Source organism: Hemitrygon akajei, unplaced genomic scaffold (assembly GCF_048418815.1).
Source record: "Hemitrygon akajei unplaced genomic scaffold, sHemAka1.3 Scf000035, whole genome shotgun sequence".
Taxonomy (NCBI): domain Eukaryota; kingdom Metazoa; phylum Chordata; class Chondrichthyes; order Myliobatiformes; family Dasyatidae; genus Hemitrygon; species Hemitrygon akajei.
Window position 1 is genome coordinate 876936 of NW_027331921.1, and position 72089 is coordinate 949024.

The window sequence follows — 72089 nt, forward strand, 5'->3', positions numbered from 1 at the left end:
GGTTGGCGTCATTCAATGTCTGCAGTGAGATGCTGAAGATGTTCTATAGGTCAGTTGTTGAGAGCGCCCTCTTCTTTGTGGTGGCGTGTTGGGGAGGAAGCATTAAGAAGAAGGACGCCTCACGTCTTAATAAGCTGGTAAGGAGGGCGGGCTCCGTCGTGGGCAAAGTACTGGAGAGTTTAACATCGGTAGCTGAGCGAAGGGCGCTGAGTAGGCTACGGTCAATTATGGAAAACCCTGAACATCCTCTACATAGTACCATCCAGAGACAGAGAAGCAGTTTCAGTGACAGGTTACTGTCGATGCAATGCTCCTCAGACAGGATGAAGAGGTCAATACTCCCCAATGCCATTAGGCTTTACAATTCAACTGCCAGGACTTAAGAACTTTTTTAAAAGCTATTATTAATGCTTTTTTGAGTTAGTGATTTAGATGCATATCATATTATTACTGAGTTAAGTATTGTATGTAATGAGTTTTTGCTACAACAAGTGTATGGGACATTGGAAAAAAATGTTGAATTTCCCCATGGGGATGAATAAAGTATCTATCTATCTATCTATCTATCTATCTATCTATCTATCTATCTATCTATCTATCTATCTATCTATCTATCTATCTATCTATCTATCTATCTATCTATCTATCTAATCCAGACCCTGTAGTCACGGCTCATTAATGTCATCTTCATTAATCTCCCTCTGCACTCTTCCCACCTCAGTGGCATCTTTCCTACAGGAGGGAGACCAGAACTGAACACCGCCCTCCAAGTGAGGCCTCACCGACGTCGTGTGCAACTCCAACATGACCTCAGCACGCCGCCAAGATGTAAAATTAACGTAAATTGGGAAAACTAATAAATACTGCAATTAAGGTGAATACCGAGGGAGTGTTTAAGTGTTCAGGGAGCGTTCTCAAACTGATGGCGGAGGGGAGCAACTGCATGTAAATTGTTGAGTTTTCAGGCGCCTGTCCCCCCTCCCCGATGGTACCGATGAGCACAGGGCATTTCCCGGCGGGAGGGCGTCCTCGCTGATGGTTGTGGTCTTCCCGAGGCATTCATTCTTCAACATGTCCTCGAAGGAGGGGAGGCCTGTGCCCGTGATGGGGTTGGCTGAGCCTAGAACCCTCTGCAGCCTCTGGCGACCCTCTGCGTTGCAGCCTCCACACCAGGGTGCGATGCGACAAGTCAGAACGCTCTCCACAGTACATCCTGTGAAATTCGCGAGTCTTCAATGACAGACAACTCTCCCTCAAACCCCTAACCTTGCAATCCCCTCTGTACCGAGAGAGATATGGATGGTGGAGAAGGGAAGGCCCGAGTAGAGTCTAGAATACACTCCGGCTTAGACTCGCAATAAACTAGTCTACAATGATGGAATCTAAAAGGCAAAATCACCAACAGTCGTACTGGAAATGGATCTCTTACGGTTGAGCACTGAGTGCTCGGCGCGATGCCTTCACCGATAGACATTCCATGAAGCAGTGTTGACAGGCAATAATTAGCAGTCTGAGTCTGAAATGGAAGGTGACAGCTAACCACTCTCCCGGGAATGGGAGCGCCGAAACGTGGATGCCTGCCTCTGTCCAGTCGGGAACTTGGCACCTTCTTCGTGTTTGAATGACTATTCATTATCTCTACTCAGGTGGATTCACCATTCTTCTCCTTCGATCTTACATCGACTCCCACTATCGCCCTGACCTCATCCTCAATTCAGAGCGCTAGCCCACCTCCTTTACATTCCTGCTAATTGTTTCGTATTAACTGATATCCTGGGATATTGAATTCCAGTCCTCTCCACCTTGCAACCATGTCTCGAAAATGGCCACTAAATCACCCCCCTTTGTACTGGTTTGTGCCACAGGTTCACCGACCTTATTTGGAAAACTACGGGCATTCAGATAAAGTGCTTTCACACCCATTGTGTTTTTAGAATCATGTCATGTTTCTCTCTTTACACTTGAATTTTCTTCGATTCACTGAACTCCGCTCTTACTTTTGTCTTTTGATTTTACTTTAACTTCCTCCACACTTATCACTTTTACTTTATCTAGACTCCGCCAATCTGTTGAACACACCCCCTCGTTCTGCGACACGGTGGGATCCAGGTCCCATCCCGGTTCCGGTGTATCCCGTCCCATTGGAACAGCTCCCTCCTTCCCCAATACTGATGCCAATTTCCCATGAATTCAAACTCACTTCTCCCACATTAATCCTTGAGCCACGCATTTAACTCTCCAGCCTTCTTTACCTTAAGCCAATTTCACATGGCTGAGGCAGTAACCAGGAGAGTACCTCCTTTTTGGTTCGGAGTTCGTAAGTCCGTAGCTGCTTAATTCCCTCAGCAGAATCTTTTACCTGGGTCTACCGATGTATTGCATGTACACAGTGACTTGGTTTCCGCCGACGCCTGCTGCAAGGAATTCCTCCAGTCACCCCTCATGGCAGAAGAAATCCCTCCGAACCTACCTTCTAAATTCTCATCCCTGCATGCTGAAGCTGTCCCCGCAGCCCTTAGTCTCCCCCGCCATCTCTCTCTCCATTCACTCTATCGAGGACTTTCAACATTTGATCGGTTTCAATGACGTCATCACTCATCTATCAGAATCCCAGAGACTACAGGCCCAGATTCATCAAACGCTCCTCAATCCCGGAATCATTTTCGCGAAACTCCATTTCACCCTTCACAACGTCAACATATCCTTCCCAACATAAGGTCCAAAAACTGCTCATAATACCCCAGATTAGGCCTCCGAAAAACGCCATAAAATTGAATCATTCTCTTTTTATTTCAGTGTTCTGGAAAGCAATGAACCCGTTGCATTTGCCTTCCTCATGACCGACTTCAACTATAAATTAACCTTGAGGAAATCCTGCACAAGGACTCCCAAATCCCTTTCGGTCGTAGATTGTTGAATATTCTCTCCATTTCGAAAATAGTCTGCCTTTTATGTATTCTACCGAATTGCAAGACCATACCCTTCCCGGCACTCTATTCCGTCAGCCATCGCTTTGCCCATTTCCGCAATCGGTCTCAGCCCTTTGGTAGCCCCTCTGCTGCTTGAACCCTACCTGTGGATGGGAAATGTTATGGCCGATCTGCACTGACTGTGGTTTCCCGATGAGGAAGTTAAACATTCGGTTGCGCAGGGAGATACACTGACCCAGTATTTGGAGCTTGTTGGAAGCAAGACAGTCAAGCCACTGCAGACTTCTTGTGGAGAGAGACAAGGTCAACGGGGTCAACGTGTTGGGCTCTGCACAGATGCTAACATTCAGGAAATTTTCAAATAATTCGAGAGGCTTTCCGGGTGATAGATTGAACGTACAGAGAGGTAGTTACACGCACGGTGCAGGACACAAGAAACTATAGCTAACACGAGGGGCACTGTTTTAATGTGCTTGGAAGCGGTTACAGAGGAGATGTCAGGGTTTTTTTTTTGTTTACGTGGAGTGCGTGGAAATGGCTGCCGGCGCTAGTGGCTGTGGCGGATACGATAGGGTCTTTTAAGAGACTCCTGGATAGGGGCATAGAGCCTCGAAAATATAGTGTTATGGGTTACCCTTGGTAATTTCCAATATAGGAGCATTTTCGGCAATGCTTTGTGGGCTGATGGGCCTCTATTGTGCTGTTTGTTGATCGGAAATGTTGTGACGAGCTAAACTGACTGTGGTTTCCCAATGGGGAAGTCAAACATTCTGTTGCAGAGGGAGATGCCCTGCCCCTAATGCGGAGATTGTTGATAAGATCTGAGGAAATGATTGTGCTGAACTCTGAGCTGTTGTCAATAAACAGCAGCCCGATGTGGGTGTTGCAATTGTCCAGATTGTCCAAGGCCAAATGGAAAGCAAGTCAGATCGTGTTCCATTTGGCTACCAATGGCATGGCTAGGACGAGTGAGAAGGGGGTAGAGGGATAAAGGTTAAAGGGCAGGATCTCCAGGATAGTGATCTCAGTATTGAAACCCGAGCACCGTGCTCGCCGGGCCAGAGCCAGTGAGATTATACAGTTTACACTCATGGGTGTCGACTAGTTCCAGAGGGATGGGACCAGAGTGCCAGATCAGTTAGCGGAGAGGCTGTGGAGACGGATGGTGATAAGAACTCACACAGAGGTGGTAATCAGATGGTTCAGATCAGTGTAAATATTGTCCTGGGCTGCAGACATTTCAATGAAGAAGGATCGACATTGGCTGAAAATAGTGCTGAAGATGAGGTAACTGGTTTTACAAACCGAGGCAATTTGTACTGAGGAGAGGTTGTTGAGGGGGAGACATTGCAGTCAATGGTCTGAGATGCTTCGTGAATTGTGGACACCATCGAAAAGGATGAATACGGGACTGAAGGCATTAACGTGCGGATTATAATGGATAAAGTAATGTTTCCGTGGCAGGAGGCAAAGAGTGGGAATGAACGGGGACTTATTTAGGTTTACTGCCGGTGACTCTGCAGGGGCTCTGACAGGAATATTTCAAATTTCATTAGAAACGGGGATGGTGTCGTAGGATTGGCGAATTGCTCATCTGGTTCCATTGTTTAATAAGGATTCTAAGAGTAAACCTAGCAATTATCGGCCTGTATGTTTGACGTCAGTGGTGGGTAAATTATTGGAAAGTATCCTTAGAGTTGGCATATATAATTATCTGAATAGACAGGATCTGATTCGGAACAGTCTAATTGGATTTGTGCGCGGAACGTCATGTTTGACAAAACCTATTGAATTTTTTGAAGAGCTTACAGGTAAAGTTGACGAGGGTTAAGCAGTGGATTTTGTCTATATGGACTTCAGTAAGGCCTCTGACAAGGTTCCACACGGAAGCTAATTTAGGAAGGTTCAATCGTTAGGTATTAATATTGAAGTAGTAAATGGATTCAATAGTGGCTGGATGGGAGATGACAGAGTGTAATGGTGGATAAATGTTTGTCAGGTTGGAGGCCGGTGTCTAGTGGGGTGCCTCAGGGATCTGTACTGGGTCCAATGTTGTTTGTCATATACATTAATGATCTGGATGATGGGATGGTAAATTCTATTAGTAAATAGACAGATGATATTAAGATAGGTGGCGTTGTGTATAATGAAGTCGGTTTTCAAAGCTTGCAGAGAGATTTAGTCTAGTTAGAATAGGGGGCTGCAAGATGGCAAATGGAGTTTAATGTTGATAAGTGTGAGGTGCTACTTTTTTGCTGGGACTAATCAAAATAACTCATACATGGTAAATGGTAGGGCATGGGGGAATGCAGTCGAATAGAGTTATCTAGGAATAATGGTGCACAGTTCCCTGAAGGTGGAATCGCATGAGGAGAGGGTGGTGAAGAAATCGTCTGGTGTGCTGGCCTTTATCGATGAGAGAATTGAGTATAGGAGTTTGGATGTAATGTTAAAATTGTACAAGGCTTTGATGAAGCCAGATTTGTGGTATTGTGTACAGTTCTGGTCACTAGAATGTTACCTGGCTTTCAGCGTCTAAGTTAGAGAGAAATGTTGCACAAGTTAGGTCTTTATTCTTTGGAGCGTAGAAGGTTGAAGGGGGGGACTTGAGGTATTTCGCGTTATGAGGGGTATAGATAGAGTTGAGGTGGATATGCTTTTTTCCCTTGAGAGTAGGGGAGATTCAAACAAGAGGAATGAGATGAGAGATAGGGGGCAAAAGTTTAGGGGTAACGAGAGGGGGAACTTCTTTACTCAGAGAGTGGTAGCTGTGTGTAACGAGCTTTCAGTAGAAGTGGTAGAGGCAGGTTAGATTTAGTCATGAAACAAACGGATGGGTATATGGACAGGAATGGAATGGAGGGTTATGGGCTGAGTGCAGGGAGGTGGGACTAGGTGAGAGTAAGCGTTCGGCACGGACTAGAAGGGCGGCGATGGCCTGTTTCCGTGCTGTAATTGTTGCATGGTTATTTGGCTATTAAGTCTCCTCCTCTGTTTTTGTTTGGTTATAAAAACCCCTGTGTAGATTCTCTGTGACTTCAACATTGTTTGTTGATCGGAAATGTTATGATCGAGCTACCCTGACTGTGGTTCCCCATGAGGAAGTCAAACATTCTGTTGCAGAGGGAGATGCACTGTCCCGGATCTGGAGCTCGTTGATAAGAACTGAGGAAATGTTTGCGCTGAACTCTGAGCTGTTGTCATTAAACCACATCCTGACGTAGGTATTGCAATTGTCCAGATGGTCCAACGCCCTGTGGGGAGCATGTCAAATCGTGTTCCATTTGACTACCCATGGCATGGGTGGGACGAGAGACGAGGGGATACAGGGAGTTAGATTGAAGGGCAGGACCTGCAAGGTAGTGATGAAACCCAAGTCACGTGCTAGTCAGTCAATAACCAAAATGTTTATACAGTTCACACTCATGGGTGCCAACCCGTTTCAGAGGGATTGGAGCCAGAGTGGCAGAACAGTTGCTGGTGAGATCGTGGTGGTGGACGGCCAGAGAGAGCGATGTCCCAATGGTTGGCTGTTTGGCAGTAAGTCTGCCTCTTGACACAGAAGGGGTGGGGAAGAAGGGACAATCTGTGGTGATCGGGGACTCGTTAGTTAGTGGAACAGACAGGAGGTTCTCTGTGCCAGAATGCGACTCCTGGATGGTGTGTTGCTTCCAGCGTGCCAGGGTCCGGGTTATCTAACACCGAGTCCTCAGCATTCGTAAGTGATATGGACAAGAGCCAGAAGTCTGTTTACTGAAGAGGTGTGATTAAATTCGTTCTGAATTTTCTGAGGGAGAAGCATAAGTCACATGTATCAGCATCACAAACGGATGGGGATAATGGCTGGGATGCCTGCAGAGAAGAGATGGCTGATATTTATGGTAATTGTACATAAGGAGTAGTTTAGATATGTCCCAAAGAATAAGTTATTCTCAAATGACAACGGTAGGCAACCGTGGCTGACGAATAAAGTTAAGGACTGCAGTTAAGCCCTGGAAAGAACATATAAGTTGGCAAAAGTGAGTGGGAAGATGGATGATTTGCAAGCTTTTAAAATCAAACAAAAGGCAACGAAAAGGGCTATAAAATTGAAATATATAGATAGATAGATAGATAGATACTTTATTCATCCCCATGGGGAAATTCAACTTTTTTTTCCAATGTCCCATACACTTGTTGTAGCAAAACTACTTACATACAATACTTAACTCAGTAAAAAAAATATGATATGCATCTAAATCACTATCTCAAAAAGCATTAATAAGAGCTTTTAAAAAGTTCTTAAGTCCTGGCGGTAGAATTGTAAAGCCTAATTGCATTGGGGAGTATTGACCTCTTCATCCTGTCTGAGGAGCATTGCATCGATAGTAACCTGTCGCTGAAACTGCTTCTCTGTCTCTGGATGGTGCTATGTAGAGGATGTTCAGAGTTATCCATAATTGACCGTAGCCTACTCAGCGCCCTTCGCTCAGCTACCGATGTTAAACTCTCCAGTACTTTGCCCACGACAGAGCCCGCCTTCCTTACCAGCTTATTAAGACGTGAGGCGTCCCTCTTCTTAATGCTTCCTCCCCAACACGCCACCACAAAGAAGAGGGCGCTCTCCTCAACTGACCTATAGAACATCTTCAGCATCTCACTACAGACATTGAATGACGAAGTACAGTGAATATAATGGCAAAGTATCCAATAATATTAATCAGGATACGATAAGTTTATTTTTCAGTGATGCAAAGGTTAATAGGAAGGTGAGAGTTGATTTTGAACATCTGGAAAATAATGCTGCTGAGGTATTATTGGGTGACAAAAATGGCAGATGAGCGTAATTTGTACTTTGCATATGTCTTCACAGTGGAGAAAACAAGCAGTGTACCAGAGACCAGTCAGGGTCAGGGAGCAGGTGTGAGTGCCATTGCGATTACAAAGGGCAACGTGCGAGTAAAACACAAAGGTCTTACGTGGATAAGTCGCCTGGAACGGACAACCCACATCTCGAAGTCCTGAGAGAAGTTGCCAAAGGAAAACGGATGCATTCGTCACAATCTTCAGAATCACCTAATTCCCGGAGGACTGGAAGATTGCAGAAATCGACCCAGTCTTTGAGAAGGAAGGAAGGCTAAAGAACTGAAATGATTGGCCAGTCAGCCTAACCTCGGTTGTTGAGAAAGTGTTGTAATCTATTATTAAGGATGAACGTTCGGGGTTCTTGGAGAGGAATGAAGAAGTAAGTCAAAGTCAGCACGGTTTCTGCTGAGAGAAATCTTGCCGGACAAATCTATTAGAGATCCTAGAGGATGTAACAAACAGAGTGGCGAAAGGAGAGGCAATGGATGCCATTTACTAGGATTTTCAGAAGGAATTTGTTGAGGTGCCACACAAGCTCCTTAACAAGACAAAATCCCGTGGCGTTACGGGAAAGATACTGTCATGGATAGAGGAATGTCTGGCAGGCAGAGGGCAGCGAGAAGGAATAACAGGGGCCTTTTCTGGTTGGCTGCCGGTGACTGGTGGTGTTCCTCAGTTGTCAGTAATCAGCCCACTATTTTCACATTATTTGTCAACTATTTGGATAATGATTTGAATGGTTTTGAGGCAAAGTTTGCGGATGATACAAAGATAGGTGGAGGGGCAGGTAGTGCTGAGGAAGCAAAGCGATTGCAACAGGATTTAGACAAATGGGAAAAATAGCAAGAAGGTGGCACATGTAATGCAGTGTTCGGGAATGTATGATAATGCCTTTTGGTAAAAGGAACATGAAGTGAATTATTTAAATGTGGAGAAGTTTCAAACATCATAGGTGCAGAGGGATAGGTTGAGTCTGGGGTAAGAGGGCAAATGCAATGTTGTCATTTATTTCAGGGAGAAACGAATAAAAATAAAACCAGGAGATAACGGGGAGGCTATATAAACAACAACAAGGGCGCACTTGGAGCATTGGTAACAGATCTTGGCTCCATTGGTCAGAAATGATGTGTTGTCATTGCAGAAAGTCTAGACGAGGATCACGAGGAAAATTCTGGAAATGAAGGGGTTAACATATGAGGGACGTTCGGCAACTTTGGGCCTGTACTCACTTGAATTCAGTGTAATCCGTGATCATCTTGTTGAAACTACCGGAAGCTAAAAGCACTAGATTGGGTGGATGTGGAGAGGATGTTTCCTCTGTGAGGATATCCATAACTAGAGGGCACACACTCAGAATTGAGGGGTGACAATCTGGTAGCTGGACAGAAGCGCACATGCGGAATATTCTGCCACAAACCATGGTGGAAGCCAAGCCCGTCAGAATATTTATCGGGAATTTGAAAGTTTCCTTACACAAAGTAGGTGTATAGGGATGAGTGCGATTTGTGATCAGCCATGATGTGAATGGCAAAGCAGTTTCGTTGGCCTGAATGGCCTAATTCCTTGTGTATGTCTTCTGGTCGCATGATCTCCAATGTCAGCAATTCCATTTTTATCTAAGAGAACCAACATTGCTCAGAATACTACAAACGAGACCTCTCCAGTGCCTTGTATACCTAAACATTGTCTTTACTCTTATATTCCAGTCATCTGGAAATGAATGCGAATTTCGCATTTGCCTTCCTCACCACCGACTCCAGCTGTAAATTAACCTCGAGGGAATCTTGCACCAGGACTCCAAAATCCCTTTGTACCGTAGATTGTTGTTGCTTTTTTTAAAGAAAACAGTCTAAACTTTTATTTTTTTCTAAAATAATTGCATGAGCACACAATTCCGGGCACTGCATTCCATCTGCCAGTACTTTGTCCATGTTCCTAACCTGGAAAAGAACTGTAGCCTCTCTGCTCCCTCAACACTACCTGCAGATCGGAAATGTTATGTCCCATCTGCACGGACTGTAGTTTCACGATGAGGAAATCAAGAATTGTTTTGCAGGATATGGAGATTGCTGATTAGAACTGAGGAAATGACTGTGCTGAACGCTGAGCTGTTGTCAACACACCGCAGTGTGACGTAAGCATTGCTGTTGACCTGATGGCCCAGGGCCCAGTGCAGAGCAAGTGAAATCGTGTTCCTTGTGGGTACCAATAGCATGCATATGTTCCCGCCTGACTAGCACGTGGCTCGGGTTTCAATACTGAGATCTCTACTCTGGAGATCCACATTTTAAGCTAACTCATTCTAATCCCTCGACATTCGTCCCAGCCATACTATTGGTAGCAAGATGGAACACGATCTGACTTAGAAACACAGAAACATAGAAAACCTACAGCACAATGCAGGCTCTTCGGCCCAAAAAGTTGGACCGAACATGTCACTGCCTTTGACATTACTACCTACTGACCTCTATTAGTCTAAGTTCCATGTACCTGTCCAAAACTTTCCTAAAAGGCCCTGTCGTATCCGCTTCCACCAACGTTGCCGGCAGCCCACTCCACGCAATCACCACTCTCTTCACAAAAAGCTTACACCTGATATCTCCTCTTTACCGACTCCTCAGAATCTTAAACCCGTGTCCTCTTGTGGCAGACATTCAGCCCTGGGGGAAAATAAACTCTGACTATCCACACGATCAATGCCTCTCATCATCTTGTACACCTCTATCAGGTCACCTCTCATCCTCCGTCGCTCCGAGGAGAAAAGGCCGAGTTCACTCAACCTATTCTCATAAGGCATGCTCCCCAAACCAGACAACATCCTTGTAAATCTCATCTACACCCTTTCTATGTCTTCCACATCGTTCCTGCTGTGAGGCGACCAGAACTGAGCACAGTACTCCAAGCGTAGTCTGACCAGGGTCCTATATAGCTGCAACATTGCCTCTCGGATCCTAAATTTAATTCCACGATTGATCAAGGCCAATAAACAGTACGCCTTGTTAACCACAGAGTCAACATGCGCTGCTGCTTTGAACATATTATCCCACTCCAAATGTTCATGAATCCTGCCTCTCAGGATCTTATCCACCCAACATACCAGCCACTGAGGTAAGTCTCACTGGTCTATAATTCCTGGGCCGACTGACGTAGTTGTTGCTCTTGTCCAGATGGCCCAAGGCCAAGTGGAGAGCAAGTGCGTTTCAACCCGCAGCAGACTAATTGTGCACAATGAAAAATTGCAGCGGGTCAAGGTCCCATATAACTCCATATAACATATAACGATATAACAGGTACAATATTGAAACAGGCCATCCCGGCATTTCTAGTCCGCGCCGAATGCTTACTCTCATTTACTGCCCCAGACATGCACTCAGCCCATAAATATCCATTCCTTTCCTGTCCAAATACCTATCCTTTTTTTTTGTTAAATTACACTATTGAACTTGCCTCTAACACTTCTACTGGAAACTCTTTCCACACAGCATCCAGTCACTGAATAAAAAAGTTACCCCTCGTGTTACCCCTAATCTTTTGCCCCTTAACGCTCAACTCATGTTCTATTGTTTGATTCTCCCCTACACTCAATGGAAAAAAGCTTATCCACGTCAACTCTATCTATCCCACTCAGAATTTAAAATACCTCAGTCAAGTTCCCCTTCAACCTTCTACGCTCCATAGAATAAAGACCTAAATTGTTCAACCTTTCTCTGTAACTTAGGTGCTGAATCCTAGGTAGCATTCTGGTAAATCTCTCTGTACTCTCTTATTTTGCTGACATCTTTCCTATAATTCGGTGAACAGATCTGTACACAATACTCCAAATTCGGCCTCACCAATGCCTTGTACATTTTTAACATTACATCCCAACTCCTATACTCATTGCTCTGAGTTATAAAGGCCAGCATACCGAAAGATTTCTTCACCACATGAGATTCCACCTTCAGGAACATATGCGCCATTATTCGTAGATCACTCTGTTCTACTGCATTTCTCAATGCCCGACCATTTACCACGTATGTTCCATTTTGATTAGTCCTAACAACATGTAGCACCTCACACTTATCAGCATTAAACTTCATCTGCCATCTTTCAGCCCACTCTGCTAACTGGCCTAAATCTCACTGCAAGCTTTGAAAACCTACTTCATTATCACAACGCCACCTATCTTACTATCATCTGCAAACTTACTAATCCAATTTACCACCCCATCATCCAGATCATTCATGTATATGACAAATTACATTGGACCCAGTATAGATCCCTGATGCATGCCACTAGTCACCGGCCTCCAACTTGACAAACAGTTATCGTCCGTTTCCCCCCGGAGACACATCCCTCTGTAACGAACCTCTCCACAGTTCACTGTAGAATGGTCCAGCATGTTGTTCCACGTCATTTCCTGCTGTGTCTGCAATCTCACCACCCCACCCCTACCCAGACCTCTCCTCCCCTTCCTTCCTCTTCCATCCACAACACAGCGGCTCTGTCTCTCTCACACGCAGGCACACAGTCTCTGAGACAGACGCACAACTCAGGACCACCGGAATGGTGAAAGGTACGGAGGTGGCGGGGAAGGTGGGAATGGTGAGAGAGAGAGAGGCTTTCTGGAGACGCGTGAGGGTGGAATTGAGGGAGAGACAAGGGGAGGGAGGAGTGGAGGGCTGGGGGTCAAAGGAGTAGGGAAAGGGAAAAGGTGTGAGGGGAGAGAAGGGGGAGTGTGGGAGGCCGCGGAGCGAAGCAGCCGAGAAAGGATGGTGGGAGATGGGGTGAGAGAGGGTAAGAGCGGGCAATGGGGAAGTGATAAACCTGAATAACCCAGATCAGGTCACACACCACACACAACATCCGAGACGGAATTCGGGACTACAGGAACGTCGGAGTACAGGAATGGGGATTGTTGAGGGGAGAGTGGGAGATGGAGGGAGTTGTGCTCCGTTTCTGTTTCAAGTAGCCTCTCATGCGGTAGTGCGGGTGGAGGGGGACGCACATAATATCTGAACGGGTAGTGTGGAGGGAGCTACATTCTGAGTCTGAACCATGGGTGTGTGATGTGACGGTGTGGAGGAAGCTTTGCTCTGTGTCTGACCCCGGGAGGAGCACGATAGGACGGTGTGATGAAAGCTTCACTCCTTGTCAGACTCCAAAAAGTGTGATGCATCGTGCTCAGGGAGCGTCACTCCGTGTCTGATTCCGGGAGTGTGTGATGGGGTGGTGTGGAGGGAGATTCACTCAGTGTCTGATTCCGGGAGTGTGTGATGTGATGATATGGAGGGAGATTCCCTCTCTGTCTGACTGACAGAGTCATAGACTCATATAAATTAGGCATTGGCACATCCTCCAATCAGAGTTCGGGATCGGGGAAAATGTGAGCATTAGAAAGCAGCGCCTCGTGTTTGTTCGAACAACAGCCAATCAGGGAAGTTGATTAATAAGCAAAAGAAAGTAAACTAAGACAGGGACAAGCTGTCTTTAGGTTTGTTTTCCGTTTACTTATTGGTTCTTTCTTTATAATTCCACAGTTAGAGCGGTAGGCATGTCTGACAGGAGAGCTGAATGCTCCTCTTGCAGGACGTGGGGCGGCAGGGAGAACTTCAGTGTCTCCTGTGGGAAGTACATCCAGATTCTAACACTAACCGCTGAAGAATCGGAACCTGAACAGGATGAACTCAGGATCATTCGGGAAACTGAGGGGATGATAAGTTGGACATATTGGTAGAAAGTTAGACCAAATGAGAAATTCACAAGTAAATGGGTGACATTCAGGCAGAGGAATGGAGTTCAATAGCGAGAGCCAGGGCAGAGACCCCTTGTGGCCAACACGTTCAATAACTGTTATGCCACTTTGAATATTTCTGGGTGAGGGACACGGGTGCAAAGGGGAAGCAGAGACGAGTTTCACCGGTCCGGTTTCTGACACTGAGTACGGCTCTATGGCCCAGAAAGGAAGGAGAGAGATGGCACCCGAGAGGCGGCTTTCCTAATCAGGGAAAATAACTCTCGTCCAGTCGAGGATTTAACCATATAACAATTACAGCACGGAAAAAAGGCCATCTTGGCTTTATAGTCCATTCAGAACGCTTACTCTCTCCTAGTCCCACCGACCTGCACTCAACCCATAACGCTCCATTCCTTTCCTGTCCATATACCTATATAATGTTACCTTAAATGACAATACCGAACCTGTCTCTACCACTTCTACTGGAAGCTCGTTCCACACAGGTTCCACTCTCTGAGTAAAGAAATTCCCCCTCGTGTTACCCCTAAACGTTTGCCCCCTAACTCTCAACACATGTCCTCTTGTTTGAATTTCCCCTACTGTCAGTGGAAAAAGCCGATCCACGTCAACTCTATCTGTCCCCCACAATTTTAAATACATCTACCAAGTTCCCCCTCAACCTTCAACGCTGGAAGGAATAAAGATCGAATTTGTTCAAACTTTCTCTATAACTTAGGTGCCAGAAACCCAGGTAACAATCCGGAAATCTCTCCTATAATTCGGTGACCAGGATTGTACACGATACGCCAAATTTGGCCTCACTAATGCCCTGTACAATTTTAAAATTATATCCCAACTCCTATACTCAATGTTCCGATATATAAAGTCCAGCATACCAAAAGCTTTCTTCACCACCCTATCCACATGAGATTCCACATTCAGGGAACTATACGCCATTATTCCTAGATCACTCTGTCCTTCTGCATTCTTCAGTGCACTACCATTTACAATGTACGCCCAATTTTGATTAGTCCTACCAAAACGTAGCACCTCACACTTAGCAGCATTAAAGTCTATCTGCCATCGTTCAGCCCACTCTTCTAAATGGCCTAAATCTCGCTGCAAGCTTTGAAAACCTACTTCATTATGCACAACGCCACCTGTCTTAGTATGATCTGCATACCTACTAATCCAATTTACCAAACCACCATCCGGATCATTAACGTATATGACAAACAACATTGGACCCAGTACAGATCCCCGAGGCACACAGCTGGTCACCGGCCTCCAACCTGATAAACAGTTATCTACCACTAGTCTCTGGCATCTCCCATCCAGCAAATGCTGAATCCATTTTACTACTTCAATATCAATACCTAACTATTGAACCTTCCTAACTAACCTTCCGTCCGGAATCTTGTCAAAGGTCTAATTGAAGTCCAAAAGGACAACATTCACTGCTTTTCGCTCGTCAACATTCCTAGTAAAATCTTCATAAAATTCAATAAGATTTGTCAAACATGACCTTCCACGCATAAATGCATGTTGACTGTTCCTAATCAGAGCCTGTCTATTCAGATAATTGTATATCCATCTCTAAAAATACTTTCCATTAATTTACCCACCACAGACGTCAAACGTACAGGCCGATAATTGCTTGGTTTACTCTTAGTTCCCTTTTTAAACAATGGAACAATATTAACATTACGCCAATCCTCGGGCACCATCCTCGTTTCTAAAGACATTTGAAATATTTCCCACAGAGCACCTGCTAGTTCTGCACTAACTTCCCTCAAGGTCCTATGGAAATCCTGTCAGGACCCGGAGATTGATCCACTTTTATATTCCTTAAAAGCACCAGTACTTTCTCCTCTTTAATCGTCATAGTTTCCATAACTTCCCTACTTGTTTCCCTTACCTTACACAATTCAATATCCTTCTCCTCAGTGAATACCGAAGAAAATAAATTGTTCAAAATCTCCCCCCATCTCTTTCGGCTCCACACTTCTCTGTCCATTCTGATACTCTAAGGGACCAATTTTATCCCTCACTATCCTTTTGCTATTAATATATCTGTAGAAACCCTTCGGATTTATTTTCACCTTACTTACCAAAGCGACCCGGTATCTTCTTTGAGTTTTTCTAATTTCTTTCTTAAGATTCATCTTACATTCTTTATATTCCTCGAGCACCTCATTTACTCCATGTTGCCTATATTTATTCTAGATATCTCTCTTTTTTCCAAACAAGTTTCCAATATGCCTTGAAAACTAGAGCTCTCTCAAACTTTTAACCTTTCCTTTCAATCTACGAGGAACATAAAGATTCTGTACCCTCTAAAGTTCCGATTTAAATGACCTCCATTTCTCTAATACATCCTTCCTATAAAACAAATTATCCCAATCCACTCCTTCTAAATCCCTTCGCATCTCCTCAAAGTTAGCCTTTCTCCAAACGGAAATCTCAACCCTGGGTCCAGTACTATCCTTCTTCATAATTATATTGAAAATAATGTCATTGTGATCACTGGAACCGAAATGCTCCCCAACACATACCTCCGTCACCGGACCTATCTCATTCCCTAACAGAAGATCCAACACTGCCCATTCTCTGGTAGGTACCTCTATGTATTGCTGCAAAAAAAAAAAAAAAGAGAAAAAAACAACTATCCTGCACACATTTTACAAACTCCAAACCATCCATCACTTTTACAGTATGGGCCTCCCAGTCTAGGTGTGGAAAATTAAAATCTCCCACGATCACAACCTTGTTCTTACTACAAATATCTTCTATATCCTTGCAAATTTGCTCCTCCAATTCTCGCTTCCCATTAGGTGGTCTATAATACACCCCTATAAGTGTTACTACACCTTTCCCATTCCTCAATTCCACCCAGGGATTCTTCCTAGACAAACCCTCTAATCTATCCTGCCAGAGCACCGCTCTAATATTTTCACGGACAAGCAATGCAACATCTCCCCCTCTTGTCCCTCCGATTCAATCACACCTGAAGCAACGAAATCCAGGAATATTCAGTTGCCAATCACACCCCTCCTGAAACCATGTTTCACTAATGACTACAATATCATACTTCCAGGTATCAATCCATGCTCTAAGCTCATCCACCTTTCTTACAATGCTCTTAGCCTTAAAATAAATGTATTTAAGAAATTCTCCACTTCATCCTCTCTGTTTATCTCTAACAGTACAAATGACTTTCCTGTCTTCTTTTTCTACCGTCTCCCACACATCTGTTCCTCTCCCCTCCCAACTCGTATCTAGTTTTAAATCCACTGGAGCCTCTCTAGCAAACCGACCTGCAAGAATACTTGGCCCCTCCAGTTCAGATGTCAACCGTCCCGCCAGCACAGGTCCCACCTTCCCGGGAAAACTGCCCAACTGTCTATAAATCCGAAGCCCTCCCTCCCGCACAAAATCTTCAGCCACGTGTTGATCTGCACTATTTTGCAATTTCTAAACCAACCTGCACTTGGCACCGGTAGCAATACTGAGATTGCAATCCTGGAGGTCCTGTCCTTAAACTTGGCACTTAGCTCCCTAAACTCACCGTTTAGGACCTCCTCACTCTTCCTACCAACGTCATTGGTCCCTACATGGACCACGACATCCGGTTGCTCACCCTCCCTCTTGAGAATACTGAGAAATCGATCCGAGATAACGCGGACCCTGGCACCAGGGAGGCAGCAGACCATCCGGGATTATCGATCTCTTCCACAGAACCTGCTATCTGTCTCCCTAACTATCGAATCCCCTATCACTACTGCTCTCCACTTTTCCCTCCTTCCCTTCTGAGCTGAGAGTCCAGTCTAGGTCCCAGAGACGCAACCACTGCAACTTGTCCCTGGTAGTTCGTCCCCACCAACAGTATCCAAAACGGTATACTTATTGTTGATGGGAACGGCCACAGGGGTGCTCTGCTCTTCCTGTATATTCCCCTTTCCTCTCCTGACAGTCACCCAGCTACCTGTTTCCTGACTCCTCGGGGGGACTATCTCTCTGAAACTCCTGTCTATTTCTGCCTCTGCCTCCCGAATGATCCGAAGTTCATCCAGCTCCAGCTCCAGTTCCCTAACACGGTGTAGTCAGGAGCTGCAGCTGGATGCACCTTTTAAACAGGTGTAGTCATCAGGGACAGCTGTGCTCGCCCTGACTTCCCACATACTGCAAACGGAGCACTCAACTGCCCTAACCGCTGCCTGCATTACCTACTCCTAAGCTAATTAAAGGAGCTTACCCGGCCTTACCTCACCTGGAGTGAAGCTCGTGCTCAACCTCTGCTCGCTTTTTAAATCCCCCCGCTGACCTCAGAGCCGACTTTCACGCGCTTGCGCAGTCGTGCCCCGTTCAAACCTCGTCTCTGCCTGTTCTCGCCGAAGCCTGATTGAGCCAAAGCCGATCCACTCTGCCTGCGATTTAAATTCTCCCGGCTTCTCCCGCTTTACTTTCATGCCTTCAATCATGAAGAATTGTTCACACTTTGTCTTCAACATACCGAATGCCTCGTTGTCCACGGCTGCTTGCGGTTTTAATTCCGCAGATTCATCCTGCTGTGGCGAAATAAATTCCTCTCATTGCCTTTCTAACGGATATCAGACTATTCTCAGGATGCGTCTTCTGATTCGAGACTCCCCTAAAACAGGAAACATTCTCTGCCCATCAACTCTATCATGACCTTTCACAAGCCGAAACTCTCAATAAGATCACCCTTCATTATTCTGAATTCCTGCCAGAACCATCATCCTGTCTTCATATGGCAAGCCACTCAATCCTAGAATCATTTTTGTGAACCTCCTTTGGCCTGTTTTCAATATAAGCATATTGTTTGCTCGTTAAGGGTTACCAACCTGATCAGAATTCTCCAAATGTGGCCGCACCGTTCCTTGTTAAGGCTTAGAATTAATTGCATCCTTGTTTTTACCTCCTTGTCCACTCGAAATGACTGGGTAGAGGGAAACTACACATAATATCTGAACCGCGAGTGTGTGATGGGACAATGAAGAAGAAGTTCCACTCTGTGTCTGTAACAGGGAGAGTGTGTCCGGACTGACTAGAAGGAGTTACAGTCCGCATCTGAACCCGGGAGTGTGTGATGGGACGGTGTGGAAGGAACCTCACTCTGTCTCTGACCCCGGGAGTGTGTGATGGGACAGTGTGGAGGGAGATTCACTCTGTGTCTGACCCCGGGAGTGTGTGATGGGACAGTGTGGAGGGACCACGGAAAACAGGCCTCACGCACATACTACCTCCTTTTGCAATCAACAACTGTCTCAACTCGTCCCATTACCGCCGAAGTCCGTAGAGCCAAAGCCCTATCACTCTGCCGCCTCTCACTCCGCTATCTGCTCCCAATGCTGCCCACTGGATCTGGCTGCCTTCTTTTTTAAACTGTTCGCGGTCAACTGTCTGACGTCACGCACCTGCGCATTCTGGCTTCTCTCTTCCCCGGAAACTCAAAATTTCTTCCTGCTGGAAATCCATAAGTGCTCTCCCGCTGCCGTCTTGTTCTGAATCAAAAACTTCTGCAGATTCCTTGCCCTTTTTAAACTATTCGCGCTCAACAGCCGAACGCCACGCGCCTGCGCAGTCTGGCCTGTCTTTCCCCCAGAGAACTCAAAATGTCTTCCGACTGGAAATCTTTAGGTGCTCTCCTGCTGCCTTTTTGTTTAGAGTGGATTTCTTATTTATTTGTATATTTAAAGTTAATAGCTATATATTTGTTGCTGCTTATGTGTGATTCCTCGGCTTTGTTAGTATATATTTAGTATTTCTGTTTTTGTTTGTGTTTCAATAAAAATAAAAAAAAAGTTTAAAGAAAAGCAAGATGAAAGGGGTTAAACAGTCAGAGCCAATGCAGAGACCTCTTGTGGTCACTCGTTCAATAACAGGTAGACCACTTTGGACACTTCTGGATGGGAGGGGAGAGGTGCAAATGACCAAGCAGGGGAAAGTCTCACCGGTCAGGTCTCTGGCTCTGAGTATGATTCTGTCGCTCAGAAGGGAAGGTGGTGAGATGTAGCGAGATGTGCACGAGAAAGAGGTTTGTCGGTGCCATTCGGTCGTGATAAGCACAAGTATATAGGTAAGAAGAGAGAGCTGGTTCTACAAACTTATGTATGTGAAGCTTAGTCTAAAATTATAAACAACATTCAGTTTCAGAAGTGGCTAAAGTGTTAGGGTTGGAACGAGATCTACTAATATGTGTATCACGGGGCTGTCTTCCTCGGAAGGTGCGACCTCTACAGACGAGACTGTTTAATTTCATTTCAATTTGATTCCATTTAATTTTAATTGTAATTCCTTCATACAGGAATGCTCATGTATAAGCCAGGACCAAGCTACTACACACAACACCAACAGTCCCACACGGCACAAATCATACTTAATATGTATAAAATAGAAAGATAGCAAGCATATGTAGGATATCAGTGAAATACATTCACGCATTATGTACACGTACACACACACGCACGCACGCACGCACGCACGCACGCAGACACACACACACACACACACACACACACACACACACACACACACACACACACACACACACACACACATTTATGCAGCTTGATCTCCCTGGGCACTTTGAATGCAACGGTAATCTACAATTGTTCACAACACAGGTTGTATTCTGCTGAGCGAACACTGGGCGGCAGCACAGACTCCTGCCAGGAGGCTGTGCCTCACAGCCCCCATCTTGCTCAGCTCCTTCATTTCCCCTCCTATGAGCAACTCTCTCAATTTACACTTAAACTAGACTGAAGCTAATATCCGAGCGGTAAGGTTTACCATTAAAGGGGGGAGGGGGGCAGTGGTGGTATAAACTGGAGTTGCTGGAAGCTTTAATCAAGAACGCCATTACGGCTATTCGAGTAGTTTTTGGGACAGATGTTTTTAAGACCTCAGGCAAAGTCAGGAAGAAAAACGTTGAGCTTGCTGGGACTAATGTTCTGAGGGGCGTACGTTTCAATGCAGAAAGTATTGTTTGCAGGGCAACAATAGAGTAGGGGTGATTCAAACAAGAGAACATGAGTTGACAGTTAAGGGGCAAAAGTTTTGGGGTAAGACGAGGGAGAGCTTCTTTACTCAGAGAGTTGTAGCTGTGTGGAACGAGCTTCCAGTAGAAGTGGTAGAGGCAGGTTCGATTTTGTCATTAAAAATAAAAGGATAGGTATATGCACAGGAAAGGAATGGAGGGTTATGGGCTGTGTGCAGGTAGGTTGGACTAGGTGAGAGTAAGCGTTCGGCACGGACTAGAAAGGCCGAGATGGCCTGTTTCCGTACTGTAATTGTTATATGGTTATATCATATAGTTACATAGCAAATGCGCTCAGGTCAGTAGTCAACGCCTGTAAGCCTGACACTGTAGGTATTAGTGAGATTTGATTGCAGACGGGACAGTACTGTTTGCATAAGCTGTGAAAGAGATTAACAACCCTTACTGAGACACGGAGATGTGCTTCAAACGGACACTGAATGTATTTTGGTGTCACCGACACAACCCTCATCTGACACGAACACGTCCTAATCTCTCTCTCTCTCTCTCTCTCTCTCTCTCTCTCTCTCTCTCTCTCTCTCTCTCTCTCTCTCTCTCTCTCTCTCTCTCTCTCTCTCTCTCTCTCTCTCTCTCTCTCTCTCTCTCTCTCTCTATCTCTCTCTCGCCAAAACCCTCCCTTCTCCGTCAAAATCTCCCTCTCCTACACTCCTCCCGGTCACCGTCACAGTCTCAGTAACAACTCCCGTCTCCGTCACCCATCCCTCGCCGACAAGCAACACCGGCTCTGTGATCCAAACCCTCTCCTGCTCACTTCGCCATCTGCATCATCCCGTACGCGCCCATACGCCTCGCCCCGTATCCGTGATACACTCCACCCGCTAAACGCTCCCCATCTACGTCGTCCCTCCACTCTCCTCCCACTCTGTGTCACAGGCAATCGTGGGGCGTATGAGGGAGAGATGATGGCTGGTGTTACACCTCCCCTGTTCCACTGGATATCTATCAGCAGGATCTGAGCTTCTCCACAGCTCTGTATGCACAGGCCGGTCATGTGGTTCCACACCACTTGCTTCAGTATCTATAAACTTAACACCCTTTCTCTCACTTTTCTCCTCCCCATTCTTGCTCCACCCGCAGCGCACAGTGAGGTCACACACACACACACACACACATACCATCTCCGAGAGGCACACTCAATTCGAGACTGTGGGAACGCCGAAATGCTGGGTATTGGTGAATGGGGAGAACGGAGGAGGGAGATGGTTACGCACTTTTTCTGACTCCAGTAGAGTGTGCTGCGATGGTGCGGGGGGGGTTCACATATCTGACCCGGGTAATGTGATAGTATATTATTTAGGGAGCTTCGCTGGTTGTCTGACCAAAAATTATGTGATAGGACGGAATGGACGGAGCTTCACTCTGTGTATGACCCCGAAGTATGCGTTGGGACAGTGTGGACCGCGCTGCACTTCTGTCTGACCACGGCAGTGTGTGATGGATGTTTGCGGAGGGAGCGTTACTCAGTGTGTGTTTCCAGGAGTGTGTGATGGGATTGTATGGAGGGATTCTCGCTCTGTCTGTGACTCCTAGTCATGGGTCAGTGGATTTCGGCGTTTAAGCAGACTCCAGTTAGAGACAGGGAGCAAGAAAATGGAAAATCACATGCTCTGCTCCAACGGCTGCAAACTGAGCACCCGATCTGTGGCCCCACTCTCCGTCCCTTCCTTCCTCTTTTCTCAGCACACCATTCCTTCTCTATGATTCATAATTTGGTGAGTGAGCAGCAGATATGTACAAATGAAATCAGTATGTATGGGAAGGTTGTTTTGCAAATTGAGGTCAGGAATTTAGCTATTGAATTAACGGACAGGACCACCACCCGTCTCAGTGTGCCCAGACCTATGAAGACCATACAGTTCAGCACGTGGTGTAGGTGGGATGGCTCCAAAATTTGGAATCATTGTATTTTTTCCAAGGAAGGTGTGATCTGTACAGAAGAGATAGAAGACGGTTCACGGATAAACTGGAGGTGAACTGATATCCTAGAGGGAAGGTTTGTCAGTACTGTGCATGAGAGTTTTTGGGAGAGCAGTTGAACTGGATTTGCGCGGGGGGGGGGGATGGGATTCAAATTTCGAAAGCAGATAGCGGAGTCGATATGGAGACAGATGTTGTTAATACCTCAGAAAAAAATGTCAGGAGTCAAAAGGTTGTGTATCGTGCGACTGGTGCCCTGAGCTCCGTATATTTCAATGCAGGAAGCTTCTGAGATGCGCAGTTGAGCTCAGGGCATGAATCAACACAGTGAATATGATTCTACAGCCATTATTGAGTGTAGAGTGTAGGAGGGGAAAGCAGGACAGCACGATATTTCGGTGTTCCCTATTTTTAGACGTGAGAAACCGGAAGGAATTACGGGAGGAGAGGTGACATTACAGGTCTGAGAAAATGTCACCGCACAGCACAGTCAGAACAGACAAGAGAACTCGTCTAAGTGAGGCTTCACGGGTGGAAACATAGAAATATAGAAAACCTACAGCATAATACAGGCCCTTCGGCCCACAATATTGTGCAGACCCTTAAACCCTACCTCCCTTAGAACCCCCCAACTATATTCCTCCATATACCTGTCTAGTGGTCTCTTAAATTTCACTGGTGTATCTGCCTCCCCCACTGACTAAGGCAGTGCATTCCACGCACCAACCACTCTCCGAGTGAAAAACCTTTCTCTAATATCCCCCTTGAACTTCACACCCCTTACATTAAAGCCATGTCTTCTTGTACTGTGCAGTGGTGCCCTGGGGAAGAGGCGCTGGTTGTACACTCTGTCTATTCCTCTTAAAATCCTGTACACCTCCATCATGTCTCCTCTCATCCTCCTTCTCTCTACAGAGTAGAGACCTAGCTCCCTTCATCTCTAATCATAATCCATACTCTCTACACCAGGCAGAATACTGGTAAATCTCCTCTGTACCCTTCCAATGCTTCCACATCCTTCCAATATTGATGCGGCCAGAATGGACAGATTATTCCACATGTGGTCTAACCAGGGTTTTACAGAACTACATCATTCCATCGCGTCTCTTAAACTCTATCCCTCGACTTATGAAAGCGAACATCCCAGAAGCTTTCTTAACTACCCTATCTATCTGTGAGACAACATTTAGGGATCTGTTGACCTGTACCCCTGATCCCTCTGCTCCTCCCCACTAGCTAATATCCTGCCATTTACTTGGTACTCTGCCTTGGAGTTTGTCCTTCCAAAGTGTACCATCTCAAACTTCTCCGGGTTGAACTCCATCTGCCACTTCTCAGCCCTCTTCTCATGCTATCAATGTCTCTCTGCAATCTTAAACAGTCCCCTACACTATCTACTACACCAGCAACCTTTGTGTCATCTGCAAACTTGCCAACCCACCTTTCTACCACTATATCCAGGTCGTTTATAAAAACCACGAAAAGTATGGGTCCCAGAACCGATCCTGGGGGGACACCACTAGTCACAACCCTCCAATCCGTGTGTACTCCCTCCACCACGACACTCTGCCTTCTGTAGGCAAGCCAATTCTGAATCCACCTGGCCGAATTCCCTGGATCCGATGCCTTCTGACTTTCTGAAAAAGCCAACCGTGTGCAACCTTATCAAATGCCTCAATATAATCCATGTAGATCAAATCCACTGCAGTACACTCATTTATATGCCGGATCAACTACTTACAGAAATCTATCAGACCTGTTAGACACAGGCCTCCCTTCACAAAGCCATGCTGACTGTCCCTGATCCGACCATAATTCTCGAAATACCCGTAGATCCTATCTCTAAGAAACTTTTCCAACAGCTTTCCTACACAGACGTAAGGCTCATTGGTCTACAATTACCCGGACTATGCCTACTACATTTTTGAACAAGCGGAGAATATTCGCCTCTTCACACCTCCGGTACCATTCCCGTGAACAACGAGGACATAAAATTCCTAGCCAGAGGCTGAGTAATCTCTTCCCTCGCGACTTAGAGCAGCCTTTGGAATATTCTGTCAGGCCCCGAAGACTAATCCATCCTAAAGTATTTTAACAACTCCAACACTTCCTCTCCCTGAATATCAACATGCTCCATAACATCAACCTACTCATATTGTCCTTACTGTCATCAAAGTTCCCTCTCAATGGTGAATACCGATGAGAAGTATTCATTCATAATCTCGTTCACTTCCACATCCTGCAGACATATCTCCCCTCCTTTATCTCTAATCGGTCATATCTTCACTTCTGTCACCCTTTTGCTCTTAACATCATTGAAGAATGCCTTGGGGTTTTGCTTTACCCTACTCGCAAAGCATTTTCATGCCTTCTTGCTCTTCTCAGCCCCTTCCTGCTCTTCTCAGCCCATTCTTAAGCTCTTTTCTTGCTACCCTGTATTCCACAATAACCCCATCGGATCCATGCTTCCTAAACCTCATGTATGCTGTCTTCTTCCATCTGACTAGATTTTTCACTTCACCTGTCACTCATGCTTCCTTCACCCTACCGTTCTTTATCTCCCTCACCGGGACAAATTTAGCCCTAACATCCTGCGAGAGATCCCTAAACAATGGCAACATGTTAATAGTACATTTCCCTGCAAAAGCATCATCACAATTCACGCTCCGCAAGTTCTAGCCTTATAGCCTCATAATTTACCCTTCCCCAATTAAAAAAAAAATCCTGTCCTTTCTGATCCATGATAATGCTGAAGGCCAGGGGCGGCGGTCACTTTTCCCCAGATGCTCACCCACTGAGAGCTCTATGACCTGACCCGGTTCATTACCTAATGCAATAGCTGGTGTGGCAACCCCGTGGTCGGCCTGTCGACATATTGCGACAGGAATCCGTCTTGGACACACTTAATAAACTCTGTCCCATACAAGCCATGGAAACTAATCAGGTGCTAATCAATATTAAGGAAGTTTAAGTCACCCATGATAACAACCCTGTTACTTTTGCACCTTTCCAAAATCTTCCTCCCAATCTGCTCCTCAATATCCCTGCTGCTACCAGGCGGCCAATAGAATACTACCAATAGAGTAACTGGTCCCTTCCTGTTCCTGACGTCCACCCATACTGACTAAAAAGAGGATCCTGTTACATTACCCACCCTTTCGGTAGTTGTAATAGTATCTCTGACCAGTAATGCCAACCCCTCCTCCACTTTTTTCCCCGCTCTCTATCTCTTTTAAATCACTGAAATCCAGGGGTATTGAAAATCCGTTCCTGCCCTGGTGTCAGCCAAGTCTCCGTAATGACCACTACATCATAATTCCAAGTATGTATCCAAGCTTTCAGTTCATCACCATTGTTCCGGAAGCTTCTTGCATTGCAGCACACGCACTTTAGTCCTTCTACCTTACTACCTACGCCCTTTATTCTGCTTCTCTTTCCTCATATCCTCTTTATATGTTATACCTGGCTTTACTCCATGCACTATACTTGCAGTTCTCGCATGACCTTTATCCTCCTCCACCTCACTAGCTGCTCTCACACTTCGTTTTCCGTCCCCTTGCAAAACTAGTTTAAACCCCTTGGAGTAGCACTGGCCCACCTTCCCGTAATCTTCAATCTCATCCCCTCCCCTGCCTTTCTCTTCCGGCAGCACACAGTCAACTCACAGAGCTTTACTCTGTGTATGACCTCGGAGTGTGTGGTGGGTGGTTGCGGAGGGAGCGTTACTCAGTGTATGTTCCCAGGAGTGTGTGATGGGATTGTATGGAGGAATTCTTGCTCTGTCTCTGACTCCTTGTCATTGGTCAGTGGATTTCGGCGTTTAAGCTGACTCCAATCAGAAATAGGGAGCATGAAAATGACAGCTCACACGTTCTGCTCCAACGGCTGAATCTGAACACCCTTTCTGTGGCCCCACTCTCCTCCCCTTCCTTCCTCTTTTCACAACACACCATTCCTTCTCTATGATTCTGAAGTGAGTGAGTGAGCAGCATATATGTACAAATGAAATCGGTATGTATGGGAAGGGGGTTCTGCAAAGTGTGGTCAGGGCTTTAGCTATTAAATTAAAGGACAGGACCACTACCCGTCCCAGTGTGTCCAGGCAGAGGAAGACCATACAGTTTAGCTCGTGGTGCAAGTGGGAGGGCTCCAAAATTTGGAATCATTGTACTTTTTTTCCAAGGAAGCTGGGATGTGTATAGAAGAGATGGAAGACGGTTTACACCTGAACTGGAGGGGATCTGATATCATAGAACTATACAACCATAGAACATTCTAAAACAGAATCAGGCCTTTTGGCCCTTCTTGGCTCTGCCGAACCATTTTCCTGCCTAGTCCCACTGACCTGCACCTAGACCATATCCCTCCATACCCTTTCTCATCCACGTACCCGTCCAAGCTTTTCTTAAATGATAAAAGTGAGCCTGCATTCAACACTTCAAATGGCAGCTCGTTCCACACTGCCCCTACTCTCTGTGTGAATAAGCCCCACTAACGTGCCCTTTAAACTTTTCCTCTTCACCCTTAACCCATGCCCTTTGTTTCCTTTTTCTCCCCTAGCCGCAGTGGAAAAGGCCTGTTTGCATTCAATCTATCTATACCCAGCATAATTTTATGCACCTCTATCAGATCACCCCTCATTCTCCTGCGCTCCAGGGAATAAAGTCCTAACCTATTCAACCTTTCTCTGTAACTCAGTTTCTCAAGTCCCTGCAAAATCCTTGTAAACCTTCTCTGCACTCTTTCAACCTTATTAATATCCTTCCTGTTATTAGGTGACCAAAACTGCGCACAATACACCAAATTCCATATGCCTTATGTAACCTCCCCTTTACATTCCAACTCTTATACTCAGTACTTTGATTTATAAAGGCCAATCTACCAATAGCATTTTTTACAACCCTATCTACTTGTGACGCCACTTTTATGGAATTATGTATCTGTACTCCCAGATCCCTCTATTCTACTGCACTCCTCAATGTCCTACCATTTATTTTGTATGCTCTCCCTTGGTTTGACCTTCCGAAGTGCAATACCTCACATTTGTCCGCATTAAACTCCATCTGCCATTTTTCAGCCCATTCCTCCAACGGGTATAAATCCCTCTGCAAGCTTTGAAAACCGTCCTCACTGTCCACTACACCTCCAGTCTTTGTATCATCAGCAAATGTGCTGATCCAATTTTCCACATTATCATCCAGATCATTGATATAGATGACAAATAACAATGGAACCAGCACTATTTCCCTGTGGCACACCACTAGTCACAAGCCTCCACTCAGAGTAGCAATCCTCCACTACCACTCTCGGCTTCTTCAATTGAGCCAAGGTCTAATCCAATTTACTACCTCACCATGTATATCTAGCGACTGAATCTTCCAAACTAATCTCCCATGCGGGACCTTGTCAAAGGCTTTACTGAAGTCCATGTATACAACATCCTCACCGTCATCAAGTTCCCTCTGAATAGTGAATACAGAAGAGAAGTATTCATTGAAGACCCCGAAGAGAAGTATTCATTGAAGACCCCGAACAGAAGTATTCATTGAATACCCCGAAGAGAAGTATTCATTGAGAACATCTCTCACCTCCACAGCCTCCAGGCACAACTTCCCACCTTTATCTCTAATCGGTCCTATCCTCACTCCTCTCAAACTTTTGTTCTTCACATAATTGAAGAATGCCTTCGGGTTTCCTTTACCCTTCTCGCCAAGGCCTTCTCAGGCCCCTTTCTTTGCTCTCCTACGACCCTTCTGAAGCTCCTTTCTTGCTAACCTATATTCCTGAATAGAACCATCTGATCCTTGCTTCCTAAAGCTCAAATATGCTGTCTTCTTCCATCCTGCTAGATTCTCCACCTCACTTCTCACCCATTGTTTCTTCACCCTACCATTCTTTACCTTCCTCACCAGGACCAATGTATTCGTTATATCCTGTAAAAGATCCCTAAACATCGACCACATGTCCATAGTACATTTCCCAGCAAAAGCTTCATCCCAATTCACACCTGCAAGTCCTAGCCTTATAGCCTCATAAGTTACCCTTCCCCAATTAAAAATGTTCCTGTCCTCTCTGATTCTACCCTTTTCCATGATAATGATAAAGGCCAGATGCTCGCCCACAGAGAGGTTTCTGATTTTGACCTGGCTCGTTACCTAATACTAGATCTAGTATGGCATTCCTCCTATTCAGCCTGTCTATATACTGTGACAGGAATCCGTCCTGGACGCACTTGAGAAACTCCGCCCCGTCTAAACCTTTGGAACGACTCAAGTGTCTATCAATATTCGGTAAGTTAAAGTCACCCATGATAACAACCCTGTTATTGTTGTACCATCCCACAATCTGCCTCCAAATCTGCTCTACGGTATCTCTGTTACAACCAGGGGGCCAATACAATACTCCGAATAGAGTAACATCTCCCTTCCTGTACCTGACTTCCACCCATACTGACTCAAAAGAGGATCCTGCTACATTACCCACGCTTTCTGTAGCTGTAATATTATCCCTAACTAGTAATGCCACACCTCTCCCCATCCCCACCTCTCTGTTTATTTAAAACACTGGAATCCAGTTATTTTGAGAATCCATTCCTGCCTCTGTGCCAGCCAAGTCTCGGTAATGGTCACTACATCATAATTCCATGTATGCTTCCAGGCTCTCAGTTCATCTCTTATGTTTCTGATGCTTCTTGCATTGAAGTACACGCACTTTAGACCTTCTACCTTTATACATTTACACCCTTTATTCTATTTCTCTTTCCTCAAAGCCTCTCTATGTATTGGATCTGGCTTTACTCCAGGCACTATTCTTGCAGTTCTCGCATGACCGTTATCCTCCACCACCTCACTATCTGCTCTAACACTAAGGTTCCCCTCCCCCTGCAAATCTAGTTTAAACTTCCCGCAGCAGCACTAGCAAACCTTCACGCAAGGATGTTATTCCCCTCCATTTCAGGCGCCACCCGTCCCGTCGGAACCGGTCCCACCTTCCCTGGAAAGTGGCCCTATTGTCCAGAAACTTGATGTCCTTCCTCCTGCACCAGCTCCTTAGCCACGTCAGCTGCATTATCCTCCTATTTCTAACCTCACTGGCACGTGGCACGGGTAGAAATCCTGAGATTGCAACCCTGGAGGTCCTGTCCTTCAAATCTGCACCTAACTCCCTAAACTCTCTTTGCAGGACCTCTTCCTTCTTTCTATCCACGTCATTGGTCCCTGCATGGACCAAGACACCCGGATGCTCACCCTCACTCTTTAGAATACTCAGAACTCTTTCAGAGTTATCGCGGACCCTGGCACCAGGGAGGCAACAGAGCATCAGGGATCCTCGATCTGTCCCTTTAACTATCGAATCCTCTATCACCAATGCTCTCCTCTTTTCCCTCCTTCATTCTGAGCTGAGAGTCCAGACTCGGTGCCAGAAACGGAACCACTGTAACTTGTTCCTGGTACGTCTTCCTCACCAGCAGTATCCAAAACGGTATACTAATTGTTGATGGGAACGGCCGCAGGGGTGCTCTGCTCAGTCTGGCTATTCCCCTCCCCTCTCCTAACAGTCACACAGCTATCTGCCTCCTGACATTTAGGGGTGACTTTATCCCTGTAACTCCTGTCTATTTCTGCCTTGGCTTCACGAATGATCCGAAGTTCATCCAGCTCCAGCTCCAGTTCCCTAACACGGTTTGCCAGGAGCTTCAGCTGGATGCACCTTTTACACGTGTAGTCATCAGGGAAAGCTGTGCTCGCCCTGACTTCCCACAAACTTGCAAACGGAGCACTCGACTGCCCTAACTGCTGCCTCCATTACCTAGTCCTGTTAATTAGAGGCCTCACCCTGCCTTACCTCACTCGAAGCAAGCTGGTCCTCAGCCTCTGCTCGCCGAAGCCCCTCGAGCCAAAACCTTCCTTACCTTTCTCCCTCTACTCCGTCGCCGGCTACACCGTCGCCCACTCCGTTAATCATCTTGGTTTTTAAACTTTCCAACTGCCTCACTTTCACGCGTTTGCGCAGTCGTACCCCGTTCAAACTGCAGAAGAAATGACCAATGACGGTGTTGATGGTGCTCCCCCTGTGGCTGAACCCTGGCAGTGCATGATAGGACTGTGTGGAGAGAGCTTCACTCAATGTCTCAGTGATTATGAAGTCATAACTTTCAATATAGTCCCGTCCTCGGGTTTAGATTCTAAATTGGAGCAAGACCAATTCTACTTTAGATCAGAATGGATCTGGAAAAAGTGAATTTGGACAAGTTGTTTTCTGGCGAAGGTGTACTTGGCAATTTGGATCCCATGTGCAGTTTCCTCAGTGTAGAAGGGAACGGTGTATACTGTGAAAAGTGGGACGTGTTGAAGGACAGAGAGACTTCGGTGTTCAAGTCTGGGGAACACACACTGTGACTAGTGACCTCTGCCAAGTGACTGACACACTACTCACCGTGACACCGACACACCCTCGCCGTGACACCGACACGTCCTTCATTGTGACACCGATTGTCCGACACACTGCACCATAATGCTGACACACTCCTCGCGGTCTCCATTACCCGCCCACCTCCCGTCTCTTCACTAGAAACCTACATATCCTCGTGCCGAATTCCCATCTTCATAACATTCCTCGTATGCGTCACACACCCTCACCTCTCCTACACTCAGCCTCTTTCCGTCATCCCACACATCCCCTATGCCCATCCATGTGTTCTCAGGGAAGTGAGATGAGGGAGTGTGAAAGTTCTTGTCTGTTGTCACACTTCCCTCTTTACCCCCGAATATGAATCTCCCGTTTCTGAATCTCTGCAATGCACCTTGTGGTCAGGCCGATCGTGTGGTTCCACCCCAACTTACTCCAGTGGCTGTAACCTCACCGCCCCTTCCCAGAAAAACGCTCTTCGCCCATTCCCGCCTTTGTTCTCCATACCCCAGGGGGATCGAGACGGACTTCACAAAACAACTGAACAGATAGCATGTGATGAGACGGCGTAGATGGAGCTTCCCCCTAGTGGCTGAACACTGACAGTGCATGATGCTGCTGTGTGGCGAGTGCATCACTCAGTATCTAACTCCAGATGTGTGTGATGGTACTGCCTGTAGTGAGCTTCATTTCTTCTCTGACCCCGGGAATGTGTTCGGGATGGGGAAGAAGGAGCTCCTCTCTGTGTTTTTACCCGGAAGCGTGTCATGGGGCAATGCGGTGGGAGATTCAGCAGGGAATTGTGTGATGGGATGGTATGGAGTGAGCATCCCTCTGTGTATGAGTCAGAGAGACAGGTGATTTAGGTGTCTCCAAGCAAAGAGGAGGAGTGAAGTAAATATCACTCACACGGGTCGGTGATCGGCCATTAAAAAGCAGCGATTCACGGGCAGTATCGGCGTTTAAACAGCAACCACTCAGGGTCCGGGATTCATTCGCAAGGGCAAATAAAAATATGGTCGGTGCAAGTATAGAGGCCATTGTTGGAGTGGGCAGTGTTATCGTGGGGATTATTTACCTCTTAAACGCTTCAAGGAGCAGAGTCTTGTGTGAGAGAAGGCTCAAATCTTATGAGAGATTTGTTTTTGGTTTAATTATTGTATCCTTCTTCATAATTACACAGAATGAACAGTAGGCATGCCTGGCTATAGAGTTATAGCTATATCACAACTACAGCATGGAAACAGTCCATTTCGGCCCATCTGGCCCGTGCCGAACGCTTACTCTCACCTGTTCCCACCGACCTGCACTCAGCCCATAACCCTCCATTCCTTTCCTGTCCATATACCTATCCAATTTTACTTTAAATGACAATACCGAACCTGCTTCTACCACTTCCACTGGAAGCTCGTTCCACACAGCTATCACTCTCCGAGTAAAGAAGTTCCCCCTCGTGTTACCCCTAAACTTTTGCCCCCTAACTCTCAGCTCATGTCCTCTTGTTTGAATCTCCCCTACTCTCAATGGAAAAAGCCAATCCACGTCCATATCTACCGCCTCATAATTTTAAATACCTCTACTAAGTCCCCCCTCAAACTTCTGCGCTCCAAAGAATAAAGACCTAACTTTTTCAACCTTTCTCTGTAACTTTGGTGCTGAAACCCAGGAAACATTCTAGTAAATCTCCTCTGTACTCTCTCAATTTTTTTGACATCTTTCCTATAATTTGGTGACCAGAACTGCACACAATATTCCAAATGCGGACTTACCAATGCCTTATACAATTTTAACATTACATCCCAACTCCTATACTCAATGCTCTGATTTATAAAGGTCAGCATACCAAAAGCTTTCTTCAACACCCTATCCAGATGAGATTCCACCTTCAGGGAACAATGCACCATTATTCCTAGATCACTCTGTTCTACAGCATTCCTCAATGCCCTACAATTTACCATGTATGTCCTACTTTGATTATTCCTACCAAAATGTAGCACCTCAAACTTATCAGCATTAAACTCCATCTGCCATCTTTCAACTCACACTTCTAACTGGCTTAAATCAGTCTGCAAGCTTTGACAAACTTCTTCATTATGCACAACACCACCTCTCTTAGTATCATCTGCATGCTATCCAATCCAATTTACAACCCCATCATCCAGTTCATTAATGTATATGACAAACAACATTGGACCCAGTACAGATCCCTGAGGCACACCGCTAGTCACCGGCCTCAAACCTGGCAAACAGTTATCCACCACTACTCTCTGGCATCTCCCATCCGGCCACTGTTGAATCCATTTTACTACTTTAATATAAATACCTAACGATTGAACGTTCCTGACTATCCTTCCATGCGGAACCTTGTCAAAGGAGTTACTGAAGTCCATATAGACAACAATCTCTGCTTTCTCAACGTCAACTTTCCTGCTTCAAAAAATTCAAAATAGTTGAATGCTCCTCTTGCAAGCGGAGACCTCAGTGTCTCTGACGACTCCACCTGTGAAAATTGCATCCGGATGCAGCTTCTAACACTCGGTGTTAAGGAGCTGGATCTGGAACTGGATGAACTCAGGGTTATTCGGGAAGCTGAGCGGGTGGTAACGAGGGCATATTGGGAAGTAGGTAGACCCACCGTGTAGGACAGAGGAAACAGGGTGATAGTCTGCAGGCTGAACGCGGTTAAAAAGCCAGAGCAGAATATATTGTGGCCAAATTCCTCGCCAACAGGTGGATTGGGAGAGGCTATTTTCTTGCAAAGGTCTCCTTGGTAATTTGAAGCCGAAGCGCCATTTAACCTCAGTGCCCAAGGGACAGGCCCAGACCATCAATAGTGGAAAGGGCTGACGGAGATAGAGATTTCCGTGTACACGGTTGGGATACACACATTGTGAATGCTGAGGAGAGCCGAGGAAACGAGCGACAGGAATTGGGACAGAGTTTGACGGTTCCGAGTGCACACATTGGGGTCTACCGCTTGCCGGAAGAGTGTTTTGGGGTCTTCGGAGAGAATGCAGAAGAAATTCACAGTGACACTGCCTGGAATATATAATATAATCTCTAAACAGATAGACCAGACAGACTGTGCGTTCCTCCAGAGCGGCGGAGTCTGAGGTGCGGGAGACTGATACAGGTCTGTATAATTACAAGGGACATAGGTCGAAGAGACAACTAGTATATTAGTCTAGAGCGGCGGAGACTGAGGTGGGAGGAGGTACAGGTCTATATCATTATGAGAGATACAGGGAGACCAGACAGACGGTGTATTAGTCTAGAGCGGCGGAGAGTGAGGTGGGAGGAGATACAGCTCTATATCATTATGAATGATACAGGGAGCCCGGGCAGACGGTATATTAGTCTAGAGCGGCGGAGACTGAGGGGGGGGGGAGGAGATACAGGTCTATATCATTATGAGAGCTACAGGGAGACCAGACAAACGGTGTATTAGTCTGGAGCGGTGGAGACTGAGGTGGGAGGAGATACAGGTCTGTATCATTATGAGAGATACAGGGAGACCAGACAGACGGTGTATTAGACTACAGCGGCGGAGTCTGAGGGGGGTGGTGATACAGGTCTATATCATTATGAGAGATACAGGGAGACCAGACAGACGATGTTTTTTTCTGGAGCGGTGACAGGCAGGAGCGTGTACAGGCATTGGAGGGAGATGGACATTGCGTAGCCAGAAAGGATTTCACTGGTATAACACAGAATTCTGTCCAAAGAGCCTGTTCTTTTCTGTCATTTCCGTTCAATGCTCTTCAGGGCGGGGACTGATTTGAACTCGGAGAGTGGGAAGAGCAGGGGTGGGGTAGATCAGGGAAAATGACGATTAACAAAGTCGAGGAACGATTTTTCCACAGACGACATGGGAAGTGAACGACCCGCAAGGAGAGACCGATCGGACTCAAGCATATGGCTAATCTGCGTTTTAACAGCGACCCTCATTATCACGGGTATCTGCTGGAGGATTCATGGTGAGTTTCACACCGGTCGCAACGACCAAACCGCAGAGAATATAAATGGCCACTGTAACAGCGACACATTCCTAACATTACCCCGAAACACCCTTCACTCTGATACCAAGACACCCCTCACTGTGGTACTGACGGGCCGCTTACAATGACTACGACACATCCCTCACCGTGATCCCGACACAATCCCCATGAACACATCGCTCAACGTGATACCGACACACAACTGACAATCAAGAACCATAGAACATTACAGCGCTGAAACAGGCCTTTTGGCCCTTCTTGGCTGTACCGAAGCATTCTTACTGCCTCGTCCCACTGACCTGCACCTGGACCATATCCCTGCATACCCCTCTCATCCATGTATCTGTCCAAGATTTTCTTAAATGATGAAAGTGAGCCTGCATTCATCACTTCGAATGGCAGCTGTTTCCACACTCCCCCTACTCTACTCTCCGTGTGAAGATGCCCCAACTAGAGTTAGGGTGTAGAGTTGGGTAAGGGAGAAATACAAAGAGATCTCGGAGTCCTTGTTCATCAGTCACTGAAGGTGAATGAGCAAGTGCAGCAGGCAGTGAAGAAGGCTAATGGAATGTTGACCTTTATTACAAAGGGAATTGAGTACAAGAGCAAGGAAATCCTCTTGCATTTGTACAGAGCCCTGGTGAGACCACACCTGGAGTATTGTGTACAGTTTTGGTCACCAGGGTTACGGAAGGACATCCTGGCTGTAGAGGAAGTGCAGCGTAGATTCACGAGGTTAATTCCTGGGATGTCTGGACTGTCTTACGCAGAGAGGTTAGAGAGACTGGGCTTGTACACGCTGGAATTAAGGAGATTGAGAGGGGATCTGATTGAAACATATAATATTATTAAGGGATTGGACAAGATAGAGGCAGGAAAAATGTTCCAGATGCTGGTAGAGTCCAGTACCAGAGGGCATGGTTTGAGAATAAGGGGTAGGTCATTTAGGACAGAGTTAAGGAAAAACTTCTTCTCCCAGAGAGTTGTGTGGGTCTGGAATGCACTGCCTCGGAAGGTAGTGGAAGCCAATTCTCTGGATGCTTTCAAGAAGGAGCTAGATAGCTATCTTATGGATAGGGGAATCAAGGGATATGGGCACAAGGCAGGAACCGGGTATTGATAGTAATTGATCAGCCATGATCACAAAATGGCGGTGCAGGCTCGAAGGGCCGAATGGTCTACTTCTGCACCTATTGTCTATTGTGCCCTTTAAACTTTCCCCCTTCATCCTTAACCCATGTCGCTTGTGTCTTTTTTCTCCCCTAACCTCAGTGGAAAAAGCCTGCTTGCATTCACTCTATCTATATGCACCATAATTTTATACACCTCTTTCAAATCTCCCCTCATTCTTCAACGCTGCATTGAATGAAGTCCGAAACTATTCAACCTTTCTCTGTAACTCAATTTCTCAAGACGCGGCAACATTCTTGTAAACCTTATCTGCACTCTTTCAAACTTATTAATATCTTTCCTCTAATTAGGTGATCAAAACTACACGCAACACTCAAATTCGGCCTCATCAATGTCTTATAAAAACTCGCCATAACTTTCGAACTCTTATTCTCAGTCCTTTGATTTATAAAGGCCAATGTGCCGAAAGCACTGTTTACAACGCTATCTACCTGTGACGCTACTTTTAGGAAATTATGTATCTGTATTCACAGATCCCTGTGTTCTACTGCACTCCTCAGTGTCCTACCATTTACATTGTATGTTCTACCTTGGTTTTTACTTCCGAGGTGCAATACCTCACAATTGTCTGCATTAAACTCCATCTTCCATTTGCCATCCCATTTTTCCAAGTGGTCCAATTCCCTCTGCCAGCTTTCAAAATGTTCCTCACTGTCCACTACACTTCCAATCTTTGTATCATCAGTAAATTTGCTGATCCAATTCACCACGTTGTCATCCAGATCATTGATATAGATGACAAATAACAATGGACCCAGCACTGATCCCTGTGGCACATCACTAGTCACAGGCGTGCACTCAATGAAGCAATCCTCCACTAACACACTCTGGCTTCTCCCATTGCGCCAATGTCTCATCCAATTTACTGATTCACTTTATATATCCAAGGTCCCTATTCTTATTCGCTTTGCATTTAATCCTGACAGGAATACACAAACTGTACTCTCAAAATTTCTCCTTTGAAGTCCTCCCACTTACCAATCACATCTTTGCGAGAGAACAACCTGTCCCAATCCACGCTTTTTCGATCCCTTCTCATTTCTTCAAATTTGCCCTTTTTCCAGTTTAGTACCTCAACCCGAAAACCTGATCTATCTTTATCCATGACCAAACTGAAAATAATGGTGTTATGATCACTAGACACAAAGTGTTCCCCTGCACACAATCCCGTCACTTGTCCTAACTCGTTTCCTAATACGAAATCTAATATTGCATCCTATCTGGTTCGTACCTCTATATATTGATTTAGAAAACTTTCCTGAATACACTTTATAAACTCTGACCGGTCTAGATCTTTAACAGTATGGGAGCTCCAATCAATATGTGGAAAATTAAAATCTTCTACTAACAAAACTTTATGATTCCTGCGGTTGTCTGCTATCTCTCTCCAGTTTTGCAGCCCCAAATCTCGCTGACTATTGGGTGGTCTATAATACAATCCCATTAATGTAGTCATAACATTCCTGTTTCTCAGCTCCACCCATATGACCTCGGTAGACAAGCTCTCTAATCTTTCCTGCCTGACTACTACAATAACATTTTCCCTGACTAGCAATTCCAACACCCACCCTTCATCCCTTTGCCTGTACCACCTCTCAAACATCGTATCCCAGGAACATAAAGCTGCTAGTCCTGCCCCTACTATAGACAAGTTTCACTAATGGCTATAAAGACATAATTCCATGTGTTAATCCATGCGCTCAGCTCGTCTGCCTTCCTCAAAATACTCCTCGCTTTTAAATAGGCACATCGCAGAAGATTACTCCCAGCCCACCCAACCCTTGTTTTTAAACCTAATTTAAATCTAGTTTAAACCTTCCTCAATAGCACTAGCAAACCTCCCTGCAATGATATGGGGCTCCCTGTAGTTCAGGTGTAACCCGTCTCTCTTGTGCAGGTCCCACCTGCCCAGAGGAGGTCCTAAAGATCCAAAAATCTGAAACCCTGCCCCCTACACCAGTTCCTCAACCAGGAGTTCCTCCTCCAGAGTAGCCTACACTTACTCTCACCGGAACGTGGCACAGGAAGCAATCTTGCGATCACTACCTTCGAGGTCCTGCTTTTTAACTTCCATTCAAGCTCTCTATACTCGCTCTTCAGGCGCCCTTCACTCTTTCTTCCTACGTCATTGGTACCGATGAGAACCATGGCAACTGGCTGCTCATCCTCCCACTTCAGAATGCTGTGAACAAGATCAGAGACATCCCTGACCCTGGCACCCCGGAGGCAACAAACCATCCGGGATTTTCTGTCATGACTACAGAACCTCCTGTGTGTACCTCAACTATCGAGTCCATTATCACTACCGCTCTCCTCATCTGCCCCCTCCCTTCTGCACTGCAGAACCAGACTCAGTGTCAGAGATCCGGCAGCCGCAGCTTGTCCCAGGTAAGTCATCCCTCCCAACAGTATCCAAATCTGTATACATGTTGTTAAGGGGAATGGGCACAGGGGATCCCTGCTCTGTCTGCCCTTTCCCCCCTCCCTCGCCTGACGATAACCCAATTACCTGTGCCCTGCTTCTTTGCCGTAACTACCTCCCTGAAACTACTTCGTATAAACTCCTCATTCTCTTGAATGATCCGAAGGTCATCCAGCTCCTTCTCCATTTCCCGACCGCGGTTTGTTGGGAGCTGCATTTGGATGCACTTCCTGCAGGTGTCGTTGTCAGGGACAGCGGACGTCTCCCTGACTTCCCCCATCCTGAAAGCAGAGCATTCCTGCATCCTGCCTGGCATTCTCTCTACTCTAAACTAACGAAACAAAACTTACAAGAACCTACATTTGATAAGGTTCCACACGGTAGGCTTATTCAGAAAGACAGAAGACATGGGCTCCAGGGAAGTTTGGCCAGGTGGATGCAGAGTTGGCTTGCCTGAAGAAAGCAGAGGGTAGTGGTGGAGGGAGTACATTCGGATTGCAGGGCCGTGACTAGTGGTGTCCCACAATGTCGGTTCTGGGACCCCTACTTCTTGTGAATTTTATTAACGACCTGGATGTGGGGGTAGAAGTCTGGGTTGGCAAGTTTTCAAACGACACGAAGGTTTGTGGTGCTGTGGATCGCGTGGAGGATTGTCAAAGATTTGTAGAGAGACATTGACAAGATGCAGAAGTGGGCTGAGAAGCGGCAGATGCAGTTCCTCTCGGAGAAGTGTGAGGTGGTACACTTCGGAAGACAAACTGTAAGACAGAGTACAGTGTAAATGGCAGGATAACTGGTACTGTGGAGGAGCCGAGGGTTCTGCGGGTATATGTCCACAGATCCCTGAAAGCTGCCTCACAGGTAGATAGGGTAGTTAAGAAAGCTTATGGAGTGTTACCTTTCATTAGTCGCGGGAGAGTTTAAGAGTCGCGAGGTAATGATGCAGCTCCATAAAACACTGGTTAGGCCACACTTGGAGTACTGTGTCCAGTTCTGGTACCCTCACTAGAAGAAGGATGTGGATGCATTGGAAAGGGTACAGAGGAGATTTACCAGGATGCTGCCTGGTTTAGAGAGTATGCATTATGAACAGAGATTAAGAGAGTTAGGGCTTTACACTTTGGAGAGAATGAGGATGAGAGGAGACATGATAGAGGTATACAAGATATTAAGAGGAATAGATAGAATGGAAAGCGAGCTCTTCCCAAGGGCACCACTGCTGAATACAAAAAGATATGGCTTTATGGTAAGGGGTGGGAAGTTCAAGGGGGATATCAGAGCAAGGGTTTTTACTCAGAGTGTGGTTGGCGCGTGGAATGCACTGCCTGAATCAGTGGTGGAGGCAGATAGACTAGTTTAATTTAAGAGACTACCAGACAGGTACATGGAGGAACTTGAAATGGGGGTTTATATGGGACGCTTGGTTTAAGCGTCGACAAAACGTTGTGGGCCGAAAGGATTGTACTGTATTATTCTATGTTATAAGTTCCTTCAGACGGACACACAGTAACCGTGATATAAACACGGCTTTTACAGTAACACAATCAAGACTCGCCCTGACACCGACACGCCATTCACCATAACATCAACAATGCTGTTACCGTAGCACGGTCACGACCTTCAACGAGACACAGATACACTCCTAACCGCGACACTGACACGAACATCGCCGTGACACGCACGTGACAGTCACACTGACCGCATGGTACCCTTCCGCTCCGCTATTACTGATAACTTCCTCAATGGGACACTGAAACACACCTCACAGTGACACCGACACGCTCTTCACCGTGACACTGAAGTACCGTACACCGTGACATCTTCACGCTCCTCAATGTGATCAGCTGCGCCCCGCACCGTGACAAAGACTCAGAAGTCACTGTAACACCCCATACCGTGACGGTATCACCCCTCAACATTACACAAATGCACTGCCCACTGAGGCAATTACCCGAACCTCACCTTGACACAGGCAAACCCCTGAACGTGATACCAACACCAAAATTCACAATGACACCGCCATAGTACTCTCTGTGAGACCATCACACACGTCATCGTGACCCACTCACACAAACTGTGGCCAGGACATATTCCTCACCGTGACACAGATACATCCCTGTCTGTGAGACCAGCACACGCCACACCGTGACACAGATACTCCACCCACGGTGACAACACAAGGCCCCTCACCCTGACATTTTTCTCGTCTTGACATCGAGATACACTTAATTGTGACCCGGCACACCTCCCGCCGGGGCACAGGAACTCCTATCACAGTGACACGGACACGTTCCTCACAGCAACTCGGACATTCCCCGCACGATACTGACGCAGACCCCCATGGAAACAACAAAACCTTCACTGGGACATTGATAACCCCTCAGAGTGACACAGACACGCCCCTCAAGTTGGCGCCGACGCCTCTCACTGTGCCACCAGCACATCCTTCACTGTGACACCCTTCACCGTGACACTGACACAACACTCTCTGCGACCCGTTCCGTAGCGTGACGCTGACTCACGTGTCACTGTAAACGCTAAACTTCCTTCACCATCTCTCTCAGTGTCACAGATTCGTCAGTCTAAGTTCACCTCCGACCGAAACAGCCATGAGATAAACTCAACCGTTAAATCCAAGCTTTCTGCGCTCAACTCTAATCTGACCGATCTTAAACGAATGCACAGCGATCTCCGTCACCAGTTCACTGAGATGGAAACGAAGTACAGATCTGTCAACGAAACCAAGGCTCAAATCTGTGAATTGTTGACCAGCAGAAGAGGTGAGGCATCATCCCCCTCTTTCACCCGCTCCTCATCACAGGGCAGGCATGGAGAGAGGAAGCGTCACTCTGTGCTTGACATCGGGAGTGTGTGATGGGGCTGCGTGGAGGAAGTTTCACTCTATCACTGAATCCAGGAGAGTGTGATGGAACGTTGTGTAGGTGGATTCACTCTGTGTCTGACAGCGGGATTGTGTGATGGGACAATGCAGAGGGTCCATCATTCTATGTGACACCAGACTGTGTGATTGGATATTGTGGATGGAGTCTGAACCTGTGACTGTGCCATGGGACGTTATGGGTGGACTTCGCTTTGTGTGTGAGCACAGGGGGGTGTGATGCGACGTTTCAGAGAGAGCTTCACTCTGTGACTCGCCAGGAAGTGTGTGATGGGACGTAAAGATGGAGATTCACACTGTGTTAGACTCGGGAGTGTGTGATGCGGCCGTGTGGAAGCAGCTTCCATCTGTGTCTGAGAATTTGCTCTGTGGTGTGTTGAGAAGCTGTAGAAGGTCAATCACTCTCCCTCTGACATTTGCTGTGTTTGCTGAGCGAGTTTCTTTCCGTGTCTGACCGCTGGAGTGTGATGGGGCCGTGGAAAGAGAGATTCGCACTGTGTCTAACCAAGCCTCTGTGTGATTGGACGATGTGGAGGGTCTAAATTCGGTTCTCTGACCCAGGGAGAGTGTGAGGTGCGGTGTGGAGGGATCTGCACTCTGTGTCTGACCCCTGAATTGTGTGATGGGACAGTGCCCAGAGAGATTTAACCATTGTCTGCCCACTGAAGTCTGTTATTGCACCGTTGTGAAATAGTTTCACTCTGAATCTGGGAGTGTGTGACGGAACGGTGCAGCGGCGGCTTCACTCTTGGACTGCATCCGGGAGTGCGTGATGAGTCCGTGGAGAAAGAGACAAATTCTGCGTCTGACCTTGTGAGTGTGTGATTGGACGGTATGCAGGGAGCTGGATCAACTTCGGATCATTCGTGAGACAAAGGCAGAAATAGACAGGAATTTCAGGGAGATAGCCACCCCTAAGAGTCAGGAGAGAGTTAGCTAGGTGACTGTCAGGAGAGGGAAGGGGAATAGACAGGAAGAGCAGAGCACCCCTGTGGCCAGTCCCATCAACAATAAGTATACCGTTTTGGATAATGTTGGTGGGTTTAACCTACCAGGGACAAGTTGCAGTGGTCACGTCTCTGGCAACAAGATTGGACCCTGAGGTCAGAATGGAAGCAGGGAAATGCTGAAAGCAGTAATGATAGCAAATTCAATAATTGCGGGGGGGGGGGCGGCAGATAAGAGGCTCTGTGGGACAGATCAAAAATCTCAGATGGACTGTTGCCTCCCTGGTGGGAGGATCTGCGTTATCTCGGATCGAGTTCTCAGTATTCTCAAGAGGGAGGGTGAGCAACCCGATGTCCCGGTCCATGTAGGGAACAATGACGTGGATAGGAAGAAGGAGGATGTCCTCCAAAGAGAGTTTACGGAGTTAGGTGCAAAGTTGAAGGACAGGACCGGCAGGGTTGGAGTCCCAGGATTGCTACCTGTGCCACGTGCTAGTAAGACTAGAAATAGGAAGATAATGCAGCTAAATACCTGGCTAAGGAGTTGGTGCACGATGGAGAGCTTCATGTTTCTGGATAACGGGCCTTCTTCCAGGGAAGTTGGGACCTATTCCGACGGGACGGATTGCACCTGAGCTGGAAGGGGACTAGTATCCCTGCGGGAAGGTTTGTTAGTGCAGCTGAGGGTGTTTAAAATAGATTTGTAGGGGGAGCGGAACCAAGGTGTTAGAGCAGATAGCGAGGTGGAGGAGGATAAAGGTCATGCGAGAACTGCAAATATAGTACATGGAATAAAGCCAGAACTAATATATAAAGAGGCTTTGAGTAAAGAGAAGCAGAATAAAGGGTGTAAAGCGAGTAAGGTAGAAGGGCTAAAGTGCGTGTACTTCAATACAAGAAGTACATATGGATACGTAACAACACACACAAAATGCTGGTGGAACACAAGCTAGGCAGCATCTATAAGGAGAAGCACTGTCGACGTTTAGGGCCGAGACCCTTCGTCTACGCAGAGGATTAGGTTCTAAACGGCAATTAAGAATATGGGATAAGGTTAGGAAAACCTCTCTGGAAAAATTCTCCAGACTAGGACAGGTCCAGTACATATGGATAAGAGAAGCCTCGCCACCTTTACACTTATCACAAACAGGACTAATGTTATGGTAAAATCGGAACAATTTAGATTTGACATGTGAACCCTATATACAATCTTAAACTGTAAAAGACAGTGGCGAGCACAAAGAGAAGTTGAATTAATTGACTTGAGAATTGAGTCCCAAACTGCATCAGATTAAAAAAAACATTTAAGTCATGCTCCCAATCTATTCTAATTTTACCAAAAGGGGCACACCGTAGTGACACTAATTTATCACGAATAAAATGATTAAGCCTTTACCCAGTGGATTAATAGAAAGAGAAAGGTCCACAACGTTTTTCTCAGGCATCGCAGAAAAATTGGATAACAAAAGATTAATGAAATGTCTAATTTGAAGGTATCTGAAGCAGTGGACATGAGGTAGATTGAACATTGTAGAAAGTTGTTGGAAAGTTTCGAAACGATTAGCAATGAAAAGATCTTTAAAATGCCTAATGCCAATTCTACACAAATCATGAAATGTTAAATCTTGCATAGAAGGAAAGAAAAGATGATTATGCAAGATAGGACTAGAAAGGGAGAAAGCATGAAGACCATTACATTTTCTAAACTAAGCCCATATTCTCAGAGTATGTCTAATAAGAGGATTAAGAGTCTAGGGAAACGACTAGGGATTGCAGATCCAAGAAGTCCAGAAATAGAGAGATCGTCAGTGGAGTTCAAATCCATTGCCACACATTTAGGACAATCAGACTGGCTATGAAAAAAGGACCAGAAAGTAAGACAGCGAACATTAGCTGCCCAATAGTATAAACAGAAGTTAAATAAAGCCATACCACCTTCTTTTCTTTAGATTTTTGGGGGTAAGTTTTATTAAGTCTAGAACGTTTACCCTTAAATAAATAGGACAAAATAATAGAAACTAAGGTGTCAAAAAAAAGTTTTAGAAAAAAATCATTGGAATAGATTGAAATACGCATAAGCAATTAGAAAGGCTATACATTTAAATAACATTACCACTACCTACCAGAGACATAGATAAGGGTTACCATTGTGACAAACTCTGTTTTGTAGAGTTTAAAAGATTAGAAAAATTTTCACGAAAAAGATCATTGAAATTCCTTGTAACTGCAATACCAAGGAAAATAAATTGATTATTAACTACTTTAAAAGGGAGGCCACGAAATATTAATGTTTGTGCTGCATCATTATTAATTGGAAAGAGTTCACTGTTGTGTAGGTTGAGTTTACAGCCAGAAAGCTGGCTGAACTGATCAAGAAGTAAAGACATTTGGGGTAAGGAAGTGCACGGATTTCACACAAGTGAAATTCTAGAGACTACTAGATACGTATATGGAGGAATTTAAGGTGGGGAGATCGTTGGGAGACAAAGTTTAAGGTTCGGGACAACATTATGGGCCGAAGCGCCTGTACTGTGCTGTACTATTCTATGTTCTATGCCTATGTCCATTTGTCACGTGTGCTGAGGACGTTTCTTTCCGTGTCTCAAAGCTGGAGTGTATGCTGGGGCCGTGGAGAGAGGGATTCACATTGTGTCTGACCAAGGCAGTGTGTGATGGGCCGGTGTGGATGGAGCAAGAAAATACTTAAGAAAGAAATCCGGAGGGCTAAAAGAAGACATGAGGTGAAGGATAATACTTTCAACTACTTGGGTAAAAGAGGCACGACTGATGAGCGCGGAAGAACATCGTCATATCCAGCGGGCAGTGTGGGGAGCGGGACGCGGAGTGGGAGGGTGCAGAGTGATAGGGCTTTAGCTCAACGGGCTTTGGCAGAAACGGGAAAAGGCTTCCTGCGATCGTTAAGTTATTACTAAATTATTTAATTAGTAATAACAGTAGCATTAGAGGTATGCATCCAGGATTAGTGTTGTGCTTAGAGTGCCAGATGTGGTGACCCTCGGGACTCGCAGACACTGCAAGGATTACATCTGTACCAGGTGCATTCAGGTGATGCAGCTTAAGGACCGTGTTCGGGATCTGGAGCTGCAACTTGATGGCCTTCAGCTAATTAGGGAAAGTGAGGAGGTGATTGATAATACCTATAGAGAGATAGTGGACAGCACCTCTGTGACAGCCCCCCCTCTCAGAAATCGATATATCGTTTTATATACTGTTGGAGAGGTTGAGCTAACAGAGGACGATCAATGCGAACCGGACTCTGGCAATCTGCCCAGTGCAGTGATCAGAGAGCAAGGAGTAATTCAGAAGTTATAGGGGATTCCACAGTGTGGGGAACAGACAAGAGATTCTGCGAGCCGGACATGGATACCCGGATGGTGTGTTGCCTACCTGGTGCCAGGGTACAGGATGTCTCAAATCGTTTCCAGAGTACTCAGAGGAGAGAAGGCGACCAGCCAGGAGTCTTGGTACATGTTGGTACCAACGACATAAACTGAAAAAGAGAGGAGGTCCTGAAGGAAGATTACTGGGAGCTGGTAAGAAAATTGAAAAGCCGGACCTCCAGAGTAATAATCTCAGGATGACTGCCTAATGAAAGTAAGAATAGCAGAATTAAACAGATGAATGTGTGGCTAAGTTACTGGTGCAGGGGGCAGGGCTTCAAATTTTTGGATCATTGGGATCTATTTTGGGGTGGTATGACTTATACAGAAACGATGGGTTACACCTGAACTCCAAGAGTAATAATATCCTGGCGGGATTGTTTCATATAGCTGTTAGGGAGGGTTTAAACTAATTTGGCAAGGGGATGAAAACCAGCGTGTTAGGGTCGAAGAAGAGGAAAATAGAAATAAGTCAAAGATACTGTGCAGCAAAGATGGCAAGAAGGACAGGCAGGCGAATAGACGGAGAATCTACTGTGCGATAGAAATATAGCAAAGTCGGTAACAGATACTGATCTAAATGTACTGTACTTAAATGCACACAGCATTAGAAATAAAGTGAACGACCTTGTTGTACAGCTACCGGTTAAAAGATAAGACATTGTGGCCATCACCGTAAGTGATGGATGTCATTGGGAGCTGAATGCCCAAGGATACACAGTGTATAGGGAAGATAGGAAGGTCGGTAAGGGGGTGGGGTGGACCAGACGGTAAACAACGGTATCAAATCACTAGAATGAAGGACTATAGGATCAGAAGGGGGTAGAATCCTTATGTGTCGAGATTAGAAATGGCAAGGGTAAAAAGACACTAATCGCCGTTATATACAGGCCTCCAAACAGCAGCCCGGATGTGGACAACAAGTTACAGCCGGAAATTGGAAAAAAAAGTGTCAGAAGATAAATGTCAAGATAATCACGGGGGATTTTAATAGGAAACTGGGTTGGGAAAGTCAGGAAGGTACTGGATCTCAGGAAAGGAATTTTGTAGAATTCTTATGAGATGGCTTTTTGGAGCAGCTTGTCCATAAGCTCACTAGAGGATCGGCTGTTTTGGGTTGGGTGCAGTGTAATGAGCCTGAGGTGATTAGGAAACTAGAGCTAATGGGACCCCTTGGAAGTAGTGATCATAATATGATTGAGTGAAGTTTCAAATTTGCCCAGGAGAAACTGGTATCAGGTGTATCGATATTACAATGGAACAAAGGAAATTACAGTGGCATGAAAGAGGAACTGGCCCAAGTTGTTTGGAAAAGTAATCTAGATAGAGGCTCGGTAGAGCAGAATTAGATGAAATTATTGCAAGAAAAAAGGAATGTTGAAAGGGTTGGACAGAGTAGAGGTGGAAAGGCTGTTTCCCTTGGTGGTTGAGGCCAAGACAAGAGGCCACCGTCTTAGAAATAGAGGGTACTCATTTAAAACAGAGTTGAGGAGAATTTCTTTTTGCCAGAGGGTCGTGGATTTGTGGAATTCGTTGCCACATACAGCTGTGGATGCCCAATCATTTAAGCTGTTTAACGAGGAGATTGATAGGTATCTAATTAGTCCGGGTATCAAGTGATATGGGGAAAAAGCCGGAAAATTTAACTAGACGGGAGAGTGGTTTAGCTCATGGTGGAGTGGCAGAGCACACCCAGTGGGCCGAATGGCCTATTTCTGCTCCTTTGTCCTGTGATCTTGTGATTCCATCATCTAAATCATTGCTATACAGCATAAACAGAAGCGGTGACAACACCGACTCCTGGGGAACACCACCAGTCACTGGCAGCCGACCAGAAAAGGATCCTGTTATTCCCACTCACACCCCTCAACGTGACACCGACACACCGCTCACTGTGGCACCAAAACACGAGTCACCGTGACGCCGACACCCCGTTCACCATCTCTCTCAGAGTTATCGATCCGTCAGTGTCTGATCCCCTCCAATCAAAAAGTACCAGAGTATTTTGGAAAAATATCAGGATATGGACAGGACCCAGCATCAACGTCAACTGAAACTCCACGAGCTGAACTCAAACCTTAAAACCAGGAAATCCGAGATTCCCGACTGGATCCAAGGACCTGTCTCAGGAATGTTTCGGCCCTCAACAACAACGTCTCCATCCTCATAAGCAAATTGTTTGTCCTCGAAAGCAAACGCTCCATCCTTGAAAACAATTTGCTCGTCCTGGAAAACATACTCTCCGTGCTGAGCTCTGATCACTCTGATCAGCATCAAACGCAAACTGATCTCCGAGGCAAATTCAATGACCTCGAAATGAAGTGCAAAAATCTCAACCAAACCAAGACTGAAATCTGACAACTGCTGAGCAGCAGAAATGGTGAGGTAATATCACAAATTTCGCCGCACCTAATCAGAAGGCAGAGAGGGAGGGGAGGGTGTAGTCTCTGGCTGCTCGCGGGAATCTGCGCTGAGACGTGCGGGGAGCGCGCCACCTAGTGCCCAAATGCTGGCCGTCCGTCAAGGAACGGTGTGGCGGGAAAGACACCTACTGTCTGAACCCGGGAATGCGTTATTGCGACGCCACAGGACGTCACTCTGCGTTCACAGGACGAGCGAAGAAGCTCTACTCCCCAAAATGAGTGACGCAACAGTGTGGAGGGAGCTTCCGCTGTGTCTGACCCCGGCGGTGTGTGATGGGAAGGTGTGGAGGGAGCTTCTCTGTGTCTGACCCCGGAAGTGTGTGACGGGACGGTGTGGAGGGAACTTCACTCTCAGTTTGACCCCGGAAGTGTGCGATGGGACGGTGTGGAGGGAGCTTCATTCTGCGTCTGACCCCGGGAGTGGGTGATGGGAATGTGTGGAGAGAACTTGACTCTGTGTCTGAAACCGAGAGTGTGCGATGTCCTGGTGTATGGTGTATGTCCTGGTGTATGTATTTTACAGCTGGTGTGGTTGATGGTGCAGTACACAGGGATCGCTAATTTAAGTCTGACTCCCGGCGGATATAATGGACTAATGGGGGAAGATTCATTGTTCTTTATTCCTGATTTCCAGAGCAAGCGTGTTCAAAGGACTGGATCAGAAATGAAGATAGGTGTTATTTCATATCCACGTTTAAAAGATCTTACGATGAGGCGATGCAATATTGCTCTAACTCTGATTCAAAGCTTCTTGAAATAAATTCAAGAGAGAAAGAGGTATGTGTCAGATACACAGAAGATAAATCCATTCCAGAGTGAATCTCCCTCCACACCTTCCCATCATACACTCCCGGGGTCAGACACAGAGTGAAGTTCCCTCCGTATTGTCCCATCACACAGACCCGGTGTCAGACACAGAGTGAATCTCGCCCGCACCGTCCCATCACACACTCCCGGGGTCAGACAGTGTATGAATATCCCTCCACACCGTCCCAGCACACACTCCAGGAATCAGACAGAGAGTGAATCTCCCTCCACACCGTCCCATCACACATTCCCGGGGTCAGACAGAGTATGAATCTCCCTCCACACCCTCCCAGCACACACTCCGGGAATCAGACAGAGAGTGAATCTCCCTCCATACCGTCCCATCTCGCACTCCCGGAGTCAGACACAGGGTGAAGTTCCCTCCTTATCGTCCCATCACACAGACCCGGTGTCAGACACAGAGTGAATCTCCCCCGCACCGTCCCAGCACACACTCCGGGAATCAGACACAGAGTGAATCTCCCTCCACACCGTACCATCACACACTCCCGGGATCAGACACAGAGTGAATCTCCCTCCACACCGTCCCATCTCGCACTCCCGGAGTCAGACACAGGGTGTAGCTCCCTCCACACCGTCCCATCACACACTCCGGGGATTAGACACAGAGAGTATCTCCCTCCACACCGTCCCTGTACACACTCCGTGGATCAGACACTATGTGAAGCTCCCTCCACACCGTCCAATCACAGACTCCCGGGGTCAGACAAAGAATAAATCTCCCTCCACACCGTCCCAGAACACACTCCCGGTGTCAGACACAGAGTGAATCTCCCCCGCACCGTCCCAGCACACACTCCGGGAATCAGACACAGAGTGAATCTCCCTCCACACCGTCCCATCACACACTCCGGGGATTAGACACAGAGAGTATCTCCCTCCACACCGTCCCTGTACACACTCCGTGGATCAGACACTATGTGAAGCTCCCTCCACACCGTCCAATCACAGACTCCCGGGGTCAGACACAGAATAAATCTCCCTCCACACCGTCCCAGAACACACTCCCGGGGTCAGACACAGAATGAATATCCCTCCACACCGTCCCATCACACAAACCCGGGATCAGACACAGAGGGACGCTCGCTGAACTGTGCTCGATTTCAATAATTAATGATAGCAATTTAATTGCACAGAATTTTGCTAACAGCGCTGTCCGCGATGAAGACATTCCATACTGGATTGCAGCATGCATATCGAGGTGAGACTAGGGGTCATGCAGGTTTTTGGAGAGAGATTAGGAAGTTGGGTTAATGCTGTGGACAGGCACATGTCTGTGTGGGGAGTCGGGTAGCGGTAGCTGTAGGGGGCTGCCATAATTCAGTGGTGAGAAGTGTGTCACTGTGGATATTTTGGGGACTAGAACGGGTTAGAGGGGAGAGAGTAAGGTAGTATTTTGGGGCATGATACATCCTGTAGGAAGAGACTGGGCCGTGGGATTAAATTGATGACTGACCCAGACTGTGGGAAGAAGGTGCGGGAGTATTGTGGGGACAGACGCAGGTCTGTGGGGGGAAAATGTGTCTCTGGGACAATTTGGGGACGGTCACTGTTGGGAGGGAAGAGGGAAGTGCGATTAATTTGGGACTGACACAGGTCTGTGGGATTAGACTGGGCAATGTGATTAGTTTCGTGACCGAGGCGGGCTGTTGGTAAAGAGACGGCGGTAGGATTAATTTGTAGACTGACATGAACTGACAGAGATTTGGAAGTGAGAATGTTTCTGTGACTGACACAGGGCTGTCGGGAGATGGATCTTCAGTGGGATCACTTTGGGACTGGCACGGGGCTAATGGGGGAGAGTAGGAAGTATTATAGGGACAGACACGCGGCTTTGAGAGAGAGAGAGAGAGAGAGAGAGAGAGAGAGAGAGGAGAGAGAGAGAGAGAGAGAGAGAGAGAGAGAGAGAGAGAAAGAGAGAGAGAGCGAGAGAGAGAGAGAGAGAGAGAGAGAGAGAGAGAGAGAGTGAGAGAGAGAGAGAGAGAGAGAGGAGAGAGAGAGAGAGAGAGAGAGAGAGAGGAGAGAGAGAGAGAGAGAGAGAGAGAGAGAGAGAGAGAGAGACTGTGTGAGTATTTCGGGGAATGAGACAGGGCTGTGTGAAGAGCGGAGCAGCAGGATTACGTTGGCGACTGACAAGGTTTCATGGGGAGGGAGAGGGACAGTGGGAGTATCTTAGGGACTGCTCTGGGGCCGTGGGGAGCTGCTGGGGGTCTGGGAGAAATCTGCGGAGTGACGCGGGCCTGTGGGGAGAATGTATGATCGTGGGATTATTTTGGGAACAGACACAGCTCTGTGGATAGAGCTTTGGGAAAGGGATTATTCGGGCACTGACACAGGGTTGTGGAGAATAGGTCAGTGAGGGTATTATGAGAACTGGAACAGGTACGTGGGGCGAGAGTGGGTCAGTGGGAGTATTATGGTCGGTGAGGAGAGATTGAGTCAGTGGGAATATTTTGGAGAATGACACAGGTCTGTCTGTTGGAGCTGTGCTGTTCCCATTGAAATTGTTTCTGCTTCTTTGACAGGAATGTGTCCTCTGACGTCGCGTACAAGATGAACGCTGGAAAGTCCGAATGCAGTGAATGTAAATCCGGTTGGTTTAAGAGTTGCAAAAACGATCAGCACTGTTTCATCTGTGAGAAGCCTGCATCTTTGTGCACAGATATTCCTGAAAAGATCCGGGATCTCTGTCAAAAGCCCGTGGAGCCGACTTAACTCTAACGACATTAACTCACTTGCAGCTCTCTCCCAGACTCTGACAAACCCATCCGCTCTGCCCCTCGCCCCTACCCTAATCTCCTCTCTCTTCCTATGGCACTCGTACTCGGAATCTCGCTCTCTCTTTACCCTCGTTCCTCCAATTCGCTCTTCCATCCCTCCTCCCCCTCAGCTTTCCCATTTCATCCCCATTTCCTTCTCTTCATTTACTTGCCTCCCTCTCCCATCATCAAACGATCGTTCCTATGTTCAACAGCTCAATTATTACACACACACACACACACACACACACACACACACACACACACACTCACACACACACACACACACACACACACACACACACACACACACACACACACACACACACACACACACACACACACACACCTCCCCCCGAAAACCACTCCAATCGCTTTGCAATTTTTGCTCATTTCTTTCTCAATTCCTGCTAAAGTTTGTTCACATTTACAGTTACATTTACATCATTTATTATTATTATTTTGTAATTTGCCTTTTACTGTGCCTTTTGTCTTGTTTATTCATTATTGTACTGTCTTGCACAGTTCTGTGCACTTTATGTAGTCCCGTGTAGATCTGAAGTGTACCGTAGTTTTGTATTGTGACAGGTAGTCTAGTGGAGTGTTGGGCTGTCTCACGTTCTCTAGTGTAGTCTTGAGTTGTTCAATGTAGCACCAGGGTCCTGGAGGAACGTTGTTTCGTTTTTACTCTGTACTGAACCAGCAGTTATGTTTGAAATGACAGTAAAAGCTTCTTGACTTGACTTGACTTGATCTGTGACTTATCCGGCCTGAGCTTTGTATTGTTGCACGATCAGAAAGTTGCAAAGATGTAAAATTAATGTAAGACGCAATAAAAGTTAATAAATATCGCAGAAATGTGGTGGTAGTGATCATACATTCAAAAATATGACGCCGGAGTGGAAGAAGGTGTTCCTGAATCGTTGAGACTCTTGTGCCTCTTCCCCGATGGTAGACATGAACGGGGAGTTAGTCCCGGGGTGAGGACCCTTAATGATGGATTCCGTGTTTTCGAAGATGCCCTTGATGCTCGGGACTATTGCGTCTGTGATGGAGCTGGTTAAGTCCGCACCACTTTGCCGCCTCTAGCGACCTCATGCGTTGCAGCCTCCACACCAGTCGGCGATGCAACAAGTCAGAACGCTCCCAGCGTTCATTTGCTGGTCTTCAACGCAAGGCCAAATCCTCTCAAACGGCTGACGTTGTAATTCCTTCTGTAACGAGAGATCTATGGTGATGATGGGAAGTGTAGAGTATGGTCTGGAATACACTGAAACGCAGAATCGAAATAAACAAGACGACAGTAAAGACATCTAAAGTTTATATCGCAAAGAAAATTCTCGAAATGGATTTCCTACCTTTGAGCACCGAGTGCTCAACACGGGGACATCAACGACAAACTTTCCATGAAGTAATGTTGACGAGCAATAATTGTCAGTCTGAGCCTTAAAGGGGAAGTGACATCTCATCACACTCCGGGGAATGGGCATGCCGACATCTGGAAGCCTGGCGCTGTTCAGTTGGGAACTTGACACCTTCTCCGTGTTTGCATGAATGTGTTGGTCCCACCAGGACAGATCCACTGAGATGCTGACACCCAGCAACACAGGAACCTAAAATCAGACCATGAGATATCGGAGCAGAATTAGGCCATCGAGTCTGCTGCGCCATTTCATCATGTCTGATCCAGGTCCCCCTCAACCCCAATCTCCTGCCTTTTCACTGTATTCCTTCATGGTCTGAGTAATCAACGATCTGTCAATCTCCGACTTCAATATACGCAATTTCAGACTCCACATCCGCCTGTGTAACCCATTCCACAGATTTAACATACTCTGGCTAAATACAGTCTTCCCAATCTCCGTTCTGAAAGGACGGACCTCCATTCCGATGTGGGTCCACTGGTCCTCGACTGTCCCACCACGGGGAGCCTTCTCTCCACATCTACTTTATCGGGGCCTTTAAACGTGCTAACGGTTTCAACAAGAACAACCCTTCCACCGCCCCCCTCATTCTTATGAGTTCCAGCCATTAAACGCTCCTGACCTGATAAGCGTTTCAATCCCGGAATCATTCCCGTGAACTTCCTTTCAACCCTTCCCAATGCAAGAACGCCTGGCCGGAATAGATAAGGGACCCGGAACCGCTCACAATACTCAGTAATGTCTCACCGGTGCTTTATGAAGCCTCAAATTCACATCCTTGTTTTTACATTCTCATCCCCTTGACATGAATGATAACGTTGTACTTGGCTTCCTCGCCACCGACTCCACCTGTAAATTTACATTTAGGGCATCCTGCACGAGGACTCCCATGTCCCTATAACCATATAACAATTTAACAATTACGACACGGTCATCTCGACCCTTCTAGTCCGTACCGAACACTTACTTTCACCTAGTCTCTGTGCCTGTTTTTTTCTGAATTTTCTCTCCATTTGAAAAATAGGCTGCGTCTCTATTTCTTCGGCCACAGTGCATGGCCATACATCTCCCGACACAGCGATCCACCCACCGCTTCATTGACCATTCGTCCAGTCTCTGTGAACCCTCCCTGCTTCCTCAGCACCACCTGTAGATCGGTGACGTCACTGCCGGTCTGCACTGACTGAAGTTTCCCGATGAGGATGTCCATCATCCAGTTACAGAGGGAGGTTCACCGGCCCGGGATCTGAGGGGAGGATTCTGCTGAACGCCGAGCTGTTGTCAGTCAACAGCAGCCTGCCGTTGGTGTTGTATTGTCCAGGTGGTCCAGGGTCCAGAGGAGGGCAAATTGGATTGTATTCGCTTTGGACCTTTTGCGGAGTTCCTCAAATTACAGAGGGTCCGCGTCCTCGCTGGAGAAGGGGTTGATTTTGGGTATGACCAGGCTCTCAAGCACTTAATCCCGGTAGGTGTGAGTGTCACTGGGCGATTGTTGTTGAGGCAGGTCACCCTGCTTTTCTCAGGCACTGGTGTGATTGTCGCCCTTTCGAAGCGGGGGGAAATTCCGACTGCAGCATAGAGAGACTGAAGATGTCCTCGGACACTCCAAACTCCGCTGCAGTTCTCCCCACCTCCGTCACCTTAACCCTCATCTGCACGCCTCTCCGTCTCCTTCGATCCCCTTCGACATCTAAAACAATCACCCTCTCCGTCATCGCCTCCCTCCCCGATAATCATTCCCCGCGACCCACCACAGACATGCAACCCCCTCGTCTCTGTCACATCCCTCTCTCCACAAACGCCTCCCTCTAATTGTTCACAGGGATTTGTGCAGAGAACGGGGAAGAGCTGACGTCTGGAGTTAGACTCCCCCCTTCAACTACAAATCAATCTCTCAGTTCTGAGCCAATACAGAATGGTCAGAGGGGACAGTGGGCAGAGAGGGAGATTTGCTGTTTCATAATACCTCACTGTGTTACCGGACCGGGCAGAAGGAGTTGCACTCTGTGTCTGACCCCGGGAACGAGTAATGGGACGGTGTGGAGAGAGATTCACTCTGTGTTTATCCCCGGGAGTGTGTGTTGGACGGTGTGGAGGGAGATTCACTCTGTGTCCGACTCTGGGTGTGTTTGTTTCGCCGATTCCGGGGCTCTCTCTCTCTCTCTCTCTCTCTCTCTCTCTCTCTCTCTGTCTCTCACACACACACACACACACACACACACACACACACACACACACACACACACACACACACACACACACACACACACACACACACACACACACACACACACACACACACACACACACACACACACACACTAAAACGCTCCAGCATCCAGCACAACGCCACGCACACCACACCCCTCTTCGCAATCTGCTGACCCCACCCTGAGTTCCAAACCCCACTTCTACTTTCGTATCCGCCCTTACTCACCGTGGAGAATTTAACCGATCCCGCCTGTCCAGCAGGCGGCGCCCTTCGGGGAAACGTCCCTGTCACATTTCCGTGAGGTGAAAGCACAGTGTGAGCGGGAGAGAATGGGAAGTGAGAAAGTGGGGTAGAGAGAGTGTGGGGGCAGAAAGAGAAGGCTTAGTGAGGAGGGGTGTGACATGGGAAAGGCTCACGGCGAGAGGGGGTAGAGAGAGGGAGCGAGCTGGAGAGCGGTGTGAACCTGAAGCGGGATTGGTATATTCATGGGGAGAGATAGGGAGTCAGTGACTTATTCAGATTGGACAGAAGGTAAAGGAGGGTGTTTGAGAGAGCTCCTGAACTCCGTCTGTTGGGCTGACGTTCCTGCTACTTTGTTTGGTTTTTGTTGTTTTGATGACGAACCAGTCATTGTAGACGAAGGCTTTCAAGACTTGTCTCAAATACTGATCACCCCCAACTTAAGTTCTAATTGGAGATGAGAGTCATACCGTAGATACCGATCAGCGTCCGTCGGTTTCCTGTAAACTTCAATATCGAGACACCCATTTTGTTTGATAAACACCGCACAGTCTAAACATAGCAATCTTGTTTTCGCGACTTCTGCTGGTGTAAATTTGATGTAGATTTGACAGAGATAGAGAGAGACAATGGAAAATTGTTCATTTCACTCGGAGGGAGGGGGCTCACTTGCTCTGGTGGGTGTTGGTTGTTTGTCCCCGGGGCCGTGGTTTCCCGCGCACCGAGGGTCTGAATCCCCGGCGATGAGCAGAGCAGTGGGAGGGTCCGACGATCAAACCAGGAACCAACCGCTGGTGGATGGGTGGTAAGGGACACAATTCCCCCGGACAACAAGGCTCGGCATGTGTGATACATACCCCTCGGTATTTCACTTCTTCTCGACTCAATGCATCCCTCTCGAATCCCCTTCTTCCACTCATTTCCCCCTCCATCGTTCCTCCCCTGCATCCCTCCTCCCTCTCCGTAGCACACTCTCTTCTCCCTCTCATACTCTTTCACACCTCCATGTCCCTCTCTCTCTTTCTATCTCTCAATTCCTCATCAGCTCGCCCTCTGCTTTCTCTCCCTCATACCTAAATTTTCTACAAATATCCCCCGCCGTTTCCTGCACCGTATGTCCATTCTCTTCTACATCTGACCGTGATCCTTCTTTATCTCCTATCTTCCCTCATTGCCCCTGTCACCCAGGTCTCCCTCTCCGAACACCCCCCCATTCTTCCCTCATTCTCCACTCCCCCTCTTTCTCTCCACTGTCGCAACTCCTCCCCCCGCCACTCTCATCTCTCGAAAACACGCACTTTCACAAACTCATTCCCCCTCCTGCCCGGCACCTCCTCCCCTGCTCTCGGCCTCTCCCTTTATCGGCCCTTGATCTGCTGTTTGTTTGTGTCGGTCCAACTCCCCTGTAAACACAGACTTCCTTTAATAACGGCTGCTTCCCCTTTCTGAGCTCAGAGACGCAGAGAATCCTTCACAGAATGGACGACAGCGAGACTTGCATGAATGTGAAGTTTACAAAAACGGATTCATGGTCTCCTTCCCGATGTAAGGGGGTAGAAAGATGTGCGGAGAGAGATTCAAGTTGTGTCTGACCACGGGAGTATGTGATGGGACGGTGTGGGGGGGAGATTCGCTCTGTGTCTGACCCTGGGAGTGTGCGATGGGACGGTGTGGACGGGGATTCACTTTGTGTCTGACCCCGGGTGTGTGTGATGGGACGGTGTGGAGGGGGATTCACTCTGTGTCAGACCCCGGGAGTGTGTGATGGGACGGTGTGGAGGGAGATTCACTCTCTGTCTGACCCCGGGTGTGTGAGATGGGATGGTGTGGAAGGGAACATCACTCTGTGTCAGACCCCGGGAGTGTGTGATGGGACGGTGTGTAGGGAGATTCAGTCCGTGTCTGACCCCGGGAGTGTACGATGGGACGGTGTGTAGGGAGATTCAGTCCGTGTCTGACCCCGGGAGTGTGCGATGGGACGGTGTGGAGGCGGATTCACTCTGTGTCTGACCCCGGGAGTGTGTGATGAGACGGTGTGGATGTAGCTTCAGCCTGTGTCTGACCCCTTGGAGTGTAATAACCCCCAACTTGTGTTCTAATTGGAGAGGAGAGTCTAACCGTAGATACCGATCAGCGTGCGCTGGTTTCCTGTAAACTTCAATATCGCGACACCCATTTTGTTTGCTAAATACCGCACAGTCTAAACATGGAAATCTTGTTTTCGTGACTTCTGCTGGTGAAAATTTGGTCGAGATATGACAGAGATAGAGAGAGACTGTGAGTAGTTGTACAATACACTCGGAGGGTGGGGGCTCGCTTGCTTCGGTGGGTGTTGGGTGTTTGTCCCTGAGGCCGTTTTTCCCCCGCACAGAGGGTCTGAAGCCCCGGCGAGGAGCAGAGAAGTGGGAGGGTCCGACGGTCAAACTAGGAAACAACCGTGGGTGGGTGGGTGGCAAGGGGGTACAATTCCCCCGGACAACAAGGCTCAGCATGAGTGGCACATACCCCTCTGTCTTTCATTCCTTATCGACTCATTGTATCCCTCTCGAATCCCCTTCTTCCACTCCTTTCTCCCTCCCTTCTATTTCTATCTCCCTCCATCGTCCCTCCCCTGCATCTCTCCTCCCTCTCTGTAGCACACTCTCCGCTCCCTCTCATACACTTCGCCATCTCCATGTACCTCTCTCTCTCTTTCTATCTCTCATTCCCTCATCAGCTCGCCCTCTGCTTTCTCCCTCTCACACCTAAATTGTCCTCAAATATTCCCCGCCGTTTCCCTCTCTGTATGTCCATTCTCTTCTACATCTGACCGTACCCTCTCTTTATCTCCACACTTCCCTCTCTGCTCCCTGTCACCCAGGTCTCCCTCTCTGAACTCCCCCATCCTTCCCTCCTCCTCCACTTCCCCTCTTTATCCCCACTCTCACAACTCCTCCCCCCCCCGCCGCTCTCATCCCTCGAAAACACGCATATTCACAAACTCATTCGCCCTCCTGCCCAGCACCTCCTCCCATGGTCTCGGCCTCTCCCTTTATCCGCCCTTGATCTGCTGTTTGTGTGTGTCGGTCCAACTCTCCTGTAAACACAGACTTCTTTTAATAACGGCTGCTTCCCCTTTCTGAGCTCAGAGACGCAGATAATCCTCCACAGAATGGACGACAGCGAGACTTGCATGAATGTGAAGTTTACAAAAACGGATTCACGGTCTCCTTCCCGACGTAAGGGGGTAGAAAGATGGGCGGAGAGAGGATCAATTGTGTTTGTCCCCGGGAGTTTGTGATGGGACGGTGTGGAGGGAGGTTCGCTCTGTGTCTGATCCCGGGAGTGTGTGATGGGACGGTGTGTAGGGAGATTCACTCTGTGTCTGATCCCGGGAGTGTGTGATGGGACGGTGTGTAGGGAGATTCACTCTGTGTCTGACCTGCACTCTTTGGTCCGCAGCTGAAACCGATGTATCGCACGTGGAAATTAATTTGCAGACTGTCTCTGAGCCCCGAGTCCGGACAGATCGAGGTTAGTTTCTTCTTTGTACGCCTGTCCCTGTTTAGCTGACGTTTCCAATTCTGGCGAGAGATCTCAGGACAAAGGTAATGATGACCCTAATGATTTCCTGTTTGAGAATAACCCGGTGGGAACGCGTGAGAGATGCGAAGGGGGTGGCGGGGGGGGGGGGGGAAACTCTCTTTGGTGGTCGGTGCGGAATTCTGCGCCCTGGGAGATGTGGATTAGAGGGAGCGCCGTGCGATGTGGTGGGTAGGGAGTGTTCTGGGAAAGATCGGCGAGTAGAGATTGCATGTGTTGGGCCGTGTGGAGGAGGGGGGTGATGGGGAGCGAGCGCCGTGCGGCGGGGGAAGTGGAGATATTAGGGCTGTATCGTCGTGGTTAGGAAGGAGGACAGTGGGAGAGACGGTGAAGAGAGAGCGCGGTATAAAACCTTTACCCCTCTCTCCCGTTTCTAACCCCATTTTCTTCTCCCTTTTCACCTCTCACGCCGTCTCCTCTCTCCCTCGCTCCCCTGTCCCTCCCTCACACTATTTCCCCTGCTGTCTCCCACTGTCTCGTTCTCTTCGCCCTCTCTTACTGCTCCTGTCTCCCCGCTATCACAGTCACCGTCTCTACCACTCTCGGTCTCCCACTCCCACTATTTCCCTCTCTCTGTGCTCACTCTTATACCACCCCTCGACCACCCCTCCCGCTCTTCCCACCTCTCTCTGTCCATCAGTTTGCCTCTCATCTCCACTCCACGCCTTCTCCTCCTCTCTATCCACCCTCTCTCCCGCTCCCCGACGCTCTCCCCCCCTCGCTCTTTCCCCTCTCTGTTTCTGAAATTTTCTTGTTCCCTCTTTCCCATCACAATTCCACTTCTCCCCTCCCTCCCTCCCTTCTCAATCCCCTCTCCTTCCTCTCCCTCTCCTCTCACTCGTTTCTCCCCCGACACGGTCTGCCCCCTCTCCCCTTTCTCTCCCGGTTCACTCTCCCCATTCTTTCTCTCACATTTTCCTGCCCAATGCCCACAGCACTCTCTCCCCTCTATCCATCGTTATAACCTTCTCTCTGCCTCCACGTCTCTGTCCTCTACCCCTCCTTCTCCATCACCCTCTCTCTCTTGCTGTCGCACCCCTTCACTCCCCCTCACTTATGCCCCTCTTTCTCTTCCCCACGACTCTCTTCTCTTTCTCCCCGACTCCCTCCCCCATTCCCCACCGCTCTCACTGGACTAACAGGTCAGAGTTCACAGTGATGACGTCATTCTGGAACGGTCACATGTCATGCTCCCAAGTGTCCAAGTTTCGAATGCATCTGTCTCGACCACTCCCTCTGTCAGCTCGTCCCATAGACTGATCACAATCTGGGCAAAGAAAGCTTGTCACTCGCTTCCCTATTAAATCCCTTTCCCCTCTCACCTTGGACCTCTGCTCTCTGCTCCTCGATTCTCCAAGTCTAGGGACAATAACTGTACGCATTCACCGCTCGTGATTTTATACATCTTGAAAGATCACCCCTCCGCTCCAAGGAACAATGTCCCAACGTGCCTGACTTCTCTCTGTAAATTATTCCCGAAACAGTGTCGATGAGCTGAAGATCTTGCAGTCTGCGTTCATACCTCCCTGAACGTGGCTGTAGAGTTTGGTGGGATGGTTAAGCAGGTCTATGGCATTCTTGCCTTTATTATTCGGGGCATTGAGTACAAATGTCAGGGAGTTATTTTGCAACTTTATTAAAATCACTGGTTAGGCTGAATCAGGCGTATTGTATACAGTTCTGGTCACCCCATTATCGGAAGGATGTCGGGGCGTTGGGGAGCCTCCGGAGAGGTTTAACAGGACTCTGCCGGGATTCGGTGGCATGTGCTACAACGAGAGGTCGGACACCTAGGTCGCTTCATCTGGAGCGGAGGAGGCTCAGGGGAGATCTGACTGATCTCTGGAATCCGTCAGACACCTGTCAGCCTTTGCCAAGTCAAGGAATTTGGAATCTCGGCGATGACGGCTGAAAGTAGATGAGATTTAGAGAGGGAGGGGTGATCGTGGTGGGAGGAGAGAGCGCGGATGGTGGGTGGGAGGGGTACCCAGTGGGGGCACGATTAATTTCACACACACACACTGAATGGGCTCTCTACAGGTGCGCAAAAACTGGAGCCGAAACAGAAAATCGGAAATAGACCGGACCGTAAGATCTGCCTCCTCTGCCTAGTTACGTCCGCCCTCGTCGCGATAGTGACCGGGCTTTCGATCTATGGTGAGTCGAACGGGCTCCGGGTGGATTCCGGCCGTAAACAAGCAGAGTGGAATGAAATGTTAGCGCAAATCCTCAGTGTGACACTGACACGCCCTTCACTGTGACACCTACACACTAGCCGTGACACAGACACGTCCCTCACTGTGACACATACGTAAACTTCAATGTAGTATAGATAAGACCCTTACCGTTACAATGTCAGTACCCTCACACCGTGCACGATAATGTACTCACGTTGCACTTACACACCCCTCTCCGTGACATCGACACTCCCCTCTCCGTGACATCGAGACTCCACTCTTTGTGACACCAACATTCCCCACACTGTAGTACCGACACTCCCAACACCGTGACACCGTCCAGCCCACACGGTTACACCAATACTCCACTCACCTTGACACTTACACATCACACATCGTAAGAATGACAGAGCCCTCACGGTGACGCTGTCACGCCCCTCACCGTGACACGGACATTTCGCCTCACAGCGTGACATCACGCCCTTCACCATGACACCGACACTTCAGTCACTGTGACAACGACACAACCCTCTCTGTCATACTGATACAAAGCTCACTGTTACACCGACACACCCTTCACTGTAACACTGACACATCCCTCTGCGTGACACCGACACTCGCATCACTGTGACACCGGCAAATTCACCTCCGTGACACCAACACACCCCTCACTTTGACATTGAAACTCCCAACACCGTGATCCCGACACTCTCCACAACGTGACATTGACTCTGCCTTCACTGTGACACCGATATTCCCCTCGACTTGACACCGAAACTGCGAACACAGTGACACCGACACACCCCCCTCACCGTGACACTGTCAAGCCCGCTCTATTATACCGGCACTCCCCTTAACCTGACACTTACACACCCCACATCATAACACTGACACTAGCCTCATAGTGACAGCGCAACTCCCATCAAGTGACTCCCGGACGCTCCACACTGTGTCATCTCACACCATCCACCGTAACACCGACACTCCCGTCACGGTGACACCGAGGCTTTCCTGACCGTGACACTTATACATCTGACACCATAATATTAACACTCCCTTCACCGTGACTCCGAAACTTCCCTTTCTGTGACACCGACACAACCGCCTCCGTTACACAGATACACACCTCTCCGTGACACCAACAATCCCCACACTGTGAAACTGACTCACCTGACACCGTGACACCGACACAGAACACACCTGACGCCGACACTCCCCACACTGTGACACCGACTTACCTCACACCGTGTCACTGACACATCCGTTATTATCACTCTCAGTATCACTGACTCGTCAGTCTCGAATCACCTGCGAACAAAACCATCAGAGACTTTGGGTAGATCATCGAGAGATGAACAGGACCGAACGCCAATGTCAGCAGCGACTCCATGAATTGAACTCAACCCTTGAATCCAGGACATCCGAGAATTCTCGCCTGGATCTCTCCCGGAGAACCTGTCTGAAGAATCTTTCCGCCCTGAACAACAACGTATCCAATCTGGAAAACAACATTTCCGTCCTCAACTACAATCTCTCAGAGCTGAAGAAAACGCACAACGATCTCCGCCATCAATTCAAACAGCTCGAAATGAAGGAGAGAATCATCACCGAAAGACAAGCTCTGATGTGCCAATACCTCACCAGGAGAAGAGGAGAAACAACATCTCCCGCTTCTCCTGCTTCTCATCACGGGGTGGGGGAAGGGGTTGGGGGTCAGAGAGGGAGAGGGTGGAGGTGGAGATGTCCATCCCGGGAGTGTCATACTCCGGGAGTGTGAGATGGGACGGTGTGGAGGGAGATTCACTCTGTGTCTGACCCCGGGAGTGTGTGATGGGACGGTGTGGAAGGAGATTCACTGTGTGTCTGACCCCGGGAGTGTGTGATGGGACGGTGTGCAGAGAGATTCACTCTGTGTCTGATCCCGGGAATAAGTGATATGACGGTGGGAAGGGAGCTTCACTCTGTGTTTGACCGCGGGAGTGTGTGAAGGGATGGTGTGGAGGGAGCTTCACTCTATGTCTTCCCCCGGGAGTGTGTGATGGGACGGTGTGGAGAGAGCTTCTCTCTGTGTCTGACCCCGCTAGAGTGTGTTGGGATGCTGTGAAGGGAGATGCTGTCTGTGTCTGGCCCCGGGAGTGGGTGATGGGACGGTGTGGAGGAAGGTTCACTCTGTGTCTGGCTGTACGAGTGATTGATGGGACGGTGTGATAGCAGCGACGCCTGCTGTCTGAATCAGGGATGGGACGTTGTTGGGGGACGTTGACAATTTTCTGGTCTCAATCGTTGCAATGGTAGTAATGGAGAGAGATCTACTGTTTTTTTTCATTCCTGATTTGCAGAGAAAACGTGTCCTCAGCACTGGATTGAAAATGAAGATCGTTGTTATTTCACATTCACATTGGAGAAATCTTATGATGGGGCGAGGGAACATTGTTCAAACTTTGATGCAAGGCTCCTCGAAATAAATTCAAGCGAGGAAGATGTAAGTAACTCCCGAGGTCTAACATAGATTGAATCGTTCCACACCGTCCCGTCACACGCTCCCGGGGATAGACACAGAGTGAATCTCCCTCCACACTTTCCCGACAAACACTCCCGGGGTCAGACACGGAGTGAATTTCCCTCCACACCATCCCGGCAAACACTCCCGGGGCCAGACACAGAGTGAATCTCCATCCACACCGTCCCATCCCACACTCCCAGGGTCAGACACAGAGTGAATCTCCCTCCACACCGTCCCATCACACACTCCCGGGGGTAGACAGAGTGAATTTCCCTCCACACCGTCCCATCACACACTCCCGGGGGTAGGCACAGAGTGAATCTCCCTCCACACAGTGCCATCACACACTCCCGGGGTCACATACATGGTGAATCTCCCTCCACACCGTCCCATCACGCACTCCCGGGGTCAGACACAGAGTGAATCTCCCTCCACACCGTCCCATCACACACTGCCGGGGGTAGACAGAGTGAATTTCCCTCCACACCGTCCCATCACACACTCCCGGGGGTAGACAGAGTGAATTTCCCTCCACACCGTCCCATCACACACTCCCTGGGGTAGGCACAGAGTGAATCTCCCTCCACACAGTGCCATCACACACTCCCGGGGTCACATACATGGTGAATCTCCCACCACACCGTCCCATCACACACTCCCAGGGATAGAAACAGAGTGAATCTCCCTCCACACCGTCCCATCACTCACTCCCGGGGTCACATACATGGTGAATCTCCCTCCACACCGTCCCATCACACACTTCCGGGGTCAGACACAGAGTGAATCTCCCTCCACACCGTCCCATCACACACTCCCGGGGGTAGACAGAGTGAATTTCCCTCCACACCGTCCCATCGCACACTCCCGGGGGTTGGCACAGAGTGAATCTCCATCCACACAGTGCCATCACACACTCCCGGGGTCACATTCATGGTGAATCTCCCTCCACACCGTCCCATCACGCACTCCCGGGGTCAGACACAGAGTGAATCTCCCTCCACACCGTCCCATCACACACTCCCGGGGTCAGACACAGAGTGAATCTCCCTCCACACCGTCCCATCACGCACTCCCGGGGTCAGACACAGAGTGAATCTCCCTCCACAACGTCCCATCACACACTCCCGGTGTCAGACACAGAGTGAATCTCCCTCCACACCGTCCCATCACACACTGCCGGGGGTAGACAGAGTGAATTTCCCTCCACACCGTCCCATCACACACTCCCGGGGGTAGGCACAGAGTGAATCTCCCTCCACACAGTGCCATCACACACTCCCGGGGTCACATACATGGTGAATCTCCCACCACACCGTCCCATCACACACTCCCAGGGATAGAAACAGAGTGAATCTCCCTCCACACCGTCCCATCACTCACTCCCGGGGTCACATACATGGTGAATCTCCCTCCACACCGTCCCATCACACACTTCCGGGGTCAGACACAGAGTGAATCTCCCTCCACACCGTCCCATCACACACTCCCGGGGGTAGACAGAGTGAATTTCCCTCCACACCGTCCCATCGCACACTCCCGGGGGTTGGCACAGAGTGAATCTCCATCCACACAGTGCCATCACACACTCCCGGGGTCACATTCATGGTGAATCTCCCTCCACACCGTCCCATCACGCACTCCCGGGGTCAGACACAGAGTGAATCTCCCTCCACACCGTCCCATCACACACTCCCGGGGTCAGACACAGAGTGAATCTCCCTCCACACCGTCCCATCACGCACTCCCGGGGTCAGACACAGAGTGAATCTCCCTCCACACCGTCCCATCACACACTCCCGGTGTCAGACACAGAGTGAATCTCCCTCCACACCGTCCCATCACACACTGCCGGGGGTAGACAGAGTGAATTTCCCTCCACACCGTCCCATCACACACTCCCGGGGGTAGGCACAGAGTGAATCTCCCTCCACACTGTGCCATCACACACTCCCGGGGTCACATACATGGTGAATCTCCCTCCACACCGTCCCATCACGCACTCCCGGGGTCAGACACAGAGTGAATCTCCCTCCACACCGTCCCATCACACACTCCCAGGGATAGAAACAGAGGGGATCTCCCACTAGAAGCAGAATTAGAGTTTATTACCACCGGCGTGTTAACTTAGCAGCAGCAATTCAATGCAATACGTAATCTAGCCGAGAGAGAAAAAAATAATAATAAATAAAATAAAACAAAATAAAAAATAAACAAGTGAATCCATCACGTTTATTGAATAGATTATGTAAAATGCAAAAAAAGAAAACTGTGTACATTATAACTAGTGTCGAAAGCTTCAAAGTCCATTCAGTTATCGGATGGCAGGGGGGAGAAAGCTGTTCCTGAATCGCTGGGTGTATGGCTTCAGAATTGTGTCCCTCCTCCCTGGTGGTAACAGTAAGAAAAGGGCATGTCCTGGGTGCTACAGGGCTTTAGTAATGGACTCTGTCTTTCTGAGACACCGGTCCCTGAGGATATCCTGTGTACTTTATAGTCTAGTGCCCAAGATGGCACTCACTACATTTATAACCTTCTGCAGCTTCTTTCGGTTCTGTGCAGTCGCCCCAGACAGTGATGCAGCCTGTCAGAGTGATCTCTACAGGACAACTATATAAGTTGTTGCTTGTAAAATAATTAAGTCCCTACACCGTCCCGTCACGCTCTCCCGGGGTCAGACACAGAGTGAATCACCCTCCACACCGTCCCATCACTCACTCCCGGGGTCAGACACAGAATGAATCTCCCTCCACACCGTCCCATCACACACTCCCGGGGTCGGACATAGAGTAAAGCTCCCTCCACACCGTCCCATCATACATTCCTGGAATCAGACACCGGGTGTCCCATCTCCTCAAGTTTTCCCGTGGTCAGACTTGGAGAGAGGCTAAATGTAACCCTCAGGTTCGACCAGCATACGTTTGTCTGATGGTCGGGGGGGTCGGGAGACTATACTGCTTCCGGCCCGGTCAAACTGAGAAATCTCGTTTGTGTGGACGCGTTGCCCGGTTACAAATCGGTTCACCATTTGCAATTAAACGATTGGGCTTTATGATTACAGGGTTAGTACAGAAAACAAAGAGAACAAGGGCCCATTTTAACGAAACAGTCTAATGCGCTGCTTGGAGCTCACTGTTTTCCCGTCCGTCCGTTCTCCATCGGTTTCCCCCGGGCGTGGTCGACTCCCGGCCCCATTCCAAGTCCACTCAGGCCTGCAGTCTACGATTACCCCGTTCTGGCATCTTCTCTCTCCATCTTCTGCCGAACAAAAGCCCACGAGTCCCTCGCTCTCGGGCTCACAGGAAAGAAAACCCCTCCCATGATGTGACGCCGCACAGTCCAAAGCCCCCGTTATCTCTCGTCATAACACAAACACACTGCTGCTATAGAGAAACCATTACATTAGCAGTGAAATATTTCCCAGTGCGTTGCATGCATGTTAATCGAAAGGATTTAATTTCACAGAATTTTGTTTCCATCTCTGTCGCCGATCGATTCGTTACTTACTGGATTGGAAAATGCGGAGACGGGTGAGGTTGGGAGTGTTACATTTCTGTGGTGTGGGAGTGACACGAGGCCGTGCGGATAGAGTTGGGGAGTGGGTTAAGTTTGGAGACTGAAAGGGGGCCGTGGGGGGAGAGTGGGAGAGTGGGATTAGCTTGTTGACTGATTGACGAGTTGTCAATCAGCTGGTTGTCGGGATTGATTTGGGAACTGACTCGCGTTATTATGAGATTAGTTCAGAAGCTGACTAGGGGCTGTGGGGAGAACGCGGTATCGTGAGATTAGTTTAGAGGCTGACTAGGGGCTGTGGGGAGAGCGCGGTATCATGAGATTAGATTGGCGACGGTCTCCGGTTTGCTGGATCTGTTTTGCCTCTATTGGAATTGTCTAACTCTCTTTGACAGGAATGTGACCTCTTTTCTTCTGTACAAGATGTACTATAAATGGCACACCTGCAGAGAGTGCAACTTGCACTCACGGGGTTACAGTTGTAACAGTGCATATAGATTCATCTGTGAGAAGTCGGCACATTTATACCCGGATATTCCTAAAGAGATCCAAGTTCTCTGTCAACAGCCTGTCGGGTCGACTTCAATCAAGTGACTTCACCCCACTTCTCCCCATTCAATCTACCGCACTGTTACTTCCACATCCTTTCATCCCCTCCCATCGTCTCTTCCCCTCCTTCCTAGCCCAGATTTCTCCACTGCTCTCCCTGTCCTTTCTGATCCACACCTCCCCTCTCTGCCACTCTCTCCCAGCTCCCCACATTTTCCCCTTCCTATTCCATTTCTCTTTTTCCCCTCTTTCCCTCTAACTTATTCCCTTTCCACAACCCCTCCCCCTCGGACACCGTTCTCTGTATCTCCTCTCTCCGTACTCTCCACAAACTCTCACCACACATGCTCTCAGTTCCCCATCCCGGACTGCGCCTCTCCTGTCTTCATACCCACGCTGCAAGTGATGCAGACACATAATCTTGCCATCTCCCCAGAACTCTGACTCTCGAGTCCCGGCAACATCCTCGTACATCTCCTCCAGCACTCTTTCCAGCTCAGTGGCAACTTTCCTACAGGAGGGCGACGAGAACCGAACACCGCCCTCCATGTGCGGCCTCACCGACGCCTTGTACAACTTTAACGTGCCTCGGTACGGTGCAATGATGTAAAATTAACGGGAATTTGGAGAATTAATAAAAACTGCAACAAAGGTGAATACCGAGGGAGTGTGTAAGTGTTCAGGGAGCGTTCGCAATCTGATGGCGGAGGAGAAGCAACTGCTTGTAAATTATTGAGGTTACGGTCTCCTGTATCCCCTTCCCGATGGTACCGATGAGCACAGGGCATTTCCCGGCGTGAGGGGGTCCTCGCTGATGGATGTGGTCTTCCCGAGACATTCCTTCTTGAACATGTCCTCGATGGAGGGGAGGTTTGTGCCCGTGATGGGGTTGGCTGAGCCTAGAACCCTCTGCAGCCTCTGGCGACCCTCTGCGTTGCAGCCTCCACACCAGCCGGCGATGCGACAAGTCAGAACGCTGTCCACAGTACATCCTGAGAAATTCGCGAGTCCTCAGTGACAGACCACATCCCCTCAAACCCCTAACCTTGCAATCCCTTCTGTGCCGAGAGATATGGATGGTGTGAGAAGGCAAGGGCCGGGTAGAACCTAGAATACACTCCGGCTCATACTCGAAATAAACAAGACCACAGTGATGAAATCCAAAGATAAAGTCAAAAACAGCAGTACAGGAAATGGATCCCGTACGGTTGAGCACTGAGTGCTCGGCGGGAGGCCTTCACCGACAGACATTCCATGAGGATCATTGGCAGTCTGAGTCTTAAAGGGAAAGTGACAGCGAACTACTCTCCGAGGAATGGGAGTGCTGAAACCTGGATACCTGAGGCTGTTCTGTCAGGAATATGACATGTACTTCGTGTCACATGAATGCGTCGTGCCCAGTGTAGACCCTCTGAGAAGCTGATACCCAGTATCCCAGGAACTTCAAATACCATCATACGACAGAGTGGTAGAATTAAGCCATTTGCTCCATCGGGTCGGCCCACCATTTGATCATGGCTGATCCACCCTTATTCCCAATGTCCACCCTTCGCTCTTTTCTCTGCATGCTCTGTCTGGTCAGGAATCTGTGACTCTCTGTCCAGTAGCTTCTCATCCACGGCCGCCTGTAACAACGAATTCAAGAGCTTCACCCATCTCTGGCAAAGCAAATTCCTCCCAATCTCTGTTATGAATTGACATCCCTCTATCCTGTGGCCGTCATAGGTATGATTGGAGAAAAGATGGGTGCAACATTTCATGAAAAGAACGCCTCTCCAACTGTTAAGCACGGGGGTGAATCGATCACGCTTTGGGCTTGTTTTGCAGCCAGTGGTACCGGGGAAAATTTCACTGGTATACGGAAGAATGCATTCAATTAAATACCAGCGAATTCTGGAAGCAACCATCACACCGTCTGTAAAAATGCTGAAGATGAAAAGTGGACGGCTTCTACAACAGGATAATCATCCGAAACACATCCTAAACTCAAAGTCCACAACGGACTACTTCAAGAGGCGCAAGCTGAATGTTTTGCCATGGCCCTCACTGTCCCCCGACCTAAACATTATCGAAAATCTGTGGATAGACCTCAAAAGAGCAGTGCACGCAAGACGGGCAAAGAATCTGGGCAGAACTAGAAGTCCTTTGCAAGGAGGAATGTGTGAAAATTCCCCGAAATAAGAATTGAAAGACCTTTAGCTGGCTACAGAAAGCGTTTAAAAGATGTACCACTTGCCAAAGTGGGCGTTACTAAGTACTGACCACGCAGGGTACCCAAAAATTTGCTTCGGGCGCTTTTACTTTTTTGTTATTTTGAAACTGTAAAAGATGGAAATTAAAAAAAGGGAATCTTGCTTAAAATATTAAAGAAATGTGTCATCTTTACAATATGCCTTTTGGAATTCAGGTCCTCTTTTACTCGCTTAGCTATTCAAAGGAACAAAAACTTTGACCAGGGGTGCCCAAACTTTTGCATATCACTGTTGGGGCAAACTGTCGGTAGGTTTGTTTTCAGTTTATTTATCGTTTCCTTCTTTATAATTGCACAGTTAGAACAGTAAGCATGCCTGGCAGGAGAGTTGAATGCTCCTCTTGCAGGATCTGGAACGACAACCTCGCCTCTGACAATTGCATACGTATGCAGATTCCAACGCTCGGATTTATGGAGTTGGAACTGCTACTGGATGAACTCAGGGTCATTCGGGAAGGTGGGGGGTGGTAGGGAGACATATTGGGAGGAAGTTAGACCCCATGTGCAGTTCACAGGAAACTGGGTGACAGTCAGGAGGTTGAAATGTGTTAACCAGCTAGACCCTCTGTAGAGTACCCCGGTGTCCAACTGGCTTAATAACAGGTTTCCCACTTTATATACGTCTGGGTGGGGGAGACGGGTGGAAATGACCGAGAAGAGGAAAGTCTCACAGTTCCGGTCTCTGGCACCGAGTTTGTCTCTGTGGTTAAGAAGGGAAGGCGAGATGAAACAAGCTGTGGTTATCGGCGATTCCTAGTTTGGGGAACATAAAACTGGTTTTATGTGTAGGATAGAGATTCCTGCCTCCCGCGAGCTCTTGGAGTGGGTCCTCAGCAACGTCAAATGGGAGGGTGAGCGGGCAAAGTTCTGCACGGGCTGGTGTCGCCAGAAATAGGAGGGTAATAGAGATCAACATGTGGCTAAGGTGTTGGGGTGGGAATGAGGGCTTCAGATAGTTGGATCACTGGGGCTTCTAATGAAGGTGAGAAATGTGCAGAAGAGAGCGTTTCAATCCAATCCGAGTTTAATTGTCATTCAACCATACATCAGTAAAAATGCATCAGGAAAAAGTAAAAAGCACACGGTGAATATCAGTATTTATACGATCACACAATTTAGACTGTATATACATTCACATATATACACACATTTATGCAAATATGCAGTCGACCATAACAGAGCTTGCCTTCTGCAGAGCGAACACTGGGGGGCAGCACAGACTGCTGCCTGGAGGCCGCAATACACCGCTCCGCGTTGCACCGCTCCTTCATTTTCTCCGCCAGCGGGCGACTCTCTCAGTTTACACCTGAACCGAAGTAGAAGTAATATCCCAGCGTGAGTTTCGCCATTAGAAAGGGGGAGTGGTGGGTTGAAACTTCAGTCGGGTTCTGAAACAAGATTCTGATAACAGATAGTGAAGTGGATGTTGTGAAAGATGTTGTTCAGACCTCAGACAAAGTCAGGAAGGGAAAGGTTGAGCCTGCTGGGAGTCATGTTCTGAGATGCGTCCATTTCCATTCAGGAAGTATTGTATGAAAGGAAGATGAGCTCAGGGCAGGGCCCAACGCCTGGAAGCATGATATTATAGCAATTAGTGAGAGTTGGTTGCAGGAACTGCAGGACAGTTAGTTCATCATTCCCGGTATCTGCTGTTTTAGTCGTACTAGTACGGGGATAAATCAAGGGCTACGGTTATACTGAACTAGTCGTTGAATATATGACGGCAATGGTCAGTTCGGACAGAAAGGAGAACTCGTCCACGTGGGGACTTAAGGGTCGAGCTGAGGAATAAAAAGGAATGAACTCGTTCATGGGGCAACAGTCCTGGGAGTTTAGAGGAACAAACGCAGACTGTTGTAAGAAACATATCGCTGT

General features: G+C 47.8%; 1 protein-coding gene across 2 annotated transcripts; it reads left to right on the forward strand.

Annotated features, from left to right (window-relative positions):
- The first annotated feature begins 12251 nt into the window (after window positions 1-12251).
- LOC140720060 (uncharacterized) lies at window positions 12252-52040 on the forward strand. Of its 2 annotated transcripts, XM_073034960.1 has the most exons (7): window positions 12267-12330; window positions 33967-34031; window positions 34762-34875; window positions 41074-41289; window positions 48814-48956; window positions 50144-50208; window positions 51533-52040. In XM_073034960.1, exons 3-7 carry the CDS (start codon window positions 34767-34769, stop codon window positions 51720-51722), a joined length of 723 nt encoding a protein of 240 aa, XP_072891061.1. In that variant the 5' UTR covers window positions 12267-12330; window positions 33967-34031; window positions 34762-34766; the 3' UTR covers window positions 51723-52040. The 2 variants fall into 2 exon arrangements, with proteins under 2 accessions (XP_072891060.1, XP_072891061.1); XM_073034959.1 differs by lacking the exon at window positions 33967-34031 and having other exon boundaries at window positions 12252-12330.
- The last annotated feature ends 20049 nt before the right edge of the window (window positions 52041-72089 follow it).

Bases quoted from the DNA above. Each gene is read 5' to 3' on its own strand.
- LOC140720060 (XM_073034959.1), top strand. The intron at 41,290-48,813 runs GTGAGGCATCAT...CCTGATTTCCAG, and splicing joins ATTGTTGACCAGCAGAAGAG to AGCAAGCGTGTTCAAAGGAC. The intron at 50,209-51,532 runs GTGAGACTAGGG...CTTCTTTGACAG, and splicing joins ATTGCAGCATGCATATCGAG to GAATGTGTCCTCTGACGTCG.